We start from the raw sequence: 72,089 nt of genomic DNA on the forward strand, positions 1-72,089 counted from the left end.
GTTTGTAATTTCACTTCAGAGCTTCTCTTACACCGATGTACAGGAAAATCCTGGGATTTGATTTGGAATATTGTTAGTAGACAGCAAAATGGGATGGATGAATAAATTGTAGTCTATAGACTTCTGTGTAGTAGTTAAAAGGAATAAACTAGGCCTCTGTATAGATCAGTCATGTAGGTCTCAGAAATAGCACTTAGTGTGAAAAATTAAGTAAAACAAGGTAGATATGACAAAATCTTTTGTGTACATTTGAACAAGGAAAAATTATAAATATATATGGATGTGTATTTGAATAAAAAAGCTATAAGATGATTAATCTACCCTTTAATTATAAGGGTAGATTAAACATACATATAGTAAATATATGAAAATGTCTGTAGATTTGTTAATTGTATCATTATTATCTCACTAATTTTTGCTTCTTTAATAATTTTATTTTTGTCTGCCTACGTTTATTATATTCTTTTTCTTCTTAAAATTTTTTTATGTTCATATATTTTAGAAAGAGAAAGAACATGAGTTGGGGGTGGAGAGAGGGCGACAGAAAGCCTGAAGTAGGGTCCACAATGAAAGTGGAAAGCCTTCGATGTGGGGTTCAGATTCATGAACTGTGAGATCATGACCTGAGCCAAAGTGGATGCTTAACTGACTGAGCCACCCGTATGCCCCTCTATTTTTTTTTCTTTCTGTTTAATCTCTTTTTAGAACTTATTGATTTCTGGTGTGTTCTAAATATGCCTCTGTATTTCCTAATCTGCAACTTTCTTGAATTATTAATTTTTTCTGACTTTTAACTAATTGGCTGGGTGGCTCAGCCAGTTAAGCACCCAGATTTGGCTCAGAACATGATCTCACAGTTTGAGGGTTTGAGGCCTGAGTCGAGTTCTGTGCTGACAGTTCGGAACCTGGAGCCTGCTTTGAATTCTGGGTCTCCTTCTCTCTCTGCCCCTCCCTCCCTGTGTGTCTGATTGTCTGTCTCTCTCTCTCTCTCAAAAATGAACAAACTATAAAAAATTTATGGGCACCTGAGTGGCTCAGTCAGTTAAGTATGGGGCTCTTGGTTTTGGCTCAAGTCATGATCTCATGGCTGGTTGGATCTAGCCCAGCTCAAGCTCTGCACTGGCACTGCAGAGCCAGCTTGGGATTCTCTGTCTCCCTCTCTCTGCCCCTATTATGCTCTCTGTCTCTCTCAAAATAAATAAACTTAAAAAATTTATTTAAGAAACAAAAAAAGAAAAAAAAGAGAAAAAGAAACTTTTATGACCTCCCACACATTCAAGTTTTGTTTTAAGTTTCATGTGCATCTGAGAATAATGTGTATTTCTTAAAACAATGCATTTGTTGACATCCTATATATCTATCATTTTGCTTTATGTACTTTGATAGCAAGTTTTTAGAGGCATCAAAGTTTAGAATCATTTTTATAAATGGGTTATTTATCATTGTTTTGTGGTCATTTATATTCTACATAGTGTTTTATTTCTTAAAAGATACTCTGATATTAATATAAGTGCACCAGCTTTCTTTGGCCAATACCTAACTTTCTATCCTTTGTCCATCAATTTTTCTGTGTTCTTATTTTTATGTGCAACTTATAAATTATATAATCTTATTTTATGTTTTATTTAGTTTAACCTTTAGCTGGAAAGCTAATCCATTTATATTTATTAAGGTTGCTATTATATTTGAATCATTACCATCTTATTTCTTGATTTCTTTGTATGTTTCTCCTTTTATTTTATATTTCTCCTCTGCATTATATCACCTTTTATGCACCCTTTAAATTGTTTTTGTTTTTAATTCTATTTCTCACTTCTACATTTCAATAGTCACCAGGTATATTTACCTTAAAGTCTATATTAATCACCATCTCTACTCCCTTTTCTGTAGCAGAGGGACCTTAGATTTTAGATTATATAACCACCTATCTCATTTACTTATTATTGACCCACATTTTAATTGTCTTATCTTTGTTCTCAGATATTTTTCATATTTCATATAGACTGTGTATATTTATATTTATCCACGTGCTTACTATGTTTTTTAAAAATAATAATGTTTATATATTTTATTTTATTTTTTTTAAAGTTTATTGTCAAATTGGTTTCCATATAACCCCCAGTGCTCTTCCCCACAAGTGCCCTCCTCCATGACCACCACCTCCCTTCCCCTTCCCCCTCCCCCTTCAACCCTCGGTTTGTTTTCAGTATTCAATAGTCTCTCAGGTTTTGCCTCCCTCTCTCTCCCCAACTCTCTTTCCCCATTCCCCTCTCCATGGTCCTCCATTAGGTTTTTTCCTGTTAGACCTATGAGTGGAAACATATGGTATCTGTCCTTCTCTGCCAGACTTATTTCACTTAGCATGACACCCTCGAGGTCCATCCACTTTCCTACAAATGGCCAGATTTCATTCTTTCTCATTGCCATGTAGTACTCCATTGTGTATATAAACCACATCTTCTTGATCCACTCATCAGGTGATGGACATTTAGGCTCTTTCCATGATTTGGCTATTGTTGACATTGCTGCTATGAACATTGGGGTACATGTGCCCCTATGCATCAGCACTTCTGTATCCCTTGGATAATTCCCTAACAGTGCTATTGGAGTTCCATTGGTAGTTTTTTGAGGAAACTCCACACTGTTTTCCATAGAGGCTGCACCAGTTTATTTATTTATTTTTGAGAGAGAATGAGACAGAGAGAGAGCAAGAGTGAGAACATGAGCAAGAGAGAGAGAGAGAGAAAAAACATGAGTAGGGGAGGGGCAGAGAGAGAGATGGAGGCACTGATCTGAAGCAGGCTTCAGGCTCTAAGCCATCAGCACAGAGCCAGCTGCGGGGCTTGAACTCACAAACTGCAAGATCATGGCCTAAGCTGAAATCAGACTCTCAACCAACTGAGCCACCCCAATATCCCAATGCTTACTACTTTCTTTGTTCAACACTTCTTCTTGCATCTCTAATTTGCTTCTGTGGTTATTTTCCATCAGACATAAATAACATCAAAATTCTTTTAAAAGTGAGGAAATGTTGGTAGTAAATGTGTTCACTTTTAGATCAACCAGAGGGTGTTTTGGTTTTCTTTTATATTTACTCATATGTCATCTACAGTAAATTCAGACACATATTTCTGTAAGGGTACAAAATTTCCTATATACTTTATACTTATATTTCCCACTTGTTTATATTTTATTAAATGTACTTCATTATCCTCCCTCTCCCACTCTTCATCTTTAGTGTTCAGTATTACCATGTTGACAAGAAGTAGTGTCATGGCCGTTATGTAAGAAATTTAAATCAGACTTGCTTATTACCAATGTATGTTTCCAAGAAGATAAAGAAGAGTAACTATGTGAACCTCTTTATGGCTTATCTTTGGAAATGGAAATGCAGGTGTAAAAGATTATTATATTGGGAAATTCACAGAGAAAAAAGTATTATCATGTTGCTATCATAGCAGCTATATGTTTATCTTATTTTATTCTGAGTTCTTTAGTTGTTTATATTTTTAAAACACTTCAGTACAATGAAATTGTATACAAAATTCTCTACCACTTCTACCTACTAATGACTAGATAGTATAATGGGTTCTTCCCCCCCCAAAAAAAGGTTTTTTTTTATTTTAATGATAGTCAACTGCATATCTAAATGCTCAATATAAAATACAGCATTTAATTTCTATAATATCCACATCAGTAGTAGTATTTTCCTCTTCTTACATATATGAAGATGTAAATGCTCAGTGATTAGATTGAAATGTAGTCTCTCTGATGCCCAAACCCATGATCTCAATCCTTATATAGATGGAGTCCAATTTTATGCTTAGGTAATATATAATCTAATCAAATTGCGTGGGTTTAACTTTAAAAAATCTATAACTTAGCATTGTTTCATTAGTAATATCATTTTTTTCATACAAAGTGGGGAATCCTGCATAAAGTCAGAAAGGCTTGGTTAATTAAACACTATGAAGGGTTGCCCAATGGGCTACAACTTGATAAAGTATGAAATTAATCTTAATCTGTATATGTATTTAGAAGTAGAATGTTTAGCCCTAAACTAAGCCATGATTTTTTTTCTGAAGTGGAGAGGTAAGGACATGCAGCACCACAGATTTGTAATTTGTAAAGAGATGCTTATTTGGTTTACCTTTATAAGGGAAATGCAACTTGGCAAGATAAATATAAAAAACTTAATTTAGAATGTTAAAGAAAGTAAGTTAACTGATATTTATGTTTTATAACTATATTAGCTTTTTATAAAGCTCTATGTTGTATTATTTTTGTATTTTTTTTAAATGTTTTGGCTCATTTGCATATGGCTGCTTTCTGGATTCCAACACAATACAACTTAGTTTAGTGTAACCTGTGGTGTACTGCTAAATAACTTAAAAAGATTATTATAGAAATTAAGATTTTAATCATCTAGAGAGTTACCAAGATGACAGAGCAGCCTGGAGGCTCTCAGTTTATCTCATCCCTGAAGTGCTGCTAAATCAACACCAAACCACTTCGTACACTTAGGAAATGGATCTGAAGGTTAGCGCAACAATTTGTTAGCTTAAGCCACAGGATTCAGCAGGTATGTGGTGTGGAGAGGTGAACTGGGGCAGAGAAAAGCTGCAGAGGGTCAGGAACTGTGTTTTGTGGAGAGAGGACAGAGGAATAGCAAGGGGGAGTGTGGGGTGAACCAGGATCCTGCAAGAAAAGCATTCCCCTGAAAGTAGCGGGAGAGAAAAAGAAAGAATGACAACACACACAAGGGACTGAACACGAAATCTGTTCCCCAAAACCAATGACAGGGAGAAAAGAGAGGATTTCAATACCATTAGGAATCTATAAACAGTAGAGCACAGAGCTGGAAATTCCAGAGCTCAGTGCCTGGCGGTGCTCTGGTGAAGGAAAAGGGCAAATCCCCTGGAACAGGAAGTGGGGTATGAGGGGTCTGTGTGCCACATGGGGAGAGGTGGCTCCTCTGCTTGGAGTGTATTTGGTAGAGGCCATACAGCCTCCCCACAGGCAAAAGTCCCCGAAGAGCAGCCACATTTACTGGTAGTGGGACAAAGATACCAGAGTATGGTGAAAACTGCTAACTGTGGTTGTAAATTGTCACAATCTCTGAACCTCTACTACTATGTCATCTGACACACATTTTCTGAGGCAAGACCTTCCCTCGAAACTCAAAGCGGATCCAAGCTGGAGGGGTCTCTGAAGTGAAGGGTTTTGAAATACAGCCCCATCTGAGAAGAAATGCTGGAGGGAGGTGCTGCCTGGAATGCTGACAGCTTGGAGTGGACAGAGGCCAGAGACAAAGGAGGGGTGCTTATTGCAGGCCGGAGAGAATGCAAGGTTCTGTGCTGGAGAAAAGGGAACTGGGTGAAGCCAATTTCACTGCCCCCATGCATGTGCACATGTGCCACCCAAGTAAGCAAAACAGCATCATCTAGTGGAGAATGGAGCCATTACACCAAGCCCCGCCCAACTGCGTCCTCCAACCACATCCTCTAGAAGTTCAGCATAAGTCTCTCCACCAGTTTAGTGTTGGAGAATAGAATGCTTAATAGCTTGAGTTCCAGGGGAAATTGCATATAATTTCATTTGGGTTTCATTCTGTTTGCTGATTCATTTATTCATCTTTTTGTTTTGTTTTGTTTTTTGTTTCTGCTTCTGTCTTTCTTTAATTTTGTTTTGTCCATTTGTTTTTCTTGGATATAGAAACATAAAAATTTAATTTTCTTTAAAATTTATTTTAAAATTTTTGCTGTCTTATTTTTTGTAATTTTTTATTCTATTTCATTTTTTTCCTTTTCTATTTTCTATAAACTTTTTAGATTTAAAACTCCTTCATAACCTTTTTTTTTCATTTTTTTCCACTTTTTTTTTCTATTCTATCAAGCTTCTTTCAACAAGTGAACAAAACATATGAAGGACCTAGGTACCTTTATTTGAGTTTTCTTTTATTTTGAATTTTTGAATTTTTATGTTATTTTTCTTCCTCTAAAATGATGAAATGAAAGGAATTCACCCCAAAAGAAAGAACAGGAAGAAATGATAGCCAGGGGCTTAAGCAACACAGGTATAAGCAAGATGTATGGACTACAATGTAGAACCACGGTAATAAGAATACTGGCTAGGGTTGAAAAAAACTAATATCATCCTCAGTGGGGAAAAACTGAGAGTTAAACAAAGTACAATCATGAAAGGATGCCATGAAAAAGACTGAAACAGCACTGAATCAGCGATATAGAGAACACTATTATGGAGAATAATGAACAAAAAAATATATAGGGAAAGAAGGACAAAAGAGCATGGTACAGGACTTAGAGAACAGAGTTACTTATTTAAAAATGAATAATTTTAAATCATAGGAGTCCCAGAAGATGAAGAGAGGAAAAAAGGGTGGAAGGTTTATATGTGAAAATTACAGTGGAAAACTGTCCTAATCTGGGGAAGGGCACAGGCATCAAAATCCAGGAAACACAGAGTAATCCCATTAGATTCAACAAAAACTGACCATCACCAAGGCATTTCATAGTTAAATTCACAAAATAGACCAACAAGGAAAGAATTATGAAAGCTGTAGGGGAAAAATGTCCTTAGCCTATAAAAGAAGATAGATCAGGTTCACAGTAAATCGATCCACAGAATCTTGGTGGGACAGGAAGGGATGGCAGAAAAGAGTGGCCAATTCAACGTGCTGAACGTGCATTCAACATGTGCAGTCAAGAATTCTTTATCCAGCAAGGGTGTCATTCAGAATATAAGGAGAGATAAATTTTCTCAGACAAACAAAAACTAAAGGAACTCATGACTACTAAATCAGTCCTGCAAGAAATTTTAAGGGGGACCCTTTGAGTGGGAAAAAGGACAAAACAAAATGAAACAGAACAAAAGTAACAAAGACTAGAAAAGACCAGAGAACATCAACAGAAACTCCAACTCTACAGGCAAGACAATGGCAATAAATTTCTGTCTTTCAGTACTCACTCTAAATGTCAATGAACTAAATGCTTCCATCAAATGGCAGAGGGTATTAGAATGGGTAAGATAACAAGACCCATCTACATGCTGCTTACAAGAGACCTATTTAAGACCTAAAGACATCTTCAGATTGAAAGTAAAGGGATGGAGAGCCACACACATCATTCTAATGGTTGCCAAAAGAAAACCAGACTAGCCATATTTATATGAGACACACTAGGTTTAAAATAAAGACTGTAACAAGAGATGAAGAACAACATTTTATTATAATTAAGTGGTCTAGTCATCAAGAAGATCTAACAATTATAAACATTTATGCCCCCCAACATGAAGACACCCAAATATATAAGTAAATTAATAACAAACATAAATAATCCAATTGATAACAATACCATAATAGTAGGGAATCCAACACCCCACTTACAGCAATGGACAGATCATTTAAGCAGAAAATCAACAAGGAAACAATGGCTTTGAATGATACACTGGACTGAATGGACTTAACAGATATATTCAGAACATTTCATCCTAAAATAGCAGAATACACATTCTTCTTGAGTCCACATGGAACATTCCACAGAATAAATAACATACTGGGACAAAACTAAGCCCTCATCAAGTACAAAAAGATTGAAATCATACCATGGATATTTTCAGACCACAATGCTATGAAACTTAAAATCAACCACAAGGAAAAGTTTGGAAAAAACCTTGAATACTTGGAGATTAAAGAATATCCTACTAAGGAATGAATGGGTTAACCAAGAAATTAAAGAGGAAATTAAAAATACATGGAAGCTAATTAAAAACGAAAACATGGCAGCTCAAAACCTCTGGGATGCAGCAAAGGTGGTCATAGGGGGAAGTATAAGGACATCCAGGACTTCCCAAAAAAGGAAAAAGGTTCTCAAATACACAACCTAACCTACACCTAAAAGAGCTGGAAGAAGAACATACAGTAAAGACCAAAACCAGCAGAACACAGGAAATAATAAAGATTAGAGCAGAAATCAATGATATAGAAACTGAAACAACAGCAACAACAAAACACAGTAGAACAGATCAATGAAACCAGGAGCTGGTTCTTTAAAGGAATTAACAAAATTGATAAATCCCTAGCCAGACTGATCAAAAGAAAAATGATAGGACCCAAATAAGAAAAATCACAAATGAAAGAGGGGAGAACACAACCAACACTGCAAAAATACAAACAATAATAAGAGAATATTATAAGCAAGGAATTGCCAACAAATTGGGCAATCTGGAAGAAATGGAAAAATTCCTAGAAACATATAAAAATGAAACAGGATGAAATAAGATTTAAACAGGCCCATAACCAATAAAGAAATTAAATCAGATTCACAAATCTCCCAACAAACAAGAGTCCAGGGCTGGATGGTTTTCCAGGGGAATTCTACCACACATTTAAAGAAGAATTTGCACCTGTTTCAAAAAATAGAAATGGAAGGTAAACTTCCATTCATTCTATGAGGCCAGGGTTACCTTGGTTGCAAAATAAGACAAATATCCCACTAAAAAGGAAAACTACAGATCAATTTCTCTGATGAACATGGATACAAAAATTCTCACCAAGATACTAACTAACTAGATCCAAGAATACATTAAAAGAATTATTTACCACAGTCAAGTGGGATTTATACATAGGATGCAGGATTAGTTCAATATCCATAAATCAATTAATGTGATACATCACATTAATAAAAGAAAGGATAAGAACCACACTATCCTCTCCATAGATGCAGAGAAGGCATATGATGAAATACAGCATCCTTTCTTGATAAAAACCCTCAAGAAAGTAGGGATAGAAGGATCATACCTCAAGACCATAAAAGCCATCTATAAAGACCCACCACTAATATCATCCTCAATGGGGAAAAACTGAGAGTTTTCTCCCTAAGTCAGGAATACAAGAAGGATGTCCACTTTCACCACTGTTAGTTGACACAGTGTTGCAACACTAGACTCAGCAATCGGACAACACAAAAAATAAAAGACATCCAAATCAGCAAGGAGGAAGTCAGACTTTCACTCCTCGCAGACTATTTGATGCTCTATGTGTAAAACCCAAGATTCCATAAAAAACCTGCCAGAACGGATCCATAAATTCATCAAAGTTACAGGATATAAAATCAATGTACAGAAATTGGTTGGATTTCTATACACTAATAATGAAGCAACAGAAAGAGAAATCAAGCAATCGATTTCATTTACAATTGCACACAAAACCATAAAATCCCTAGGAATAAACCTAACCAAAGAGGTGTGAAGTCTATACACCAAAAACTATAGAAACTTTATGAAAGAAATTGCAGAAGACACACAAAAAAATGGAAAAACATTCCATGCTCATTGATTAGAAGAACAAACATTGTTAAAATGTCAATACTACCAAAAGGAATCTACATATTTGATGCAATCAATCCCTATCAAAATAACACCAGCATTCTTCACAGAACTAGAACAAACAACCCTAAAATTTTTATAGAACCAGAAAAGACCCCAAATAGTCAAAGCAATCCTAAAACAGAAAACCAAAGCTGGAGGCATCACAGTCCCAGACTTAAAGCTGTACTGAAGTTGTAGTCATCAAGACAATATGGTAATGCAAATAAAACAAAACAAAAAACAAAATAAACAAAAAAACCTGACACATAGATCAGTGGAACAGAATAGAGAACCTAGAAATGGACCCACAAATGTCTGGCCAACTAATCTTTGACAAAGCAGGAAAAAATATCAAATGGAAAAAAGGCAGTCTCTTAAGCAAATGCTTTTGGGAAAACTGGATATTGACATGCAGAATAATGAACTTGTCTACTTTCTTACATCATACACAAAAATAAACTCAAAATGGATGAAAGACCTAAATGTAAGACAGGAAGCCATCAAAATTCTAGAGGAGAAAAGAGTCAACAACCTCTTTGACCTCTGCTACAGCAATTTCTTACTTGACATGTTTCTGGAGGCAAAGGAAACAAAACCAAAATGAACTATTGGAAAAATAAATAAACTATTGGGACCTCATCAAGATAAAAATCTTCTGCATAGCAAAGGAAACAATCAGCAAAATTAAAGGGCAACTGATGGAATGGGAGAAGATATTTGCAAATGATGTATCGATAGAAGGTTAGTATCCAAAATATAAAGAACTTGTCAAATTCAATGCCTGGAAAACAAGTAATTCAGTAATGAAATGGGCAAAAGACATGAATTGGCAAAGAAGATGTCCAGATGGCTAACAGACAGATGAGAAAGTGCTCAACATCCCTCATCATCATGGAAATACGAATCAAAACCACATTGAGATACCACCTCACATGGTCAGACTGGCTAAAATTAACAACTCAGGCAATTGATATTGGCAGGGAGGCAAAGAAAGAGGAACTCTTTTACACTTCTGGTGGGAATGCAAACTGGTGCAGTCACTCTGGATAACAGTATGAAGCTTCCTCAAAAGAGTTAAAACAGAACTACCCTACAACACAGCAATTTCTTTACTAGGTATTTATCCACAGAATACAGGAATGCTGTTTTGAAAGGTACATGCACCCCAAAGTTTATAGCAGCACTATCAATAATAGCCAAAGTATGGAAAAAGGTCAAATGTCTATCAACTGATTAATGGATCAAGAAGATTCCACACAATGAAATATTCCTCAGAGATCAAAAAGAATGAAATCTTGCCATTTGCAACAACATGATTGGAAGGAGGGTTTATCATGGTAAGCAAAATAAGTTAGGTAGCACAAGACAAATATCATATGCCTTTACTCATATGTGGAATTTAAGATACAAAATAGATGAACATGAGGGAAAGGAAGCAAAAATAATGTAAAAACAGAGAGGGAGATAAACCATAAGAGACTCTTAAATACAGAGAACAAACTGAGAGTTGCTAGCGGAGTGTTGAGTGGGGGGATGGGCTAAATTGGCAAGGGGCATTAAGGTAGACACTTATGAGGATGAGCACTGGGCATTATATGTAAGTGATGAATTACTAAATTTTATTTCTGAAATCACTATTGCACTATGTGATAACTAACTTGAATGTAAATTTAAAAAATGATTGTAATTGCCTTTTTTCAAACCTAAATGGTAAGGACACAGTATTAGAAGATAAAAAAAAGAAACAAACAAAATGTTCTTAGACTATATTTCTCTTGCAATTAATAATATGGACAAATTCATTAATGATGATGTTTAAAATGTATCTACAGTGTTCTTTAATGCTACATGGCATACAGTTTTGTGAGTTTGGTTGAAGATGTATGTCTGAATTAGATATCAGAGAATTTTTCCCTCTATTGATGAAATGTGAACTGTCATGTCTTTATGTGACCACTTGATGGAACTCTTTCGTTTTGCTTTCAGCAATCTCCAAGCAATGACAACATTCAATTTCTGGTAAACCATGAAGGCATATTGCTCTTTTTAAGAAGCTTAAAGAAGCTTGTTATGTAGCATGCTATAGAATTATGGTTCTCTATGGAATGTTAAATCAATATTTAAAAAGAATAAAATTCTATTTTGTCTCAAATAAATCTCATTCCCTTGCTCCTTTGAGAAATTTTTGTAAAAAATGAATTTTAAATTTCCCTAAAGTTTTTAATAATATAATCTTAATTAAAATATTATTGTGCCTTATATTAAAAACTAAAACTATTTTTCTGAGATCTCTTCAAAATTAATAGTCTATACAAATATCATGAGGAAATTTTGCTAGAAACAGTCCCAAAGTCTGCGGGGTTAAGGAGTATTAAGTAGTTATTGGTAATTTCTAGCAATTATTTCAGGTGGGAATGAGAGTTTGGGAAAGAGAAAGACTTGTGATGAAGCAAAGTTTCCAATAAAGCAATATGGAATAGTTATGAATAACTAGAAATGAAATGCAGGGAGAAAATTATATTATTTCCATTGAAAGTTAGACATCATACATTATCAAAATGGTTGTGGATTAAGCATCAATGATTTATCTGTGACCTTATCACTTAAGCTTTCTGAAGTTTTATATAAAAGAGAAATAATAAGTTTCTTGAGAGGTCAAAATACAGTAAAATTCACCATAATTATATACTCATGAACTCTAAAATCATTATATAAGTGATGCTTTATTATTACCTTAGTGTAAAATGAGTTCATGGTAAGCATGTCGAGTATATCTCTAAAGGAAAGTCATTTTCAGTGATGAAGTCTACACTTAAAAGTCTTCCATCTAGAATGTTCTGGCTCCCGATTGCATGAATTATAATAAGTGAAGACTTTCTTCAGTTTACCATTTCTTTTAAGTTATCTCTGCCACTTCAGTGGTGTCTATTCTTATGCTAATGATTGCCAAAATTAATTTCTCTATTCCTGACTTTCCACTCACCTCTACCATCCAGTTGCATATTTGTTCCTTTTTATTCTAGTTACTTCAATTTTATGGTGTCCCAAATTGAACTTATTGTGTTTACCCTGCAAAACGGTTGTAACTTGGCCAATAGGCATTTTGTTTTCCAAATTGGTGACCGTAATTAATTATTCACTTCTCTTTGGTACCTAGCCCATAGTAGCAAACAACTAATCAACCATTGAATAACTAAACTATTTTGAAGCTCAAGGCAAAGGTTAAAACTAATGTCGATAATGTCAAGAATTAAACTGATTTATTGTTACTCAGATATTGGTTTGTATAACATCACTTTCCTGTGATGACTATATTTATTTCTGACTATCATGGCATTGGAAGTATAAGACCTTGAATATGCCTTTACTTTCAGACAGCATGGAAGAAGTTCCATTGCTACACTAATAACAAAAATTCAAGGAATTTTCTTTTAGGGATAAGCTATCAAATACTATTAATGCTTTTCCCAAATACACCTGTTCTCTTCGTGAATTATTGGAGGGAAGGAATTCACTTAAGGTAAATGTCCTTCAACAGGAAAAGCTGTAAAAATAAATCCTGTAGTATTCTTACCTCAAGGTAAGGCTATAAAATCAAATACATTCACTGTACCAAAAATCACAAATGATTTCTGTAGGTCTGCAAAGTGTCTTATACATTTTAAGGTATTGGTGTCAAAGTGATGAACAAAAATCGACATTCCTTTAGTCTTGAGTAGTATGTTAGAGAGGCCCAATAGAACCAAAGGTATTATTAATGTTTTATTTTATTGAAGATTATGATAGGACTATAAAAATATTAAGCAGGAAAAAATGATAGAATAATAGAGGCTGCTTTTCCTAATGGATTGTCAGAGAAGATTTTCCTAAAGGGAAACTACAGATAGACACGAGTAAAGTAAAGATGCAGGTCATTTAGGGAAGAATATCAGGCAACAGAATTTACATGACTTTGAGATGAGATAATTCTTAATGTATCTAGAGAAGAGTAAAGGTGGTCAGTGTGTCTTCAAAGCAGAGGGAGCAGAAGGTGACAGATAATGAAGTTAGAGATTGAAGCAGAAGTCAGATCTCTTATGACTCGGTCACAAAAAGGAGTTTGGGTTTTGTTCTATCTGTGTAGGAAACTCATTAGTTTGCTTAAGTACAAGAATGGCTGTACTTGAATATATAAATTTTGATGTTACAAGTACAAAGAGGGATGGTATTTAAACCTGTGTTATTGAAAACCACTGATTTTCAAACTTCTAGTTGTCAGGACCTCTTTACACTAAAAATCTACGTAAGACTCTGAAAAACTTTTGTTTATTGTAGATCTTATCTATTAATACATATTGATTCAAAATGGAAACAAAGTTTGAACATTTGTATTAATTTATTTAAAAATAAGAATAATGAGCTCCTTACATGAATAAGACTTTTACAGTCAATAAGTATGTTCTGCAACACAAACTACTGAGGAAGAAAGGGATTGTTTCTGCATACCTTTTTGAATGGCTTCCTTAATAAAAGACAGCTAGATTCTTTTATCAATTTCTACTTTCAATCTCTTGGGATATCATTTGCCATGTTACCTTTGGAAAAACCCAAGTGTGTGCAACTGTGAGATAATGAAATAGTTAAAACAAAATGATGTCTTAATATTATAATAAAAAATGTTTTGACCTTTTGGATCTTTTCAAATGGTTTCAGGCACCCCTGGGGGTTTCCAAATTACACTTAAGGATCTCTAAGAGACTGATTATAGAGGAGACATCTGAGAACTGAGCTAAGACAGCTCAACATTTAGAGTACTGAAGCAAAGAAAGTTCCATAAAATGTTACCTTTAAAGGATTTCTATAGTTCTATGCAAATGTGTTTTGTAATCTCAATTTTCCACTTGGAACACATTTTTCTTCCTGGGTCAAACTTAATTTTTTGTTGACTTTACAGAAATACATACACATATGACAATTCTGTTATGGCCTCCACTGTTTTTAATAACAAAATCTTAATTTATATGTAAGCAGAGCTCAATCGAAGGGCACAGTACCAGTACTAAAATAAAAAGGGCACATTCACATGTCTTAGTTTTCCCCGTTTACTAGATTTAAAGTTTCTAGTGCACAGGATATAGCTGATTCTTTTGGGGATCCTAAATATTCTAATACTTGTGATATGTGTGCTATGCTTATAATTTGAATGAATGAGTTAATTTCAACAGGGCTGACTAAATAAGTTGTTCCTAAAGGAAAACAAGAGGTGAGCCATGATTGGTTCCTGCATAAGGCTGTTCCTGTGATCTCAGTTCTAATATCGTAAAAAATCAAGTACATGAAAATACAATCAAATCTGATAACAGTTTCTTTTTCTTTAGTTATGGAATAAAACTAATGATCGCAGAAGATTCCCAAAGTTTGGGACAAACGCTAAAGAGTAAAAGCTATCCCAATTGCATAGGATCAACTGATAAATTGCAGGGCATTTATTTAAATTTGAACTTAAGATAAACCATAAGTAATTTGGGGCATACTGACTCAAAAAATTATGTTTCAATTTAAATCAACTTTAAATTTAAATAAACTTTTTAAATTAAAAGTTTATTTTATTTAACTTTACTTAAAAAATAAAGTTTTTAAATAAACTTTAAATTTAAGTAGGTATCCTGTACTTTCATTTGTGAAATCTGATTATCCTGTGTTAGGATTACTTTGGTCATATGAGAGTAAAATGGGCTTTCTGGAAACTTTTGGTGACCTACTTTTGTTAGTCCATCAATCAAAGGCAAGATTCTAAGAAGATACATTAGTAGGGCTAAATGTTTCAGGCAGTTGGACAAAGGGTTTTGGGTGGAGTATTTTTTCAAGAAAAAAGAAAAGAAAGGAAGATAGCTTTTAGAGAGATGAAATTTTCTGTTGTTAGCTGTGATTGTATTAAAAATATACTTAGATGAAAAAGGTTAATCTTATCTTAGATGAGAAGAAAGCCATGCATAGGTACAATAGGCCATGTGTGAGAAAGTGCAAGCTCTAGAATTAAACTGTATTCAAATATACTTCGATAAAGCAAATAGGAGAGAGAATAATACTGTAGAAAGCTAAACTAGGTCCTCTTCTGTGAAAAATGGTAGGCTCATGTGATTTGTGGAGCGTCTGAGATACTCATAATGAGAACACATAGATGGAAATTGGAGTTATACAACCTTTTCAGCAGTCATATATGCAAGAAAAATCATTAAGTTTATAAGTGAGGTAAAAAGTAACAGAATTATTCCCAAATATGTGATAAAGACATTAAAAAGCACCATGACTGACAGAACTCCGGTGTCATCAGAGACTCCTTAGTAGATTCTAAAGGAAGTTGCTAATGACTAAGAAAAGCTGTTAAACAGACATTACAAATCTCCAAAGAACTAGGACAGGCATTAGGAAATCTTTAGGTAAGTGCAACATAATAACATTCAGACGAGAAAAGTTTAACTGTGGTAGGGAATAAAATTTTAAATACCTTCAAGATTTTGAATATTTTTTATAAAGAGACAAAGAAAAAGACCTTTCTACCAAAGGTCTCTACTATCTCAAAACCTTAGCCTTTTTCTTTTTTTTTTATAACATAAGCAGTTGATGAGATTAGAATTTGCATGAGAAAAGTGCAATGATTACAAAATCTGTTTTACATGAAAAAAAGGCCTGACCTATTTGAATTTGGTCTGGAATTTTGATTCTGTGCTTACAATAAAGTCCAGTCTATAGCCTCCCAACTCTGCTGCGGTCATATATTTGGGGCCACTTCCTGGCAATGGCATTGTGATATTTACTTGCCAAACTAGCTAAAAACCATCTTTCTGAATCTCAGATATCAGGGAACGAAATTAATCATCTAAATGGTATAGATAGCCTGGCAACAAAGTACAAAAAGAATATATTATTCTGATGCTAGCTCAACTGAAAATGAGACAAGAGGATTTTCTCTAGAGGAAAAGAATACAGCAGGGAAGTAGTATGTTTATTTTTGATTGTTAAAAACAAGTTTTCATTTCCTTGAAGCCAGAAAACAGATATAGAATAAATAAAAATGAAAATAGAAATGATCAAGGAAACATTAATAAAACTTTATAGTTTCCATTTGTTTTGGTCAGCTGGGTTTGGTGAGTGTTCAGAAGAATCATGGTAATGATTAGTGTCTCATCAATATTTGAAAATCTATAACACTTTAAAAAATTTCTAATGTACACTTTTTTAATGTTTATTTTTAAAAAAAATTAATGTTTTATTTATTTTTGAGAGAGAGAGAGATGGCTTGAGCAGGGGAGTGTCAGAGAGAGAGAGAGGGAGACACAGAATCTGGAGACAGACTCCAGGCTCTGAGCTAGCTGTCAGCACAGAGCCTGACACAGGGGTGGAACCCAATAACCACGAGATCATGACCTGAGCTGAAGCCAAATGCTCAACTGACTGAGCCGCCCAGGCATCCCAATGTTTATTTATTTTTGGGAGAGAGACAGAGATAGAGAATATGTCAGGGAGGGGCAGAGAGAGAGGGAGACACAGAATCCAAAGCAGGCTCCAGGCTCTGAGCTGTCAGCACAGAACCTGACACAGGGCTTGAACTCACGTATTAGGAGATCATGAGGCTTAACTGACTGAGTCACCTATGGGACCCTGTAATGTGTACATTTTTAAAAGGCTATCCCATGCTATCTTAAATACTTATATATTGGGGAGCTCCAAACAGACCATTATGTTTTTCAAAGAGCAACATTCTTATCACACACATTGAAGTGAGTTTCAGCATGACACTATGTGACACTACTTACTAAGAGGAGATGGTGTTTTCTTTTGATATTACAACGTGTAATATATTGTAAAGCCTTTGTGAAAGATACGAATAAGAGAACTCAAGCATTGTCAAGGTAAGATTAAACACAACATCCAAAATATCATAAAATGGAATAAATAAATAAAATTTTGTTTTTGGTTTTGTTTGTTTTTCTTCATTAAGGGAATAAAAAAAAAATAGCTTCCCCCTACTCCCCCTTCAAAATTGTAGACGGGGCACATGTCCTAGATTTTTGCCTGATCTAGGCTGAATCACGTGTGGCGTACATACATCACTCTCCAGAGTTACTGTGCTTCTTGTTTCTGCTTCTTGGTGCCAATGTTGAAGAGGCCCTCAGGTCACCTGCAGCTCTTTGTACATTAAGTTCCTCTGCACCCTGCTGTGTGCAGGGCCTGCTACTGTGGTTCTGTCTCTGTGTCCCACATCTGTGACAGTTTTGTACTAATTGAGCCCTCACATACCTCCTAGATGGCAGCATGGTCCGCCGCTGAGATTTTTCTCTGGAAAGGTAGCTGTAAGCACGCTACCGCTTGTGTATCTGTTTCTGTGTAGTATGCCACCCCCAAATTTAAAGGCTTGATCCACCGCTATTTTGCTCATGATTACACGGAACAGATGGCACATTTATGACGGACATGGTTTTAGCTGGGATGCTGAACCACAGCTGGTGGAGCCAACGTGGCCTCATGACACGTCTGGGACTTGGAGGCTTGGGGTCCACTGGAGTGCCATGGTTCTCCTCTGTGTGGACGCTTTTCCTGCCTGTGATCTCTCATCCTCCAGGGCGTGTCTCCCCATGTGGCCTCGGTCTCTGGCAGGAGAATCTGAGTTTCTTTATGTGGGAGTTCAGTTCCCTGATGGGAGGTAGAAGGTAAAGGACTTAAGCTCAAAATTCCCCCAAACCATTTCTCCAACATTCCTTTGGCCAAAATAAGCCACGTGGGCAATCTAGACTTAAGAGTTGAGAAAACAGACTTCACCTCTTAATGGGAGGCGTGACCTGCATTGAAAACAGGCATAGGTATGTTCATTAGGAGGCTGCTTTTAACACTGCCACACTGCTTTTGCAAATGACATCCAGGGGCCTTTGAAAAAGGACAGGTCTGCCTGATGGCATTTTCCTTTGAGTGAGGCAGAAGCATGAACTTCATGTTTTTCTCTATGTGATTTCTTGAAAAAGAAAATTACCACCTGCTTGCTTGTGATGACGATATTAAGTAAAAAGGAGTTTGAAATTGCCATCTAATCTCTTTCTCTTCAAGTAGCTCAGCGGGTTAATTCAGGAGATCTAAATGCTGTTTTTATTGTATTCCTTTCTTTTTGATAAACAAGTCACTCATACTGATTTTGTATGATGAGAAGTGGAGATTTGGGTGATATTCCCTTGGAGCACCTTTAGAACTTAAAGAGAAACATTGGCATTCCCTTGTTGCAGTAGGCAACACGGTTTCGTACTAATAACTGGCTTCGGTTCTATTTCCTGGAATTGGGGGGAGGTGCACAGAGAAGTACTTATTTTGCAGATAAATCATGAAGTTATACTTCTTAATTTATGTAATAATTTGTTGTTGTTGCCTCAATTTCAATCTGTATTTTAATGGCGCCATGACATCGTTTTGCTGAGTGCTCTTCACTTTCTTCCCATGCATGTAGAAAAAGTGAAAACTCCTCGTGTGACACTGAAAACTCTGTCCTGTTTGCAGATGTGATCCATCACGCCCAATCTCTCAACCTGTGCCCCACCCACCAGTCAAACTGCCTGCAAGTCTCCCAAATTGCAAACTTGGACAGACCTGTAAGACGTTGTTATTTCGGTCCTTCCTGTGGAAACCCTTTTCTCTGGTTTCTGATGTCTGTTTTTCTCCCTCCTCCTGAGTATTGTGCGTCAGGAACACTGCTACTCTTTCTAGACTTAGCTAAGGTGTGGACTTAAGTGAATCTTCCTTAGAATTGCCTCTTCTGTTGAAATGACTGTTTTATCTCATGTTTGCCAGTGTCCAGACTCCCATACATTATATCTTTGCAGCTAAAACGATTTACTGCATGTAATTATTTACTTGTCTTCTTCTACCAGACAACATGCAATATATCCTTTTATTTTTCTGAATCTTCTCTTCCTAAACCAATGCCCGGCATATATTTGGTATTTTTAAAATGCTGTTTGTTGAATTAATGAACCTATACTAAAATCCTTTTCAATATTGGCCTTCGCCTAGAAAAATCCCTAGGCAGAAACTTAAGTATTATCTCAGCATGGGTCACCCCAATATATGATTCAGAACAGATTATTCTTGGATGATGCTCTGTTTATAACTGAGACTTGAAGCATTATTAGAGGCTGAATGTGTTCCGTCTGAAGATGTGCTAGGCTGGATTTTCTTTTCTATGCCATGAACTAATCAACAGACTAAGAGCAACAGGAAAATCATTTGCTTCTTTCAGAAGTCTGTTCAGACAGTGTATTTGATGTACTTGCTTTCCAAGGCATACATTAGTTAAGTGCAATTAAATAAAGGAATGTTGGCTCCACAAGCCATATTGCACAGAGTATGTTTCACAGAACTGTACCTTGATATGTCACATAATTCCCATATGCATTTGGAAGTCTGTGCTCATTATCAAATGGAACTGATATCATCCACAAGTGACAGTTCTGATTGAGGTTTTCATTTGATCTTACAAATTATATCTGAGGCTCAGAGCACTGGTACATTTTTAGTACATGTGTCTCCTCCACCCTCTACCACAGATTCAGCTTCCCTTTTTCACAGAAAAATACAAAACCCCAAAACATTGCATTATCATAGTATCTTTCAAAAGATTACCTTCTTCAAAGCTATTTCCTTCTTCCTTTCCCTTCCACTTAAGTTTCTAAACCTGGAGTCAGGATAGTTAATCCTGGAGCTAAAAATAAAACATCAGTTGATACCTTTTATTATGAACTACTTGTTTGGGATAGAGTTGGTGTAGTAGGAGATGATACATTTGGAGATCAAAACTAAATTAATTCAAATTTTTAACTATGCCACTTTTTAGGCAACTGTTTTTGGGCAAGTTCCTTTTCTTTTTAGTATCTGCTTTCTTATCTACAATATATTCTTTATCCCTATGTATCATCATTTATGAAGGAAGTCAAGATAAACCTTGCTGCCATTTGCTTTATGGTGTTTAGACATTTTACCATAATGTACTCAGCCATACCCATGCTTGCTTTCTGGTTTTATCATTTAGACCATTTTAGAAAAGCAAGTTATTTTGCCATCCTCTGTGTTATCTTCTGTTTTCTATTCCCTATTTTTTTTTGAGAGCTTCTTCTGTCCTCAGGTAGTAGGCACTCACCCTTTTCCACTGGATCCCAGTAAGTCTTCGGAACTAATTCTAATTGTAAATCCAGCTTATCGAGTAATTCTTTGGGCCATGTTGTCTTATTCAGTCTGCATACATGTAACCTTTTCTGTCCATCAAGCCCTATGCTAAGTACTTGGGATAGACTGAAAAATAATACAGGATTTCCCCCTGCCCTTTTGGGACTTATAGTCAATCAGGGAAAGAAAGCAAAATAATTTTATAATTTTTTTTTCTTTACAAAATTTTTAACTTATTTTCTCTTAAGAGAGAGATGGGGGCGGGGCAGAGGGAGAGATAGGTTGCACTTTCTCTAGAGGTAGCCTGCAACCAGTGATTGGTTAATGTGAGTACATTAAGGCCCCGTCCCATTCCCTATCATGGGCTGGACCTTCATACCACTCTAAAGCATTGTCTCAGGTTCAGATTTCCCTCTGAAATGAAACTGGATACAGTCCAATTTTCTTCCTTGCTGCACATGATTCTCCTCCTTCTTTTCCTGGATATTGACCCCAAGCTGTGGGACCAATCCTTCTTGCCAATGTCTATCTGAAACCTCCCAGGGAATCTTAGACTCTAATCTGAAATCTCTAAGGGAACCCAGCCTACAACACATGGAAAACAATATGTATTTTAAGAAATCGGCTGTGCTATATTGCATCTAGTAATTTTATACAGTTAGAAGTAATGTCTGGGATAGAGAAGAATGATGACTGACTCTTTGGTTCAGTCGTCAGTGGAGCTATTTGAGACATGAAAGCAGGAATGAGATTAGACTGTAGAGGAATAAGACACGGAGATTTAAGATCAGGAACACTGACAATCCTATGGAAAAGTGCAGCAGTAAAACACAGGATCAGAAGCATGTGGAGTACCTGGATAATTTAAGATGGAAGAAACTGGATAATTGATTCTTTACTATTCCTGAATACATTGAAGAAGTGGTTCAGAGTAAAGGTAAGTTTGAGGTTGGTTTGGAGAAAGATGCAAGTTTCCTGTCAATGGATTCTACTTGTTTCAAGGAAAAGGAGTCAAAGAGTAAGGGAAATGGAGGGTAATTCAGAGGATCGTGTACATGAGGAAAGATTGAAATAGTCATTTTGAAGAGCGCTGGATTGAGCTGAAAGAGAACTACTATAATTTTCCTGTGCAACTTTGGGAGTCCAGTTGAGAGCAATACTAATGAATACATACTGGTACAAATTTAGGCAATTACATATTCTTCTACTTGCTTTCTTGTCTAATATAAATGCCATGCATTTGGGGTTGCTTGCTAAATGGTGCTTGTGATGAAAACATCTGTTTTTTTTTCCTATTCCCTTAAGAAAAAGCCATTCAAAGAAACTTTCAATTACCTTTCATTAGAAAAGAGCATACTAATAAGCTTACATAAACATTTTCCCTGTTGGAGAATACTTCCTAATGAGTCTCTCACTTACCACACCTGTCTATAGGGCAAAAGGAAGAAACATATTTGCCTAATAAGTGAAAGAGATTCTTCATGAATTCATAATAAATATATATGTAGTTAGCAGTCTAAATTTAACGTGTTGAGCTTCTATATTTGGAATGTGACTGAAGAGAAGGAATCTATGTTTATAATACAATGAATGGCTTTAACAATTTTTTTTCCATAGAGAATGTGGATAGATGGATGGCTCCTTTTATTCAGTATCACATGCAGAGCTGATGAAAATCTGCCTCAGAAAATAAGCATCTTGAAATTCCTTTGAATGCTATAAATTGCAAGAAAAGTGATACAGTAGTTCTCTGTTAAATAATATTTTTAATTAAAATGAATCAGTCTTATGATTTTGTTGTCTTTTTGTGTGCAGAACAAACTTCTGTAGCTTATTTTTATTTTTTTAATGTTTTATTTATTTTTCGGAGAAAGAGCATGAATGCTGGAGGAGCAGAGAGAGAGAGAGAGAGAGAGAATCCAAGCAGTCTCCAGGCTCTGATAATGTCAGCACAGAGCCCCACAAGGGGTCCAAACCCACAAAATGTGAGGCCATGACCTGAGCCAAAATTGGACACGTATCTGACTGAGCCACCCAGGTGCCCTTATTTTTATTTTTTGAATGTTTATTTACTGAGAGAGAAAGAGAGAGCGAGAGAGCAAGAGAGAGAGAGAGAGTGCATGCGGGCGCATGTACATGCAGGGGAGGGGCTGAGAGAGAGAGAGAGAGAGAGAGAGAGAATCCCAAACTGACTCCATGCTGTCAGCACAGAGCCCAATGTGGGGCTCAATCTCATGAACCATGAATGAACCATGAGATCATAACGTTAGCCAAAATCAAGAGTTGGATGCTTAACCTACTGAGCATCCCAGATACCCCTGGAGCTCTTTTTTAATATTTGCTATTGAACATGCTAAATTTATAGATTTAGAAAACCACCTTAGGCTTTTCATTCTTAATCTTATTTTATTTATAACATAAATAGATATTATCATTATGTAATTTTAAGGGTTTTGAATGATATTTAATATTTTAATGAATATAAAATATATTTAAATATTTTAAATTTTATTGATATTTATGTACCTTATTTTTAAACACTTTTTTTGACATTAAATTCTTTCTCATTATCTAATCTTTGTAAATCTAACAAATAGAGTGAATCAAAATTTCTTCTAGTTATTCAGAAAACAATATATACACAGTAAAATATCAATTGAAATACTATGTCTAATCAATTATTTAAAACTTGAAACTATGTCAGTATTATTTTATTCGCTGTCACTTCCCAATGTAATATATTCTATTTTATTTTTAAGTTCCTCAAATTTCTCTATCAACAAAATTTCTCTGACCTTATTCTTCAATATAGAAGGTAAAATCCCAATATTTTGCAAATATTCTAATATTATTTATGATAATAGTTACAAATTTATAATCAAATATCTACATCAAGCACTCAATTGCACATTTGATATTCCATCTTTAAACTATTACACTCATGGCTAGGTTCCTTTAAATGTTACAAATAGATAAATTTCCAAATACATACTGATTCCATATCAATGTAAAACTATCTTCCATGATATTAAATATTTTAAATGTTCCCTTATTTAATTATAAATACTCTCAGACAGGAGGGAACTTGTACCGACTAAGAATGTAATCAGCATCCTGGCAACTGAAGATACTCAAAATATTCTGTATGTAAATCTAAATCTTCCTGCTGAGGAAAACAATGTCTTGCTATATGACTGAGTTATTATGATTAGCAACTTTGACCAGGATACTGACTATTTCTTGTTTGTAGAGAGTGTTGAATTACTAACAGACACCTATTTAGAGTTGATGTCAAAGACTCCAGACCTCAGGGAGAAGTCACATAGCCTTCCTAGTCCCTTGGGCATAATGGCACAGATTCTCTGATTCTCCTGTTTCACAGAACTCTGCCCTCACACCCATATTGTTCCCTTGTTTGGATATTGAGTGTATTACTTTAGCTCTTAAGAAATGTTCATATTTTTTAAACTAAATTTTAAAACTTTTTGGAATCTCAAGAAATGTCTTTTTTCACCTAACTTTAACTTTGAGGGGCTCCTGGGCTTGGTTAAGCACCTGACTCTTGATTTTGGCTGAGATCATGACCCCAGAGTCTTGGGATAGAGATCAACATCAAACTCTGCACTGAGCGTGGAGCCTGCGTGAAATTTTCTCTCTGCCTCTCCCCTGTTCATGCTCTTTCTCTAAAAACAAAACAAAACAAAGCCTTTGAATTAGATGGAATTTTATATTCTTTAATATTCTTTTTTAAAAAATGTTAATTTATGTATTTTGAGAGACCTAGAGCAAGTGAGGAGGGGTGGGGCAGAGAGAGAGTGGTGGAGAGAGAGAGAGAAAGAGAGAGAGAGAGAGAGAAAGAGAGAATGAATCCCGAGCAGGCTCTGCATTATCAGTGCCAAGCCAGATGCAGGGCTTGATCTCATGAACTGTGAGATCTTGACCTCAGCCAGGATCCAGATCAGCCACCCAAGTGCCTGAGCCACCCAGGTACTGCTTTCATATTCTTAATTTTACAAAAAAATTAATATCATATGAATTAAAATTTGTATGTATCTTATAGCTTTGTCTGATTTAGGCTTAAAGATTATAAGTTCATTCTATTGGCATTTATTTAATTATCGCTTCTGACATTTTCTATGGATTTATCCCTACACTACTGGCATTTAGACTCAGAGAATGCTGTAATTTTGCTTATAATGACACAAACACATTGCCATTCATTGACATATGATTGTACTTCAACTTTATGAGATGTTCAGGTAATGCTTTTGTTTTTTTTCGCCATCTCAAACCTCAGGATTTTCAGCACAAGGGGTGGTGTGTGTTTGTGTGAGAAAAAGAAACAGGGAATAACAAACCTGGTTATTATTCTGAGACTTGAAAACCCTAAAAAAGCAGAAAATCTTTGGCAGGCAACAACTGATGAATGTCTTCCAAAGTTAATTAACCTCGAAGAAACACAGACATGCATGCAGACTAGAAAACCACCTCAGAATATACTAAAATGTGCCAGAAACAAATTAAAGATGAGTTAATTTCATCCAAACTTTAAATACAGTCATTTTGTGTCTTTGAGAAAGTTAGGCAAAACCTTCTAAAATGATTAGGTTGTAGAAGGGCTAGAATGCCTGATTAGTAAATGGTAACATGATTTCGAAGAAATGAAATGAGCGAAAAGACTTGATTTTTAATGTGACACGCAGGTGTATATAAGAACTTTGATAAAGGCTGTCTTTTTAAAACAGTAACATGTTTCCAGGTGTGCAGAGGTGTGTATGAATATGAGAGATTAAAAGAGAAACAGAGCAGAAGAAGTGTTACTATAGAAAATGTATTTGTTTAAAGACTATGTACCACTGAGGAAGTGGTTTACTGCTGCGTTGTATGTATACAGTTATTCATATCTGCCTAAGTACTTATTGACTTTCACAAAATTTAGATCCGTTGCAACCTTACTTTTACATTTCATGTATCATTTCTGAATCTTGGAGATAAAAAGGGATAGGGCATCCAAATATGTAAAATGATATCTTTGACCTGTAAGAAATTACCACATTTCTTGGCCCTATGAGAAATTTGACCTGGAAGAATTTACTAAAATCTTACATATAAAAAATGTGTCAAGTGTACGGGTAATTCTGGTCTGTGTCCTACCAGACCATAGCCCCACAGACTTGTGTTCATCCTTTTATGTACAGCCCTTGCGTGTACCCTTTGTTGTCATTTTCCCTTCTCTCCTACTGTTCCCTGGAATATTCCTTCCCTTCCCACTTGGAAGGGTGTCATCTTGAACTCTCTAGCACTTATTGTTTCATTGCTACTTGGTCCTTTCTCCAGTGCTGCATTGGGGGGTTACTACAGGCGAGAAAGAAGGGAAGGCACAGCTCTGAAGCTACTGACATGTGGGGCCTGAACATCATTCTTCAGGCTGTGGAATTGTTCTCAGTCCCGATGAGGTTTGATTCTCCATTCTGCAATGACCGTGGTGCAGAAGAGCTAACGTTTACTGCAGCCCTCCGGGATAGTGCAGCCTCTGATGATGGAAGCCCTGAAGGGCACACCTTGTACCCTGGTTAGCTCCTCCGTGGTGCAAAACAAAGCATTGCCTATTTTCAATAAACTCTGACTTCTAGTCAAGGCCTCAAGAAGCAATCACTTAATTTAGGCTGTGGTCTCATACCAAGCACGGAGTAAATACCATTGGACAAGTGGTCTCTACCTTTTCAGAATCCATATTATCATGGCACTACGTGAAAACTGCCTTTAGAGCACATGGTCCTACTGTGGTTTCCCTCTACCTCGTGTGTTTTGTCTTTTCTTCCCCCTGATTTATTGCTTCATAAAGTTGCAGCATGGTATTGAATGCTGGTGTTTTATACTCTAATACTCCATAAATAGTATATTTTAATCGATCTCTGTTGGTTCTAATTATAAGCGGCCATTTTATAGTAGGGGCAGTGCCTGTAGAGTTGGGGATTGAGGGGAGGGAGAAAGGAACATTATGTTGTTGTCTTCATGGATGGGACTGGGCAGCATTAAAATCCTCTGTATTTCTGTATATCTGTATTTCTCCCCTAACAAGGGTAAATGCAGAAGAGCAAGACAGAAAAGATGTGGGGTCTGAGAGCAAGGACTAAAAACTATGACACGGATATAATGAAACAGACAAGTATATCACTCTTCTCTCAGTGATCTATCTGTGTTCTTCCAAAGTCTGTACTCCTGGCCCCTCCAAAGAAGGACAGGTTTCTAAATAGAAGAGAATCAGTGTTTCATTAAGAGATATCAGAGCTATTTTTCATTGATATAACTTCTAAATACGTTCTCACGTGTGTTGATTAGAAAACACTGGGTGACATTTACAAATCCTAGTATTGCAAAGATTCCATGAGAGTGTGGGACTCCGTTGAACTTGTGGGTGGGAGAAAATAAGCTACAGTCACAGGGGTTCATTCATTCACCAAATAGATTTCGAGTCTCTCATGTGTCCCTCCATAGAGTTTTGTCCTTGTGGAGTTCAGAGCCAACTGAAGGAAATGGATAAATTCAAATTAACTCAGTTAAGTTCCATGACTGAAATGCTCAGGAAAAAAAAAGCTACATAAAAATCGCATGTTGTGTGAGAGAACGTTGCTTTAGAAAAAGTGGCTTAGGTAAGCTCTCTCTAAGGAAATTGCACTTAAACTGGGACCTGAAAGAGTCAGGTAGGATTAGGGGCGTGTCCTCTGTAGAGATAAACAGGATATGCAAAGACCTTTAAATTGGAAAATTTCTAGGCTGCTTGAAAAACTGATAGAGGGTAAGTTGGAGGTGGAATAGATATGAGAGCAAGTTCAAACAAGCTATTTCAGTTTTATCACAAACTATGTATGAGATAAAATATTGAAGAAATTAAATTCTTTGTCATTTTTGAGAGATCATAATTTTATTTTCATAAAAATCTTGTTTTCATAAACTCCTTTTACATTTTCCTATGAGAAAGCTGGCCATCTACTGCCCCCATGTGGCATACTGCTGCATTGCATGTGTCAGACTTTCCTCATGTGATGTCTTTGAGAAAGATATTCAGTTATATGTATTTATCTTTAAACAGGGAATGCAAAATAAATAAGCCTTCAGTCCACTTATGTTTTTAAATCTATGTATGAAAAATATTTCTGCTTTTATCCGGTGTACATGATTAATTTCCCAGTCAAAACAACAAATGCTTCTTATCCTTCACTTGACTACTTGATAACTCATTATTCTACACAAGTTGTCTAATTCTGTTTCCAAGGTAAACGTTTGCCACAGGTTTATTTTGGAAAGTAAGAAAGTTTTATTCTTCAAAGTTAATTACTCTATAGATGAACATTCCTTCCTTCCTCCATTTCTTCTTTCCTTCCTTCTTTTTCTCTTTCCTTTCTCTTCAAGTACCATTCTCACTACAAGTGTTTTTCAACAAATTGTTCCCTCCGTGCTTTATAGAGTGCAGCTGCTGGACTTTATCTCCCATTTCACTCTACATTGGATTAGATGCAAAACTCCTTTCTGAGGAAACGCTGAACTCTGACTGCCAGGATTGCCCTGTATACATTTTTAGTCAGCAATTGAGTGGTCTTCTGTTTAGATTCATTCTTATCAAGTTCCTTTTTTCCATATGATGAGCTTGCACTCCACAATTTAGTTGATTCTTAGAGTGTACAGTTCTGTTTGTAAATGGAAACATAGAATTACAGTTTTCCTGGCACTCGTCAAGGACCATAAGCTCAAATTCACTGCAGCTCGATACCTTGCAGACACTTGGCTAAGAGAAATAATATTTATGGAAGGTGGCCTGGAGGAAATGCAGTCATCCATTTTGCCATATAATCTAAAATCTATTTCAGGATTAAGGGGGACCATCAGAAAGCTGCCTCACGCAACCCATACACGGCCAAGCACAATGACTTCTTTCTGAGCTGTGCTTTGCTATCATGATAAAATATTCTCTCTATGAGGGCCCAGAGCAAAACATTTTCTTTTACTTCATTTTGGCATTTCTCCCAAATATATACTGACTTGTTTCATGTACATTCTTGCTACTAGTTATATTTCTGCTTTCCTCGCGTCGATTACAAAGGTCAACATCAACATCAAATTTGTGTTCTACCTTGATTGAGTGCATGATTTGTCAGGCATGCATTTATTCATTAGCCACATTCCTGGCATCATTTCATTTTGCATTTCCATTTTTGTTTTCCAAGGGATCTCTTTCAAGAGTTTAAATATTTTATCCACCGGTATTTGTATACATCTATAAGCAACGTAAAAGCATTTGGGACCAAAGTGATGTATAAATAACCATAGAATCTTTATTGATGCTATACTTAATTATACAAGTTATTTCTTGGTTGAACAGTCTGTAACTCAAATAAGTAAGAATTAAAACAAAATATACTGTCATTCCGCAAGGACTAGAGCCTCCCGACAAGTAAGATAGATTCTGGAAACTACGCTAATCCTATTTCTCAGTGTAGAAAGGTTGAATTTGTGGTTTATTCATGCATTGACATTCCCCATGAAAAATATTGCTAAGCAGGTAAAGAGGATATGAAGGTAAATTGAAAAGGACCAAAATATTATTTTTAGGATAATATTTGAGCCAGTACACCGTTAGTTAAAGTTCAAGCCGGTAGCCCATTCTTCCCATCTCTTTCATAGTGAGAAGAGCTGCTAAAAGGATCAATGCATGTTTGGGACGTAGAGCTTTCCACCAGTGAAGGTTGGCACATACACTGTGTAAGGGTTAAGGTGAGTCTTACCACTTAGGATCTGGATCTATGGCCTGGTTCGTTGCCCAACATAATCATTCTGGGATTTTGAGTTATGATGAGCTTCAGGGATAATTACATTAAAGTTCTTTAACTTCATGCAAACATAATTTAATAAGATGTAGATGTTTGTAGTGCCTAACAGTCTAGCCTTGGCCTCAGTCTCTAGAGCAAAGAGTGTATGCCTCTCTGTATGAGATCTGGAAGGTATGTGCATTCTTAGACTTCCATTGATCTCTATTAAGAAGTGGGTTCTTTTTGTCATCACCTAATAAGCATATCTGAAGATTATTATACTCTTATTACAACAGAATTCTTGACTTTATCAACACCTTAAGGTGATCTTACGTAAAATATTGTTAAGAGGAAGACAAAATGTACTATTGGCACTTAGGTTTATGTTGCAGAATAGGCAGCAGACAGTGGTAGGCTAAAAAGTTGTTTGTATATAAACTTCAAATATTTTCACTTACCGTTATAAACAATAAGGAGTTGTAAATGCTTTTGATCATGTGAGCAGCAACTTGAGTGTGAGAACATTGCGACACTTATACTCTGCTGGTGAGTTTGTCAATTGTCAAAACAGATTTGAAAAACAATTTGGAATTGTAAATTTGAAGATGTTTACATCCTATGACCCAGCAACTTCACTCCTAGGTGGGTAGTGAGAAAGCTCATCTGCATGTGCATTAGGACACACTTACAAGAGTGTTTACACAGCAGCCACACACACTCAATAGAACACTGATCTCCAACAGGAGCAGTAAACACATCAGTATATTTGCAAAATGGAAGACCACTCAGTGGTGTGCGTGAGTGAGCAACACTATAAATATCAGCAGGATGGATCTCAGGAACTTAGCCTAGGATGAAAATAACACATCACAGAAAGATATATACCTCTTGAGTCTATTGGAATAAAGCTCAAAAACATGTAACACTAAGCAAACAACCTATTAAGGGTATGCATCATGGTAAAACTATTAATAAGAAGAAGGGAATAAAAACACGTGATTCAGGGTTATGGTGACCTTTACGGGCGAAGGAAATGGGAGCATGGTGAGCTCCCTGTCAGGGAGCTTTCTGGATTCTGGCCATTTCTTATATCGAGGTGGATGGTGTTTAGATGGGGGCTTTTAAAAATTCTTATCTTAATGTCTTATAAGTTCATCGTTAAGTGTGCATGTATTCAATACTCCAAAAGGGGGAAATGTGTAGTTATTTTTGACCTTAAATATATAAACATCATCCCTGGATTATTCTTTCTACATGTTCTTTTTTCTTCATGTTCACAGAAGCTATTGTCCAGCGTTTTCTAATCCACTTTTTCATCAAACAAGGAAGCCATGTGTCTCTCTCTGCCCCCTGGCTGGCATGTTGGAAACATTTCACTTCTGGCAGTACATAGTCCGTCTCTGGAAGCCAGGCCAAGTGGCAGTATTCTGTACTTTTACTTTCTCTCTCGGTCTATTAAAAACTAATACAGAGATGTGCCTTTTTTCCCCTTAATTCTGCAATGTGACCCAAGCATAGCAGGTCACTGATTAAGTGGACACAGATTGGTTTCTTGACAGCAGTTGCTAGCTAGTGCTTGCCTTTCCCTAGGTAGGAGGGATAGTCAAGGCTCTAAATATATAAACACCCACAGGTTGAGTCCTGTTGCTGTGGAGGCTTTTGCAGTGTGTCTTTCTCCACCAGGTCCTGCAAAGGCTGTATCCATGTGGTGTTCTCTCTCTTCCCTCTAGATGCCCAATGGCTCTAATTTCCAGCTCTTTTTTATCTTTATAATTTCTTCCTTTTCTCCTACAGCTGACTTCTTCCAACAGAGTTCAGTAAGTAAAAGGGAATTTACAAAAAGCCTTCTCTGATAATGTAGCTATGATTTTTTAAAAGAATGTCTACCATTTTTAAAAATAAATAAAAATTGCTAGCATTCTTACAATTTTCATTAGACAGTAGAAATACAAAAACAGTCAACAATTTCTACTGAAGAGCTCTTCTTTATAGTCTAGTCATATTTTAAATGTGTAAACTTGGTGATATATTGGTAACCTGTGATCATTTCATCATACATCATGGGTTGAATTCTTTTCTTTCTTATATTATCATAACTTTAATTTTGTTCTCCTTAGATGCATCTTGTACTATTTGTTTTATTTATGCAATTTTAAAAAGTAACTAAACACAAGAAAAGATTACTCACTGTTTCAGTGTACAGTATGAAAAATAATTTTAAGTTCTTTGAAAATCTAACATATATTTTATGTATCTTTTTTCTTTTTCATAATGAAATACTTTGCTATATAGCTGTGTGCATATCACTACAATTATAAGAGGCTCCAATTCACGGTCCATCTAAAGGACTCACCTCCTCCTACATCTCAAGAAATTCAGCTGATGAAATAATTTCAACTAATCAAAGAATAAAAATCTACTCTCTGGAGAATTTGTTTTCACATATGTTTTAAGTACTAGACTATAGTATAAAAAGTTTTCAAGAATTCTCTTAAGTAGGTAGATCAGTGTTTTTTTAGAGGTAAAATACCTTTAATAGGTATGGATCATATGTTTAAGTTTTAGAGAATACTGTAAATTAACAATACAGAATAAATGTTTGATTTATACAACAATGCTTATGCAGGTTTGGTGGGACTTTAAAAAGAATAAGTATTTCATAAAAGACCTAATTCATTTACATTGTATGTATAAGATTATCCTTTCATATCATTAGGTGACTTGCACTTTAAATCTGTGACAAACTATGGCAAGTTTTAAAGGGGAAGTATTCTTTATAAAATGAATTATGTGTTTCTAAAGGCTATATTGCCATTAATTAACTGATAAAGCTCTGCTTTTAGAGTTTTACAGAAATATTATCTCTTCAATAAAGAAATTTAAATTGAAATGATAAAGAATATTAAAATGAAATGTTTAAAAATATTTATATAAGAAATTTTCTCTGATGAATCTCAGATTTGAAATATCATTTAATTTTTGTATGAAATGGGAATGCAGATAATCCTACACACACCTGCATGCACACACACACACTTCCTATCTTAGTCAACAGTCAGTACCATAGCCTGGGTGGCTAAAACAACAGATATTTGTTTCTTACAATTCTGGAGGCTGTGAAGTCTGAGACCAAGGGGCCTCCATATTTGGTGTCTCATGAGGAGCCTCCTTCTGGTTTACAGATGGCTACTGCCTTGCAGTAACCTCACGCAGCCGGTGGGGTGGGGGTGGGGGGTTCTGGTCTCTTCCTCTTCTTGTTAGGCCACTAATCCCATCACGGAGGCCGCAAACTCATGATCTCATTTAAATCCAATTGCCACCCAAAGGTCTGATCTCCAGATATCATCACATTGGGGATTGGGATTTCGACATGTGAATTTTGAGGGGAAGCAAACATCCAGTCTATAGCACATCCCAAACTTAAATTTTTAATTTATTTTTAGAACCTACACGTAAACAATGATCTCATCTGATATAGTAAATACTACAAGAGTAAGAGAAAAAATTGGCTGAACTCTTTTTTTTAAGTTTATTTATATATTTTGAGAGAGAGATTGTGAGCAAGGGAGGGGTAGAGAGAGAGGGAGAGAGAGAATCCCAGTGCAGCGCTCAATCCCAGTACCATGAGATCATGACCTGAGCAGGTATTACACTCTGACACTTAACTGACTGAGCCAACCACACACCCCCAAACTGAATGAGGTGGGAAAGGAAAGGAAAGTTTCTCAGAAGAGTTGACAATTGTGTTTAAATTAATTAAGAGTTGGGGAGTAATTTAAATCTTAACCCAACATTGCAACGTTTTTATCTATCCACCCTCCAAATGTGCATGCTGGGGCTGACACATGCACATATTAATAAGTATAATTTTATTCCATAATAAAGTTATGAAATAAGAAATAATCTCAAGTGAAGAAATGCTAACTTAATCTCTATTCATAATGTTTGAGGATGCCACATCATACCACGATTATTTCATGTTTCTATCCTGGAGATTTTTTAGTTAGACTGTCAGCACGATACACATCTTATACCCAGTGTTTTCAAACTTTAGATTATCTCCTCATTTTCTGATTAATGTAATCTCCGTAGTGATAGTGTAATGACTGGAAGATATTCTTGCTATATTATAAAACAGCGGCCTGTTTAGTCTGCCGCAATCTTGTATTTTCATAGAGATTTTATTGTGATTATTGTTTGTGATTTTGAAACTGGAATTTGCCCTTGCAAAATCTGACATTCATATCTTCAAATCTGGTATGATAAACGGAGCTATCTTTCTGCAGGGGTATTTTAGAAATCTCATTCTGTACCTGGGGACAAGTGGACAAAAAGTCATAACCTTCACAGCAGTTATGATCATATTTCACATTAAACGGACTGTGGATATTTTAAATTTTGAAAGTATTAGTGCCTGAATTCTGCTTCAGAAAGTAGAACATCTTACTATCTATATTTGAGAGAAACGTCCATTTTTAAGGTCAGCTTTAATTTTGAGGTAATTATAAATTTACATGCAGGTCTGAGAAACAATACAGAAAATTCTCATGTATCCTTTATCCTGTTTCTTCCAAAGGTGATGCTTTGCAAAATCATAGCATAATATCACAATCAGGATATTGACAGTGATACAATCCACCTGACTTCTATAGATCCAGTTTTACATTTTATATGGAAACCTCTAATCCACTTAATTTTTGATTTTTAATATAACTGGGAGCTGAATCTACTGACTTGGTTCTTTAGTTAAATTTTACCTCTACTGCAAAGTTAAACTATACTTACACAGCTCCATTGAGTGCAAATTGTGTCTAAGTTAAGTTGAAATAAATTTTTTACTTTTTATTTTATTAGAGAGTATAAGCTTGGGGGGCAGGGAGGGAGGGGGAGAGGGAAAGAGAGAAAGAATCCCAAGCAGGCTTCACATTCAGTGCACAACCCAATGTGGGGCTAGATGGGGTCATGACCTGAGCTGAAATCAAGAGTTGAATGCTGAACCTACTGAGCCACCCAGAGGCCCCTGAAATAAAACTTTTAAACATTTTCTTTCTTTCTTTTTTTTTTTTTGAAAGAGAATCGGGGAGGGGGAGAAAGGGAAAGGAGGACAGAGGATCCAATGTGGGCCTTGAATTGACAGTACTGAGCCCAAAGCAGGTCTCAAACTCTCAAACTGAGAGATGGCGACCTGAGCTGAAGTCGGACCTCAACCGACTAAGGCCCCCAGGCACCCAGCCCGGAAGTGAAACTTGTAACGGAAAGTCTAAGCCTGTTTTCTAGCTATGGATTGAGGTACAGTTGAATTGTTTTTTCCTCATTTCAGCACCTAAGTAACTTTTTATATTTTGAAAATATATATGCATTAACAAGCAAAACATTGTGATAGCTGTGGGAAGTATCATGCATGTATGTCTATTTTAGCATTAAGATACATCCTAAACAGCTCTTTGTAATTAAGCTATTTTGCATACAAATAGAGGTCCCAAGAGATGGTACAGGATGCTATAAGAGAACAATTTGTCATTTATAATGTAAGAGTAATCGTAAATAAAAGATAATGTACTGTGCTTGGCCAGGATTCACTGTACATTTAGAGGAATGGGTTCATTAAACAACCCCCACCATCTCTGTTCTGGAAACTAGCTTTATATTACAGTTGTAAGTGCAGATTGAAATCCTGGGTCACTGACGTTGGCTTCTTGCATGTGTCCTTATTGATACAAAGGGGGTGAGCTAGCAGACATAGCACAGCATGTCAAATGGGTGGTCAAAACTCCCTATGGTTTTACAAGCATTTGCCTATGTCGCCAAAATATACTACAAGCGTTCTAAATATAATGCAGATAACCTTTATTTGATAGACCTGTATCAATTGTATAGCAATTTAATCTACTTAGAAGTAAATTGGCTGAAGACATTAATGAATATCATGAGGTGGAATTTTAAGTTTTATATCCTAAAAATATGCTTGAAGACATAGTACTTGATAAATATTTTTCACTTGAATATTTAAAGATTAAACTTAACTAAAATGAAAGGGCAACTCTCCTACTAAAGGAATCCTGATTAGGTGACTTGACATGTATTAAAGTTTAAATTCATATAAAATACTTCATCTGAATTTAGTTCTATAGGCCAGAAAGAGAATGAATGGAAATGACTGTGGGTAATCCCCAGGTGTAGGTGACACTCAGCTCAGATATATACAACCCACCTTTACAATCTGAAGTTATCCCCACAGTAGGCAGTGTGTCCCACGAAATCCAAGTGCTTATTACCATGAGATCCTCTGAGGTTGATGAATTGCGTATGGTGACTTGATATATTGGTGTTAATGTCCTCAAAATCAAATCCTTATTTGCTGAACCAGAGGAGCATATAGTGGCTGAAGGCATATTCAAAACTAAATTATAAAACTCTTATTTGAAGCATTTATTTTTCTTGAAAAATTTCTAGAACTCTACTCTAAGGGAAACATTGATTAAGGTGATAGTCACTACAGTGGAAATAATGTGGGGAACATATTACAGCAAATAGTCCAATATTCCATAATATTCACAGTTTCCAAAATTGATACATGGAAGTTGTCTCCTTTGAGTACCCAATTTTTAAAGTTGCATTAAAAATAGCACAACGTTCCTGCCTGTAAACCACTGAGAGAATTGCAATGAATAGAATGGCATATTCACTAGTATTAAATTTTTATTTTTTTTTCAGAGACAAAATTTATCCCAGGAAAAGCATACTTAAATGTTTTCTCAAAGCTATGAGACTTGAACCTAAGACCCTCCTCATATCTGAATGTCCTCTTCTGCCTACCCCTACCCCTGGTACCAATGTGTCAGGTCATTTCTTTTGATGAATAAACTCCTGAATGGACAGGCATACCGAGAAGGACAGAGAGAATCCCAGATTCCAAGCAGGCTCCATGCTGCCTGTGTAAAGCCCGACGTGGGGCTCACTCCCACAAGCCACGGGGTCATGACGTGAGCAGAAATCAAGAGTTGGATGCTTAACTGACTGAGCCACCCGGGTGCCTCATGGGTCATTAATTTCTTACAGTGAAGTTTGGGGAAACAAAAAACCTGGGGATACATTATAAAGTTGATTATCGGTTTGAAAGGGCAGACCTCATTTATTGTTACCACAAGCTTTTTAAAACAAACTTCACTGACCTCATATTAATTCAGTTTGTGGTGGCTCATTCAACATTTTGGGGTTAAAACGCATATTTAGACTATCTGAAGCAAGAATCTATGCTCTTTAAATCATGTGGCATTTTCTTTAAAAACTAGTGATAAGGAAAAATCATGTTGGCTGTATTTATTTTTAACTATGTTCTAAAAGAGTCTCTAAAATAAAATTGAGCATGCACACATACTTTTAAAATACTGAAGCTATGTTATTTCCTTATAGGGGTGGTTAGAAAGAAAAAGAAAAAAATCTTTAAATGTATCTCTGGCATTGAGTCAACTGCCTTTAAAATATTTAGCATACATTTAAATTTTCTTTTTGTAGGATGTGGGGGTCTACCTATTATGGTAAGGTGGAGATGTCTATTACTTAAGGGGGTAAAAATCCTATACATGCATAAGTAAATTATGAATTAAGAATAGGTATCAGTTTAAATTTTCAAATCGATTTCCTAATTAATAGCCTATAGTAGAAGAAAGATGATATCAGATGCATTGGACATATATTGTGTTAGGGGTACACAGTTTCACCCCTCTACCCCTTAAAAAAGATAAAAGTTATGACTTCATAAATGTGTGAATGTGTTTAAACTGTTATTGAGCTAAATCTTCTGCCTAATTAACTCTGGTTCACCCTGTTTTTCTAAAGACCAATTAGAGCCAAAAAAATATATTTTAAAATATTTTATTACGTCAGTCTGGATTCCCTTTCATTGTCTGGAGGGTTTTACATTAATACTTCTCTGCTTCTGTAACCTTCTTTTCTTCCTATTTACTTCACTCTGATATTCCAGCTGTGCAGACCTACTCTTTGTGAACCCCTCACACACACTGCATGCTGTCTAGAATACAGGAGGAGTGCCTCGCACTCAGGGGGACCGCACCCCTTGGTGTATACTGCATGCTCTTTGCTTCAGTTGTCCGTCCAGTCTGTGTGATCTTCAGATCTCTCAAGGGGAACAAAGACTTGTCCCTAGAGATGTCAGCACTCGAGAGCTTTGGAAGTTTCAAGTTCTTTTAATGAGACAGACCTTCTCTTTCATGTGCTTAAATATTGGGGTGCCTAGGTGGCTCAGTCAGTAAAATTGCCTCTGACTTTGGCTCAGATCATGATCTCATGGTTCATGAGTTCATGTCCCACATTGGGCTCTCTGCTGTCAGTGCAGAGTTTGCTTTGGATTCTCTGAAACCCTCTCTCTAACTCTTCCCTGCTCACTCTGTCTCTCTCTCTCAAAAATAAATAACCATTAAAAAATATTAAAAAATAAAGTACCTTAAATATTTATTATATTAATTTTATAAACATGTTCTAGGTTAATATTTAAGTCAGGGCAGGGTCACTGGAAACGGCCATGCTGCATTCTTCTGCTTTGGGAATGATCCTCTACCTAGTAAGCTTTCAGGGTGACATTTAGATGGAACTTTTTAGAAATATATCACTTTCTCGGGAAAGTACTGCACAGTACAACAGATTTATAGAGCTGGAAGCCTATTATGCAGAGGCGTAGATCACTCCTGTCGACCAATGAGACCAGCCTCTGTGTGTGTGTGTGTGTGTGTGTGTGCGTGCAAATATCACTAATGTCCTTTGTCTTGTCTCGTCCTGCTAAATTAATTCAGTTTGATTTTTTTTGTCTAAAAATTCAGATTGTTCTTTAAATCATTTTCCTTGTTTTTTGTTCCTAATCTCATGCGTTAAACAAATTTTTTTTGTTTAGCTGTATTTGTCAGGTGTGATAGATTTAACAGCAAAGCATAAATGTAGACAGGTAGTTAAAAATCCAGTACAATAAATCATTACACTTACCATGTGTTTGTGAAGGGATATGATTAAAAAGGAAACATGTGTGAGGTATAAAAATAAATCCCACTAAGGTTATTTTAGGAGTAGTATTAGAAAGTTCAGACATGTAATCATTATATAGAACTTTTTCTTTCTTTTTAAAGGAAAACAGATCTTGTAGTTGTTGCTCAATATATTTAAAGCTTCTAATACTTTATCCTATAAATGTAATATTGTCTCTGTTTCAAAAGCAACTCATTTATAATTCCAGAACTTATCACAACTTGTTGAAATAGAGTGACAATTTCTACTTGTTAGAGAGCATTATATCTATCACAGATCAGGAAAGAGTAATTATTTACTATTAAACTGTAATTAAAACATTAGTTTTACTTAATCAAAGTACTTTGATGTGAGGAAGCAAAAAATAATATAAAAACAAGGAAGGGGGAAAACGTGAGACTCTTAAATATAGAGAGGAAACTGAGGGCACTGGAGGGGTTATGGGTGAGGGCATGGGTTAAATGGGTAAGGGACATTAAAGAAGACACTTGTTAGGATGAGCACAGGGTGTTAGATGTAGGGAACGAATCATTCAGTTTCACTCCTGAAATCATCATTGTACTATATGCTAACTGGGATATAAATTTAAAAAATTAATTTAAAAATTAAGTAGATAAAGAGGTACTTTGGTGTGTTTTCCAAAAAAATAAGTTAGAAAACTAATTTTTCTTGTAAGACCATGTGATTTGAATAGCTGAATATTATCATTTAATCTTAACTATAGATCATGTCCATGATCATACAATCTGAAAACTCTCTGTGTTTTGGTTATTAGTAATCACATCCAAATACTTACTCATATATAAATGGAATACCTATTTGTTTCTAGTCAAATATATTTTCTGTGTACATCAGAAATAGACAAGAACAATGTGGATGTTATCTGACATATATACACAGAGGTGGGACAAATAAGCATATGCATAGCCATAGCCTTTTAACAAATATATTACTTTGCAGGGCATGATACAACTCTTCTTGTTCCAGCTCTATAAGTTTTATAAAATTATCCTTGAATGAGTTATTTTAATGAGTATAGGACATTTTGGCTCAATTGTTTTTGTCTTCTGGAAAAAAAATGGCTGACTTGGAAGCTGGTCATCTTGAAGGCTTGTTGCTATTTCTGTCTGCCAACTTACACTGAGGATTTTCATCCCTAGTAAACAGGAAGTATAAATGAAATCTGACTGCTACTGGCGAATTTGGGTCCCTTTACAACTGTAAATGACAACTTCCAAATTTGTGCTTAAAGTGGCACACCAGTGATATGCCTGTTTCAAATGTTTTCAAGTCAGGAATAGGCTTCTCTTTCTTGTCATGTGTAAGATAAACTAATAGATATTGTTCATGCCTCCTAGCTTGGGACACTGGTTTATTATAGAAAGTGAAATATCAGAGAATCTTGACCTTTGCTATCTCATGAGTATTCTTTCCCACCACCCACCCCCACCATGGATTTTGATTTAATCCCAGTTTGGTCATCATTTAAAGCTTCAATATTAGAAGTTCTAGAAGTACATTTTTGCTACAGTTTCATCCCAGGGACAGGGGTTTTGTAAAACTCCATTATATGTGAGGGTTTTATTTTCCCTAATATGGTTTGCAGCCACCTAGAAAAAGCCACAGTTATTTGTGATGTTATATTTTTTCCTTGCTAAAATCAGTTTTAGAAACTGGAATTTTAGAAAGCAGGGGGAGGGAGGAAAGAAAAAAGGAAGGAAGAAATGAAGGAAGGAAGAAATAAATAGGGAAGAAAGCAGGAAAAGAAATAAAGGGAGGAAGAAAGGGATAACGAAGTAAAGCAAACAGGAAAGCAAGAAGGAAAGAAAGAAAGAGAGAGGGAGAGAAAAATTGGAATTATTTTCCTGAATGAACCCAGATAAAGTGTGTGTTTCCTTTAACCACTTGCATGCTGGCTCTTAGGGTCATCAGCCATGTAATAATTAGGGAATATATTACATTTCAGCTCAGCCATTTGAATATTTTATATTTCTTTCAATATATCCTCATTGTTCAGATTCAAATTTTATTGTAGAATGTATTACTTTTAAATGAATCTTTATTTTTAAATATGTTCTTGTATCTGTGACTAGTCATGGATATAGAAATAAAATAGTTTATTGCTTGCCTGTATTTTCCATAGTTAACACAAAGGTATTTGACGGAATCCTGTAATAGTAGAGGTATATTCTAGTAAAATTTGTTCTTAAAAGTGTTTTTATTTAAGGGAGATTTATGTTAATTTTGAACGTATAATCTAAAGCATCATAAACTTTTTTTCCTAGACAAAATAAAATCACATTCCAAGAACTGTATCACAAATAATAACTTGTAGCTTGGTGGTTAAAAAAATCACAAAGACATGATCTTACAGTTCCATAGGTTAGAAGTCTTGTACAGGTCTCTTTGGGCACACATCAAGGAATCAGCAGGGCTGCATTGCTTTTTTGGAAGATGTACGAGAGAGTTTAGTTCCTTTCCTTTTTCAATTCCTAGTCACCACTCACATCCCTTGGCCCATGGCCCTCTGTCATCTTCAAAGCCAGCAACATGACATCTCTCTCTGACTTTTCTTCTGTAGTCATGTCTCTCTCGCTCTGATTCTGACTTATTCAGCTTCTCTCTTCCATTCTTAAAGATGCTTGTGGTTACATGGGATTCACTAGGATCACTTGAGATAATCTCCCCATTTTGATATCACCTGATCAGCAGTCTTTTTAAAAAAATTTTTTAAATGTTTTTTTATTTATTTTTGAGAGACAGAGAGAGATATTTCGAGCAGGGGAAGGTTAGAGAGAGAATCCAAAACAGGCTCCAGGCTCTGAGCTAGCTGTCAGCACAGAGCCTGGCACAGAGCTTGAACCCATGAACTGTGAGATTATGACCTGAGCCAAAGCCAGATGCTTACCTGATTGAGCCACCCAGGCGCCTCATCTGCAGCCTTATCTCTCCTCTGCCACGTAAGCAAACACATTCACAGGTTTCAGAGATTAGGATTAACACGTGAACATCATGGAACATGGGGGGAATTATGACCTTATCCTGTCGACCACAAAAATAAAACATGCCTTTAAAATAAATTTTGAAAGGCCTTTTTTTTTGGGGGGGGTGCAATAATAAGATGAAAATATTAATAAAATAAGCTAACCAACTATAAAACAATTTGTCAAATAAAATTTTGCTTAAATATGTACATTGAAACCTAATTTTTTATCAGGAACTCTAGCAGAATTTACTACTATATCACACTGCTTTACTAATGTTACCCTGAAATAATAATAGGTATACATTTATTTTATTTAATTAATATTTTTGAGGGAAGGAGAGAGAGCACACACACACAGCTGTGTTGCAGTGGGGAGGAGCAGAGAGAGAGAGAGAGATCTTGAGCGTGTTCATATTCACCATGGCGCCCCACGTGGGGCTCAACCTCATGACTATAAGCTTGTGACCTGAGCTGAAATCAAGAGTCAGAAGCTCAGCCAACTAGCCACCCACCTGCATAAAGAATCACAGGTATAAGAGTAACTATAAAGTTTCAGAACATAATGTACCAGGCTTTGTCCATCTTGAAATGAGCAACTTTATGCCCAGACTTCTCTCTTCTCCTACCAGGGAGGTGCTGTTTGTATGAAGGAAGGTTCAAGCATGACTATTTCCCAGAACCCAAACTTGCATTTTTTTTTCAAACTATGATCAACAACATATGCTCGGGGCCTGATGTTAGATCCACGGATTTGTGACACTGGAATGGACGTTAGGCAACATTGAAGTTATGCTTTATATACTGGATAGGAAGACCATAAAGTGAAGGTGAAGAGATTTACCTAGATTCATATGGGTATTAGGACTGGGAATAGAGTTCATTTCTACCTCCTTAAACTCTTCCCCACCTATCAGCTTGCACACACAACCACAAAGAACACATTAATTGATAGGACTGCATTGGCATCTTTTGTTTAACTGATTTTGTCTCATTGGAAATTTATATTATTTGGGGTTCATAGTTACCCTACTTAGCCTCACTAGGTTCTTTCTAGCTAGGCTAGGCAAAAAATAAAATAAAAAAGATTATTAGTAGCTCCCACAAACTTTATTTGGGAAAACAAACAAACAAAAATCAAGAAAAATCTAATGTGGAGATTGTGTACCTACAACCAATAAGATTTCCCCACCACACTGACCTGGTGGGGAAGCCACCCCTGCTGATGCCCAGCCCAGCCTGCTGCTAGGCTGTCTGCTTCCACAGCTTCTACCAGCTGGGTTCTCTCCACTGTGCTCTGACATGCTCATCCCAATGGAGTCTGAATGTAACCACCTTCTTCAAGAATCTCTCCTCTAAACTGAAATCTCAAGTGAACTCATCTGTGTTCTAAATTCAAAGGAAAATGGATTTGTGTTTTAAACTTAGAGATTTCCTAAAGTGAAGCTTTTCGCAGATGTGGGCACGGTGTTTAAGAAGTAGTTTAGGGGCGCCTGGGTGGCTCAGTCGGTTGAGTCTCCCGCTTCGGCTCAGGTCAGATCTCAGTTCATGGGTTCGAGCCCCGCATCGGGCTCTGTGCTGACAGCTCAGAGCCTGGAGGCTGCTTCTGATTCTGTGTCTCCCTCTCTCTCTGCCCCTCCCCCACTCATGCTCTGTGTTTGTCTCAAAAATAAATAAAACATTAAAAAAAAAAGTACAGTTCAAAAAGCACGAACAACGTAAACTATGAGGCTATTAGATCATCCTCATTTCTTGACTTGGCAGGGATTTCATTTTTCCCCCTGAAAACTTCTAGCGTGGAAGTTGATGTAACTTTAAGTGGGAAAAGAACAGTGAAAACAATAGTGGAAATGGAAGATTATAAAAATTATACATGTTGGAGTGGGGTGGGGAGAAATTGATGGCACATGTCAATACTGGTATGTATCCATAGCTTTTTAAATAATAATCAGAATTCAATTAAGTGACTTGTTACCCATAAGTTAGAAATCAGTTGCTGTCAGCTTTTGATTAGCATTAGATTCAATCATCTTAGACGCTTGATTATATTTTGTCACATATGAGCTCATTTAAACAATTGAAAATCTAATTCATAACTATGTTTATTCAAGGTAATTCTAACTATATTCTTCAAAGAAGAAATGGATTACCTAAATTGGTAACTGCAAAGATTGTCTGCTGTCAGTCATGACAATGGAGTAACTTGCAGAGTAATCCTGTATGCTAACTTCCCTTTCTATCAAACTTTTGAGATAGGTGTCTTGATTACCCACTTAAGGAAACTGAGGTATAACCTGACAAAAGTCATTTAGGACATTTGTGACAGGACAACATAAGTAATTTTACATGAGACTTCATTGTACATGTCCAATGCAATATCCTGCCCTTGGGTAGAGTGGGGTGGGTGTGTGTGAATATGAATAAGTCAGGTTATAAGGCATTGGAAATGGAACAATCATCTTGAGATGAGTTTACATTCTGTGTATCTCCTCTGTAGCAGACTGGAGATAGTTTGGCTGGCTTCAGGGAAGTGAACCGTCAGATTGCAAGAGAACCCCATTGCTAGGACCTGCGGGGAGGTCTCTAAGAGTAGAGAGCAAATGTCTTTGACAGCCCACAAGGAAACAGGGCCTGTTCCTGCACCTTCAAGGAGCTGAATTCTGCCATCAACCCGAATGAGCCTAGAAGGGGACCCCATACTGCGGATGGGAACCACAGGCTGGCGAAGCCTTGGTTTCGGTCTGTGAGCCCTTGAACAGAAGACATAGTAGAACTGTGCCTATAGACCTGACCCACAGAAGCTAAAGATAACACATTTGGGTTGTTTGAAGCCTGTAATGTGGTAAACTATTACACAGCAAGAGAAAATTAATTCACATGATAAAGGCCACATAGCTGACAAGTAGCTGAGGAAGTAATTTTACCCAGGAAATCTGACTGCAAAGCCTCTGGTCTTTTCCAATTAAATCACTGCCTCTAAGTTGGAGGAACCGGCAATAAACAATTCCAAGAGAACCGTCATAGGCCCCTCACATTCCAGGTCAGGCTAGCGGGTGGTCCAACTACTGTTAGAGTAGTGTAGTTTTGTCTTTAGATAACCCATTTAAAGGTGAATTATTGATGATTTAGAATTTAACTACTGTGGTATGATTAGCTTTCTAACCTTTAAAAATAATAAGAAAAAATGTCAAACCATTACTTTAATTATATTAGAAAATATAGCTGCATCTGAATCAGGTCTTTTAATTTTAAGCAGATATCTTTTTATGTAAAATACAGTCTTCTGAAAAAATACAATCTCTGGTCTGAAATAGTAATACATTGTAAAACCACAATAGAGCTGAGATATTTTAAAGGACACATGTACCTATTAATGTCAATTTTTTTCAAATTTTTTATCAAATACACTATGCCATAATTTGGTAAAGATGTGATATTTTTATTGTGCTTATATCTTGATCACAGGTGTATAGCTATGTATGTACATATTTACATAGATAAGTTTAAACAACTTCAGGAAAGACATGAAGGAAAAGCAGCCTTTAAATATAATCTAAGAAATTAGAGAATAGGAAACTAAATAATATATGGCCCAATGATTTCAATACTATACTGCCAGTCATTCCATCATGGTCCAGGTTAATTACATTTCCTTCAAAAAAGTACTTTAAGGGTGGCTCAGTTGGCTAGGCATCAGACTCTTGATTTCAGCTCAGGTCATGATTTCACAGGTTTCTGAGACTGGGCCCCACGTGTCATGCCCCATATCAGGCTCGCACTGACAGTATGAGCATTGTCCTGCTTGGCATTCTCTCTCTCCATCTCTCTTTGCTTCTCTTCCACTTGAGTATGCACTCCCTTTCCCTCGCAAAGGAAATCAAGAATTTTTTAAGTGCTTTAAACAGCTTACTGTTTGCACATCTTAGAAATATGAATATATATCTATTTTTGTTTCATTGTAAAATGATCATTAAAGCTTATTCTTGAGATTTGATAAAAATTTGAGGCCAACTGACAATTCTAAGAATGACAAACACAGAAATGGTTTCTTTAAGAAACTGGACAGTAATGCATCATTGTTATTGTTTTTAAAGGTGTGAACATTTTGTTAAGTAATAATTCTTCTAAATCTGTACAAATGGTCACTAGTAACTAGTTTTTCCATATTGTCCACTACAAGAAACAATATCTTTAGCTAATTCTAGGAATAAAAACATCAGAAACCTAACAAGCATATCTCTATGCATGATGCACATTGAAATTTAACTGAGACATATTGATTCATTTAACCAAAAATGTTGTCTGCAAATATTTTAGACTAACTAGTCAAGGAATAGTAAAGAAAACTTGTCTATGGAGTGCCTGGATGGCTCAGTCAATTAAGCGACCAACTTCGGCTCAGGTCACAATCTCACAGTTTGTGGGTTCGAACCCCACATCAGTCTCTGTGCTGACAGCTCAGAACCTGCAGCCTGCTTCGGATTCTGTATCACCCTCTCTCTCTGTGCCTCCCCCACTCCCACTCTGTCTCTCTCTCTCTCTCTCAAAATTAAATAAAACCTTAAGAAAAAGAAAACCTATCACATGAAAGCCCAGGTTGTAATGTGTTCTTGTATTAGTCTGTCCTCTCAACAAGTATCCTTAATCAGTTTTCAGCTGAACTCTGTGAATTGGACTCAGAGTTGTTTTTCTTTCTTTGTGTTCCAAGAATCCTTACTTTAGATCTTTGTAAGGTTATAACAGCCTCTATAGAAAGCATAGTTTATCATCTTGCTTTTATACAAATATGGCATGAGCTTATTATATTTCTGCCACTAGATTTTATCACTTTAATAGTCCATTACAATATTTATAGAATGGCATGATGAATTATATTATATTTATCATATTATACAACAAATAGCATGACATACCAATAAATCACTCTGTTTTGCAGTATTGGGATTATTCTTCCAAACTTGCACTGAAATGATGAGTCGGCATATAGTTCCAATTGAGTCTAGAGTTTGCACTAATTTGCATCTTAGAATGGTTAATGTATATGGAAATTCAAAATTATTTAATTGTTTTCTAATCTTTTACCAAATAAATTTATTTAATTGTACAGAATATTAATGTCCAAAATAAAATATGTCTTATAAATGAGCTACTGTCTTTGGGGTAATACAAATCATGTAAGAGTAATAAAATTTTTTGCAAACTGAGATTTTCATGAACATTTTTCCTATTGCAAGAATGCATTGGGAGAAAGGCTATTTTAATAATTAGAACCCACAGAAAGAAAGGAAGATAGAAATACTGTTTAACCTACCAATTATATAGACAAGTAAATGGGTTCACATATGTTAAGGAATGTAATCAGACTGATTAAGAAGTGGTATCTTAAGCTGAATTTTCAGACACTTGTTTCAGTGTTACTTTATATTAAATCCATTTTTTTGTTTTCTTTAAAATTCAATTACTGAATTTGAGCGATTTAATATTTTGTGTAAAATCAAGTCAAGCTGATACATATAGTCGATCAAGTTAGCCAAATGATGGTAGCATCTTTTGATGCTCAGCTGCATTGTATTGGAAATATATTTGAAATAAACTTCTGTTGTTTAGAAGTTACTCTGTCTACGACAAGTAAATTTATTCATAGAGCTTAGGTAATGCATTAGTTTCTTTGCTTTTCCTAGCAATACCAAAAGAGCAAACTAGAGCCTTGGAATTATTAAAAAAAAAAAAAAAACAAAAAAAAATGAGGAAAAACTGTTGTTTACTTAACTTATTCATTATTCCCGTGACTTATTCATTCCATAACTGGGGGTCTGTTTCTTTACTCCTCTTTACCTGTTTTGTCTAACTTCCACCACATTCCTCGCTGGTAACCATCAGTTCGGTCTCTGTTTTAGATCTGATTCTGCTTTTTGTGTGTTTTTTCATTTTTCTTGATTTTTAGATTCCATATAAAATCATGTGGTGTTTGTCTTTCTCAGTCTAACTTGTTTCTCTTAGCATAATACCCTCTAGGTCTATCCTATTGTCTCAATTTAAACCAGTTATTAAGCACATAGTGTTTTAGGATTTTTATACTTAGGTAAGGTCAGAATTTTGAATCATCAGTGTTTGGGGTTAAATCCTAAACTTTCATTTATTTGATTAATTAAACAAACTTAAATAAAATGTAATATGTTATGGACTTAAGTCCATAGTAGTAGTGACTTAGCTGATTTAGGAGAGAACAGTGAACAATTCACAAAATTCCTGGTCTTCTTGGACCCTACCTTCTAGTGTAGTAAGACAGCCACACAGAAAATAAAACAGATAATATGTCATATGGTGATAAGTGCTAAGGGGAAAAGAGAGAGAGAGGAAGGGAGAGTGGGGCATAGAAATTTCAGTTTTCAGTGGCATGATCAAGAAAGGCCTCACTCAGCAGATGATGGTCAAGCAAAAACTCAAAGGAAAAGAGGAGAAGCTGTGCATCATCGCACAGTATTTAAGAGCACAGCCTTTGCAGGCGGAAGATCTGCAATGCCTGATGTATTTAAGGAAGATCAAGAAGTTTTGTATGCTAAGGCTGTAGTGAGCCAGAAGGACAGTGAGGGTACAGGAAGTAGATAATGGGACCAAATTATTTAGTTTCTTGTAGGCATTTGTAGTGTCTTAGGCTTTTACTTTGAATGGGATGGAAAGCCACTTGAGAGTGTTTAACTAGATATGTGTCAGGATCTGGCTAAGACTGCAGAAACTCACTCTGGCTGCTGTGGATAGAGGCTTTGAGAGGCCAGTTGTATCTACAGGGAACACCATCCTTGCACTCGGGAGCTAGACCTTATCATCTCTCACCTAACTCAGGGATGATATTCCACTAACTTTCCCCTTTTTTCGCATCATTAATTCTCCTCTTTGTAATTAATAATTTTCTTCAGATACACCTTCCAGGTCACATAGCCTCTCGAGGAACTGCCTCATCCTTTCTCTGATCCCCATAGCTAACCTGTGTAGTAGTCTGTACCGATTATGTAACCAAATCCTTTCCTCATAGTTTTTGGGGATTCCACCCTAATCTGTTTCCTCTTGTGCTACTTTCCAAAAAGTGGTTTGCTAGGGCAACATTGTCCACCTTATTCTCCAACTTTCCATCCTTTTCTTAGCAGTCGACATGAGTAATCATTCACTTCTTCAAGCATTTTCCTCACTTGGTTTCCAGGGCATTATACTCTTGATTCTACCTACTGAGTAAACGGCTGCTTCTTAGGCTCCTTGGCTGATCTCTCGTCTTCCTGGTTTCTAAATTGCAGCATGACAGAGCTAAATTCTGGCACTTATTCTTCTATCCAAACTCAGCCCCTTGTTGACTTCCTGCTTTAAGTCTCATGTGTATACTGCTAACTTCTATATTTTTATCTCCAACTTTTATTGCTTTAATGAACTCCAGAATAGTCTTTACCACTGCTTGATTGATATTTTCATTAAAAATATAATAAGCAACTCAACATTAATATTTGCAAAATTGACCCTCTGACCTTCTACCTCAAAACCCGGGACCCATAAAATCTTGCCCATCTCAGTAAATGAATTTCACTGTTTAATTATTTAAACCAACACCCATGGAGTCATTCTTAACTGTCATTTATCTTTTGTTCCATTCTTAATCCATCAGGAAGCCCTGAAAATCTACTTTTAAATTGAATATATAGATACAATTGAGGTAGTTTATACTGATACTACACTTGTCCAGGCCACCATCAGCTCTCAATGGGACATTATCTTAGTCTCAGTCAAGAGCAGTCTTGTCTTAGTCAAGAGCAAAGTTTATTACCAGTTCTTTCTTTCTTAAATGATGATTATTATTTGGTGGGTCTTATGTAATTGACTTATGCTACCTCATCAAAAGTTTCTACATTGTGTCATTTATGATCATGAAAAACTTTGTAAATATCCTTTACTAAAATCTTGAGAAAAATTTCTTTCTGTGGTTGACTTTCAATGTGAGCTTTTGTTCAAGAACAAGGAACAAATTTGAAGGTGTTAGCTAAGAGTAAGTCTAAGCTAAATTTAAAGAGAAGGAGGTCATTATTTTATTAGGATCTGAAATTATTTGAGAGTCTTAGTGTCACAGGAACATGTAGATTTTGCATAAGTAGTCCCTTAGAAGTTTTGTCATCAGCCATACAGTTTTTATAGTATGCAATTAAGTGTCACATTCCCAGAGTCAAAGTCAGCATTTTATGGTTCATAATTTCTACATTACTAAAATTTTTAATTTGGCCATAATGTTTGACTTGTTTTCAATCATAATTACATATCTAGGACATATAGTTGACCTGAGTTGATAATTTAACCCATTCAAAATCTTCAGATAAATATCAGTTGCTTTTCATAATTCTGATTTTGTTTATCTCAATTTTTTTATTGTGAAAACTTTCTTAAAATCTCATGTTTGTCAAAAATTGCTCTTTAGGTTATCATGAAACACTTTTTTAATTGGAATCCACAGGTAAATGGAGGACTGTAGAAATTAATTTGATCTTCTTGCTGCTTTGACATCTCACTGAATTACTACCAACATTCCTATAAAAGCCATTATCTTATTAATAACTAAATCATTTATAACATATTATATTAAATATGAAATATTATGAACTATGTGGGTTATCTGGTTCATGCTATGTAATTGCCTTTTAAATTTATACCTCAACTGGTTTTATGTGCTTTGTAGCATTTAGGATATATTAATATTTTTAAAGTATTATTTTCATCAAGATTTGATAATCTTCAAAAACAAGTTCTTGCTTTGATTCATATCAGCCTTGTGTGCAATTTGCTTATTTTCTAATGAAATTTTTGAGATCATAGATAAATTAAGGAATGAAGTTACCATTTAAATTCATTAAAAGACTTAGAAGACACGGATAGTGTTATGAGTAAGTTTAGGACAGAAAACAAAATGTTTAATAAAAATGGAACAAAATGTATTTTTAATGAGTATAACTTTCTATTAATGAAAAGCTTATATTTCAAAGTAGGAAAAAATGTAGATTTGTAGGTTTTTTTCTTTCAAACTGATACCTCTTTCTGGTAGAGTATAGCTTTGCCCATTTTCTTCTATGTGTAGCAAAAAACCAACAAAACAAAACAAAACAATTTTGGAGAACATCATTCAATGTCAAAAGAAGCCTGTTAATAGATGTATCTACAGTATATATTCTCAAATATATGGTACACCGTATCCTTTTATAGTTTATAAGCCAGTGGTTTAGGACATTAAAAAAAACCCAAAAAACCAAAATTGATGTTTCTCAAATCACTTATGATTTGTTCATACACATTGTATTTTAGCATTCTAGCAGTGTTTTGGTGGATTTAAAGATTGGTTTGCTCTATAACACTATAATCTAAGAAAGTTTTTTCTTGGCTTTTAAATCTAATCTCTGAGGATGGATAATAGGCTTTCTTTCAAAAAAAAAGCTTTCTTGGATTTTTTTTCCTTTTGGCACATCAAATTTTAGTTCCCTTAGGATATATAGGAAAAGAGATTAAAAACATTGTATAGAGAGTTTTTAATCTTTTCCTGCTATTTTATAGAGCAGTGTTACAGAGTAGCTAATACTACATATAAATTTATTTTTCTTTTTGCTACGTTAAATATTAAACAAAACTTAGAGATATAATAACCAGTTAATTCAATAAGATGTTTCCTTTATTTATACTCCTAGATAATTGTTATTAATAAAGATGGAAAACTTGGAAACTTGGATCATAATCTAGAAATTGCATACAATTCCTATAAAATACATACATATAGTTCTAGACTCGATGAAAATTTGGTTTTGTTTAAGACCCTTTGTCATACCAGCTCCCCTAGGATCAGAACACTTCACATTATTGCTTACACTGCTATTCAGAAATAATACTTTTTCATGTCATGTATTATTCTTAAAAACAAAAGCAATATAATTCTACTGAATGTTTATTAAGACAGCACTGATAAAGAGCTGAGGAAATATAAAATGAAATTATGGCATATGGCCAATGGTCTTAAATAGTGCTTAAAGGAACTTTGGTGAAGGAACGTAGGCAGGCCTCCGTGGCAACTAGAACTAAGAGGGAAAGAACTGACTTTTGTCCCTTTACTGATTCAGACTTCAGTTTCCTCATTTGCTATATGAAATCAATAATAGACTCTGCATCCCAGGACTGATGATGTGATACATATTAAACATTCTTATATTTTGATATAGCAATTTTTCAGTAATCCCCTGCAGACTATTATTTTTGTATCTTGTTTTATTTTCCTCTTTGTTTCCCCAGCTGCTTGAAATCACTGTTGGGACTGGGGTGATGGGACTTAGGTGCTTACTGTTCTAGTACTTTTGCTCAAAATGAAGGAGGTGGTCCTCCCTAATTAAGTCTAATATCTTTACCTCAAATACATGCCTTTAATATTTTCAAAGCATTGGAGAAGTTTCAAAAACTAAGCCTATCATTTATTTGCAAAATTTTTAGTATGAGCATTTTTCTTCATTAAAATGTTAAATTAACTGAAATATTAAGCACACTAAAAAGAAGATATTTATATATAAATTAAATAATAATCAATTAATTTGGAGCATAGTCAAAGCCATCTGGGATATTAGTTTTTATAGGGGAGCCTTGAACTAGTATTAATCCAAGTAGTTAGAAAATTAAGAGTCCTTGTAAGTTATTATTTTTCAAAATAAATCACATAGCGGCAACTAGAGAGGTAAACAGTGTCTTGACAAATGTAAATAAACTTTCTCTTTTATTTTTTGTTTTTTTTTATAGTTGATTGTCAAATTGGTTTCTATATAACACCCAGTACTCTTCGCACAAGTGCCCTCCTCTGTATCCATCACCCCCCTTTCCCCCTCCTCCTTCAGCCTTCAGTTTGTTTTCAGTATTCAAGAGTGTCTCATGATTTGCCTCCCTTTCTCTCCCTAACTCTTTCCCCCCCTTCCCCTCCCCATGGTCCTCTCTTAAGTTTCTTCTGTTAGACTTATGAGTGAAAACATATGGTATCTGTCCTTCTCTGACTGACTTACTTTACTTAGTGTGACACCCTCGAGTTCCATCCATTTCATTCTTTCTCATTGCCATGTAGTATTCCATTGTATATATAAACCATATCTTCTTGATCCATTAATCAGTTGATGGACATTTGGGCTCTTTCCATGTTTTGGCTATTGTTGACAGTGCTGCTATGAACATTGGGGTACATGTGCTCCCATGCATCAGCACTTCTGTATCCCTTGGGTAAATCCCTAGCAGTGCTATTGCTGGGCCATAGTGGAGTGCTATCAAGAAAAGATAGTTGCAAATGACATATTGGATAAAAGGCTAGTATCCAACATCTACAAGGAACTCACCAAACTCCACACCCCAAAACCAAATAATCTGGTGAAGAAGTGGGCAGAAGACATGAATAGACACTTCTCCAAAGAGGACATCCAGATGGCTAACAGGCACATGAAATGATGCTTAGCATCACTCATCATCAGGGAAGTACAAATCAAAATCACATTGAGATACCACCTCACGCCAATCAGAGTGGCTAAAATGAACAAATCAAGAGACTATAGATGCTGGCGAGGGTGTGGAGAGACGGGCACCCTCCTACACTGTTAGTGGGAATGTTAACTGGTGCAGCCACTCTGGAAAACAGTGTGGACATTCCTCAAAAAGTTAACAATAGAACTCCCCTATGGCCCAGCAATAAAACTTTCTCTTTTAAAAACATTTTTGTGGGGTGACTGGGTCAGTTGGTTGAGTCTCAGACTCTTGATTTCAGCTCAGGTAATGATCTCAAGATTTGAGAGTTTGAGCCCCATGTCAAGCCCTGGGCCGACAGTGCAGTACCTGCTTGGGATTGTCTCTCTCTCTCTCTCTCTCTCTCTGCCCCACCCTTTCTCTGCCTCTAAATAAAGAAATGAATAAATATTTTAAAAATAAGTAAAAATAAAGACACTTTTATTTGGTATATTGCCTTAAACTTGTTCTCTAATATGGTCTCTCTGTTAAAGCCAGGTAGATATGCAAAGTTGGGGTTAAAGGCCCAAGAATAGGGTGTTACTACTGTTCCAAGTTATCAGAAGATATGTTAGGGATGGTTGAAGTCAAGCCCCAGCTTAACATTTTGACTTTGCCACATTGAGAAATAAAATGAACCAAATAAAAATCTCCGTAATTGACGATGTCAGGTGACAGAATAAAGGGAGAGTCCCATGGTTTTCTAATATTCAGTGAGCCTGCCCCTAACTAATACTAATACAGATTAGTATTTTGCCTCCTAAGATAAGTGACTAAACAAGCTGAAAAAGAGATGAAGGCACAGGAGCATATCTTATTCCTTAATTTATTATTAGAAAAAATAGATGATTATGAGTAAATATGAGAGAATAAAGCAAATTAATTGAGAAGTACTAATGTGTTAGATTAAATATTGTTATAAAAATGAAGAATGTAAATAAAGTAAAAAATGAAACTTTCAAAAAACTAATCAATATAAATAATACACAAAGAAATAGCCCAAATTTGCTACTTTATTTAAATGGAAAAAAATGTTCCATTTCAGGCATGGCCCTTTAAGGCATGTGGGGACAAGATACAAAAATAAGTTAAAAATCAACAAAATGGTAAAATTGTACCTCTAAGATTCTGAAAATAATTTGCTCCTTTAAGCAAAGGTTAATGAAATGATGCTAATTTTATATAAGTAAGCATAATATGTGACAGTAGAGTTTTTAATATCCTTTAAAAATAAATATTTGAAAAGAGGGACGTAGCCAGAGGACATAAATATGAACAACAGTAGAAGAGGTAGACATGAGGGCTGATTTATGAGCTGAGCCATGTTTATCCTACTAAATTTCTCACTGAAAGGCACATCTTTCCTCTGCATGATCTTGCCTCCAACCTGCTGAATCATGCTCTGTTGGTGGGAAACTCCATTAGGCATTTTTCTGTGCCACTGCCATTTCCTGGTGGCTCATTGAGTAGCTTCAGGGACTGAGAATAACCAGCGCAGAATGAAGAATGTGGGCTTATGATCGGAGGACTGGGGGAGCTTAGTTTCATCAGCAGAGGGGATGTGATAAGATTGAGGAGAGAGAATATCTGAGCATCATTTATATGACCATTAGTCTGTGGATGCTGTCGCTTTGCATGTAACTTGCATCAAAGTGAGGGGAGCAGTAAAAACAGATCTCTTAAGGACATTTCCCATTTTCTTGGTAGGGTTGCTTCTTTAGCTATAATACGTATCAAAGAGCCTCAATGTGCTACTTGGAAAACAAATTTAAAATTTTTAGTAAGAATGAATTTAATGTAACATTTTATATAATGTGATGACATGTTTGGCCAAGCACCCCTCCCTTGCCTCAGTGATGCTCCACATTAGCTCAATAATGTTGACAAAAGAGCAACTAAAACCTGATCGTTTCTCTATCCTCAATGGCTCTACCATTGGCTAATGGAACAGGGAGTAAAGTCAGAAGGGAATAAACTCAGAAGGAAAGTACATTCAGTTTATATGTATGAAGGCTAGCCTTAATGCCAAGAATTCTGTATCAGTGTAATGTGTAAGTGTGATAATAGCACTATGAGGCCACTGTTCTTATACTTATTTAAAGGAAAAATGTTAAAACAGGATCAGAAAGATTAAATAACTTGCCTTGGATCTTACATAGTTGATAGAAGAGCTGGAGATTTACCTTCAAAATGGTCCAAGTTTAAATTCTGGGCCAGTTCCAGATTCTTTATGAGTTAGGAAGTACCTCATATTGAAAACTTTTTACAAAGCAAGGGGGTTATTGGATTAATGTTTATATACCAATAATATGTTGTGCTTTTTTATGTGATGACCATTTCACCCACATCAGTTACAGATAGGTGTGGTTTGTAGCTCCTCTACTGTCATTCAACAGTAAATCTCAGCATACATTTGAGATTAAATGTGTTCATTTGCTGGATAATTAACTTGGGGTATGTAACTCGCTATCCATGTATCAGATTTTCTGTGTCTGAATTGCTGTCCAGAAATAGATGACCTATAAGGAAATTGCATAGAGTTTTTACTAGCACAACTGTCTTTAGTTGCTGAAATACCAGCCCTAAAATTGTCTGTTCCTGTGGCCAAAAAAGTCCATATTAGCCAGCAGTTGACTCTAGCAGGCATTTTAGAATATCACAAAGAATTGAGGCCATAAAGAATTGTACTGACATTTTACAGTATATGCATTCTTTTTATGGAGGAGGCTGCTTCATTTATGCATTCTAAGGAACAGGATTTAGCTAGTAATTAAACATATTTAACCCACATAAAGTCTTTTTATAAGGGCTATAAAATTAATTTTATTATAGAAATTACATTACACTTAACAGCTGATGACCTTATCTTACTGCAGTAATGTATTTTTTATTAAAATGAAACATTGTGTTTCAGAAGCAGGAGCCAAGAATCAGGCCTTGAATCAGAAAGGGCCACATGTATTATGTACAATCGCTGTCTTCCAAAAGAGCATATGACCTGGTATTTCTCAGTTTATTATTGTATCAAGATGAGCAGATTTAAACTCTAATTAAAGAGATGCCATACATTTTCCTTTTACAACTTGGGTGACTTTAACTGTTGTACTGTCAAATCAATCTCAGTAAATATTAACTGTTATTTTGGTCTTTTATGTAAGCTCCGATACATAGGTTGAATTTATCATGAAGTCATAGTATTGACTATCTTTCTACAAGCTAATACTTTTGTTTAATTCTGGCTATACCTAGGTACTACAATGTTTTATTTGCTGACAGTGCAAAGTGAATTTTATTTGCTTTTAGTTATTGCTGACCACTCAAAGATATAATTTTCTGTGGTGCATGACAAACATGGTGTGGATGGCAACTTACATATTTAATTACATTCATGAATGGATAAATGGTATTTTAAATATTTTCCATTACGTATAGAAAAGCAAACTATGCCAAGGGAATAGGGTACCTCGAAGTCTTATATAGGTTTAGTAATCTATTTTAAAACCTTAACAAATTTTCAATACTAGGATCCCTCTTGAAAGACTAAATTGTTTCACTTTATATGGTTTGAGTAGTTTTTTCCTTAGTTGTTATCGTCAAAAAATAAAAGTATTGAACAAATGACTGGCTAGGAAACTCATATGACTATGAAACACTAACACCTAGACATTTTAGGGATGCCTGGCTGGCTCAGTCGGGTAAATGTACAACTCTTGATTTTGGCTCAGGTCGTAATCTCACAGTTCCTGATGTGAGCCCCAGGTCATGCTCTGTGCTAACAGTGTGACTCCTGCTTGAGATTCTCTCTCCTCTTCTCTCTCTGCCGTCCCCTGCTCATGCTCTCTCTGTCTCTGTCTCTCTCTCAAAATAAATAAATAAACTTTAAAAAATGAAGACATTTTAAGTATATGGTTAAACACTAACCTTAGATTTTGGGGCACCTGGGTGACTCAGTCAGTTGAGCATCTGACTTCGGCTCAGGTCATGATCTCATGGTTCATGAGTTTGAGCCCTGCACTGGGGTCTGTGCTGACCGCTAGCTCAGAGCCTAGAGCCTGCTTCAGATCCTGTGTCTCTTTCTCTCTCTGCCCCTCCCCTGTTCATGCTCTGTAGCTCTCTGTCTCTCAAAAATAAAGAAATGTAAACACATTTTTTAATAACCTTAGATTTTGAGTTGTAATAAAAAACAAGGGAGTAGGATAAATAATCAAGCAAGTGAGAAAGTGGATTGGCAGGAGAGAGATAGATTTAAAGAGAGATTGCATTTGAAATAAAAGACAAACACTACTTACCAATTTCCATTGATAACCATATCCTCTCTCCACAAAAATAAAGCAAAAGATTATACTGTCTCCAATTCTTAGAATGAGTGACCAGTACAGATTTACTGCTAATAACCCTGCCCTCTGTCTCTATCCCCCTTTTGGGGAGTATCACTTTATTGTTCAAAATTGAACGATACTGGAAAATATTTTTCCTTAGCAGTGATGAGAAAAGAGTAGGAAAGCAACACAATGTTAATATGATCCAGTATCACAATAATCTTTATTTTCCTTACCAGTTGTGAGTTGGCCATTTTCATTTGTTAGAGTCTGAGTTGATATTTTAAAATTGTTCCATTACTTAAATCATAAAGTTATTTTATGGAAATACATTTGGGTGTATTTGAGGCACTTTTTGGTAGAATCCTAGTATTTGGTTCAATGGTGATATTATTGGTTTACCTAATGTTTTATCTGGTGTAAATAAAATATTAAAGGATTAGAAAAACAAAGGGGTAAAAATAGTAATAGGTTAGAAAGGATTATATACCTGGGAATATATAATTAAAGTAGACAATATATTGTAAAATAACTTTTAGGGTGCTATTTTGGATACAAGTAAATTATTTTCATATTTAATATCCAAATTGGAGTACTTTTCACTCTGTTTAAAATAACCATATCCTAGAAATAATTTTTAATCATTATTTACTGAAGCTCTGCTGAGATTAGAATTTTAGTTTTGGAAATCACATTCAATGAAATGAAACAATGAACAGTTTATGGTAAAATACTAGTTAATCTAAATTCAGTTTTAAAGCAAGGTTTGACTAAGAATGCTTAAATTATAAAGAAAAGACTGACATAAGAGACAGTTTCTGCAAAGAGTCCTGAAAATTAGCTTCACCAAAAGCATTGTCATCAGGAAAATGAAAGAATGGGAATAGAACCAATATATATGCCTGCTTGTTTGCAAATATTTCACACCAGGAATGCAGTAGGATGAGGGAACATTACTTGATTTTAATATTAACAATGTTTGAATGATTTTTCTATGATTAGACACATGATACATTTTTATTTCCCATATTTAAGGAGAGATAAAATCCACCCAGAGGAAAGTAAGTGACCCAGCAGTCAGTTTACAGGTGACTTACTGAGGACCAGCCATTCAAATTGGGATTTGCAGGCCTCAGACTCCAGGCTGATGAAAACACCCTTCCCCGGCCATTAGTCCATGTCCAGTGTATACCTAACATCAGAAAACAAGATCTGTTTTTGTATCAACACTTACTATTCATGGTTGCTCTTAAATATCCTAACACGTCTATGGCGCTTACCTCTCAGTCCTGATCTAAAATTTAAGCATGGTTATTTCTAATGCTCTCTAAAACCAACTGGTTCAAGGCCTTGTAGTGGCAAAAAGAGCTAGAGTGTGGATTATATCACAAAAACGAGTATCTTAGCCTCTGTGATAGTGCATATTTACTTAAAAATGTATTACATTAGGGGCGCCTGGGTGGCTCAGCTGGTTAAGCCTCCGACTTCGGCTCAGTTCCTGATTACCCGGTTCGGGGGTTCAGCCCTGCATCGGGTTCTGTGCTGACAGCTCAGAGCCTCAGAGCTGGGAGCCTGTTTCAGATTCTGTGTCTTCCTCTCTTTCTGCCCCTCCCCCACTCGTGCTTTATCTTTCTCTGTCTCAAATATAAATAAACAAAAATTATTTTAAATGTATCACATTCTTTCTTTTTATTTTGGCAAAAGACGCTAATTTGGGCCAGTTTGGGCTTCCACTCTACCTTGTCTTGCTAATCAAATTCCCCTAAAACTGTTCTGTACAGTTGCTTAAGAGTTTTTGATCATATATATTTACTAACCATCTTTTCGGATATCATATTTATAAGTGAAAGTGCTTTAAGATGGAATGTCAGTCTTTATTTTAGTCATTTCCACCTATTTGAGGGGCAAGTTTTCTGTTAAATTTTGGTTTAGCCATCTAGAGTAGATATAAGTATGCCAAGAATATCTAGGTAAGATATATAACTCTTTATGCAAACAAAAACAGAAAATAGGTCATTTTTTCCTTTGGAGTAATGGAATTGCCATATTTAAAGCATCAGTAGAGAATATTTCTAATCCTTTGCTTTTGCTGATATCACATGCAATTATACTATAGTTTTTCTTATTAATCTGCCTTTAAAAATATGTTCTAGTGCTGGGGAGACTGGTTTGTTTATGAAAAAAATAGCAATTCTTTGAAATTTATCACTTCTCCCTAAAAAAGAAAGCCTTTTTAAGAGTCTTTGGCCAGGGAACTACATGCATTAGCAGCCCCTTTCAAACCACTTTAAGTGCAAATTGATGAGAACTATTAAAAATTTGTTTTATATTTTTTTGTGAATTGAAGCATATATGTATGATATATACTCTATGACATATGCAAACTGCCTCTTTTCTTAAGATACATTAGTCAAATACTCACTTGATGGAAACTAACAAATTACACTTCCAAAGCATAATGTAGGTACTTAAATTTCATCCTGCATCTGCTTCTTAGTACATGTTTGAATGGTCATGTAACTGAGTCTATCCGAACCTGTTTTCTCTGTAAATGGGGAAACTTGTACCTCAATAAAGAAATATTAGAAAGATTAATATTTTATACTATGAGCTTAGTTCAGCCTCACAAACTGATTAATGGTGGTAATGATAATAATTGATAGTAATAAGAAACTCATTGTTTTGTATTTCCTTATGCTTGAATATCTAATACAGAATTGATGAAAATGAAAATGAGAAGTTCATCTACATTACATAAGCAGAAATGAACTTAAGTATGCCTCATTCTATTCAGCTCCTATACAGAAATTTACCACCAACAAACACTCCAAATCTGAGGCTGCTAGAGCTTTCAGTTCCCTTTTACATAGTTCTTTTTCTTATTTCTCCCAACTTTGCTATCACAGAATAGAAAATGGTGTGCACACACACACCCAGCACACATACCAGGAGCACTAAAAGTAAAGACAAAAGAAAACTAATAGAAAAGACAGAAGAACAAAAATCTCCAATGCAGAGGAATGCACAGCCATACAGAGCATACTTTCTTTTCATAATAAAATTATAATCAAATCACAGATTAAAAAAATTCATGTTTATTTTTGAGAGAGAAAGAGAGGCAAAGCATGAGTGGGAGAGAAGCAGAGGGAGACACAGAATCTGAAAGAGGCTCCAGGCTCCAAGCTACCAGCACAGAGCCCTACACAGGGCTCAAACTCACAAACTGCAAGATCATGACCTGACCTAAAGTCAGACACTTAACTGACAGAGCCACCCAGGCACACCTCAAGCCACATACTTTTATGTTTAGTTTTCTTCCTTTACCCAAAGTTAATTGATTCAGTCAACAAACAGAGCAACTATCTTAATCTATCAAACACTCTTCTATATGCTCAAATAAGGAAAAGTCAACTCTATTCTAAAAGTAGACTGATGTAAGGGTTACAACTTACAACCCATTGTATTGCATGCCAAGATAAAGTAGGTATACGAGACAGTGGAGACAGTGTGACTATTGTTACTACTAGAAGTAAGGGAAGGCTGACCACAGGAGACGAATCCCTAAATGTTAAGTAGAAATTAGGAAGCAGAGAAATAGAAAGTGGCTTTTTAGATAAAAAGAACAACAACACAAACAAAGTAGCTTGTGTAAAGACATTGAAGGGCATCATGTGTTCAGAGACCAATGTGATGTTTACATAATGAAAGTGTAGAAAGGACAGCAGGGAGAGGAGACTAAAGGGTAAGTAGGCATGCTACAGTTTATAAGTTCTGTGCTACCAGCAACGGAGCTTTTTAATTTTTCTTTAGTCTATTTGTTTGTTTGTTTGTTTGTTTATTATTTAGAGAGAATGCACACAAGCAGAGGAGTGGCAGAGAGAGAGGGAGACAGAATCTTAAGCAAGCTTGTACTGTCACTGGAGAGTCCGACTTGGCGCTGGAACTCATGAACCATGGGATTATGATGCTTAACTGACTGAGCCACCCAGGCACCCCAGCAGAGCTTTTTAAAAAGAAGAGCTACCTAGGTGAATCTTACCCTTATAAAATATAACCCCCCTTCTACTGTGAGATTGTTCAGGAAGGAGTGATAAATCAGTAGAGATCAAGTCAGTTGGGAGGGAGTGTCAAGGCTTTAGTACTCGCTTCTTTCAAGTGTCTGTGCAGATATTGCCACCTTACACAGACGGACGCCAATTACCTTCTTTACGTAACAACCCCTGCTGCCATTATCCCTATTTCCTACTTTATTTTTCTTTGTAAAATATTATTACACGAACGGCTGAATTATGATGTTCACACTAGAATGTAGGCTTTATATTTGTTGTGTTCATCACCACAGCCTCAGTGGCTAGAATATTGCCTGGGACATAGTTGCTATTCAGTAAATACTTTTTTCTTTAAATAAATGAGTGATTTTTTCCAAATGTGAGTATCCAAGGACATAAACTAAACAATCATCCTGGTCGAGAAGTAGTAGACATAATAATAGACTGAAAAAGTTTTTCTAAATTAAAATAAATAAAACATATTTGGTGATATGATAGATAAGGAAAAAATAGAGGAGGAAGCTTCTTTATTTCAAATATGAGAGGATGAATTATGATCACTATGGTAGGGTATAATAGGAGGAAGAGGTTTGAGGTGGAGAAAATGAAGTCAGTATCAGACATATTGAATAGCCATTGTCCGTGGACCAATACAATTATAGACCTAGAATTTGGGAGAGAGATCTGAGATTAAAGTAGAGTTTTATAAATGATCAAAAAATGATGACAGTGGAAGACATTAAGTAAAAAGGATTACAGAGAGCACAGGAAGACAGTAGAAATACTATAAAGTTTAGAGCATTGGGGAAATTTTTAAGACCAGCAAAGAAACTGATAATTTAAAAATTAGCATTAAAGATGACAAAAATTTTATTGGTTCATTCTAAAGCTTTTATAGACTTGGAATTGAAGGAAGCATTGGGAGTCTTTGAGATTGACTACTATCAACATGGGAAAAACGTATTTTTTTTTTAAAGTAAACCATGGAGAGGAAAAAAGAAAAACATTTTTTGCCAGCATATTTTCTGAGTGTTTTTGCATTTTAATGTGGGGATAATTAGTAAGCTTTTAGGTTGCAAATTATGTAGGCTGACAACCGAACTCAGTCTCTGGTGCCCATAGTCCAATGGTGATATCTATATAGTGACAGTCTGTCTCTCTCCAGTTGATGGACAGGGCCAGCATCTGAAGGGGAGCCTCCTGTCTCTAAACACTACACTTTACACAGTTTGCTCTCTATGCACTTGTTTCCTGTTGAAAGACTTCCTGTGGTTCTATATGTTACAAAGCAGCAGTAATTGAATCTTTTTTTTTTTAAGTAATTGAATCTTTACTATCTCCTTATGTAGACTTTCTCTGGTGCATATTCTTTCTTTCTTCTCTAAGTAGACCACAACAAATCCATTAACAGAAATCTACAATAATAGCCATATATGATGGTTACTCCTTCTAAATGCTTAGTAAAGGAGGTTTTGGGGACCACCATACATTGGAAAGATTAATCCTACTTATATCTGGGAAACTGCCCTTCCCCACTCCCAGCCTATTGTTTGTAGGGAGACCAAGAATGATTGCTATTTTCTTGGGAAAAAATCTACACACAGCCAGCAATATCCTAGACTTTTGTTGGGGTTCTGAAAAAAAGGAAGCCACTTTTCTTTTTTATTCAGTGCTGAGAGAATGTGAAAAACAGCTGCTGCCCTCTTGTGTCAAAAAGGTAAGAACCTTAGTATGAAATTAATTAGAAGACTATGAAACTGAGGAACAAAAGCAAAACTAGTTGCTAATAAGTTCTTCATAAAACGACTTGGAGCTTTTCAGTTATATGAATTAAAAATTGCTACGTTACTTAGCCCATTTTGTTTGGTCTTCCTTTTCTCGGCATCCTAATTAATGCATAGGCCACATACCATTAGTTGTGCACAGATTTTACAAATATTATATTACATAATCCTCACCACAATATTGTGAGGCAGTTATTATCACCATTTTGTAGTTGGAGAAAATGAACAGAAAGCTTAAGAGATTTATCCCAAATCACGTTATTAGTTGAAGTATAGATGCAGAATTTGAACCCCAAACCTATTCTAAATCCTATAGTTAATTACACACAATATTACGCCATTTGTCTTGACCAGAATTTGGCTACTCATTAGAATGTCTGGCTTGAATTTCCCTGCACGCTCTGTCTCTTACTGGTGCCCCACTTACATCTCACTGATATGTCCGCAGAACAGTTTAAAGGTATAGTGTCTATATTTCTATCTATATCTATGTAAAGAGACTGAAGAATTTCCGTCTCACGGAAAGGAATCTAGTTAATAATTGTCCTTGCTGCTCAAGAGGCAATTGGTATTTTCTCTATGGACTCATCCAGTGCCCAGTCAACATCTTATTCTGTGAAACATATGGAAACCAAGCTTAATTAAATTAATATAATAACATGATGTACTTAAAAATTCAGAATGTGTCTGTTAGTACTAGTTGTATCACTCCGGTGATCTTAAGACATTTTTCTGTTAGGAAACCTCCTATAATACCTGTGTGCTTGGCATAGTGTGCACTTAAACCTTACCTGTAATTTGCTTCAGTGTTTGTATAACAGACAGACTTCAAACACACACACACACACACACACACACACACACACACACACAGCAATCTCTACACCCAGGTGGCTCAGTCAGTTAAACATCTAACCTCAGCTCAGTTTATGATCTCATGGTTTGTGAGTTCAAGCCACACATAAGGCTCCGTACTGACAACTGCAGCCTGGAGTCTGCTTTGGATTCTGTGTCTCCCTCTCTCTCTGCCCCTCCCCTGCTCACACTCTGTCTCACTCTCAAAATAAATAAACATTAAAAATTTAAAAAAATGGTAGAAATGTATCACAGCTTTGTGTTCTTTCTTAAATCTGATTTACAAAAACTAAAATTGTCAAAAAATCCCAATTTTTGTTATCAGTTTAAAGGGTGAATAAAAAACTTACAAACATTGCATATAATAATTTTTAATAGAAACAAATTAATAATGGGTGTTTTAAATAAAAAGTATACTTTGGACTGCTGGTTTCTGGTTCAACTTGTACAGAGCTTAAGTCACCATTCACCATTCCATCCTAGTGATGAGTAAAAAGCAGAACCAATAAAAAAATTAGCAGTTCTTAAATCCATCAGAGAAGTGAGGTCACAGGAAAAATTTATTTCCCCAAAGTTAGAGAGACAGACAGTTAGATAAAGAATCACAACTAACTGGAGTAGAAACTCAATGGGCAGAAACCTCTGCAGTGCAGGGTGGCAAAACCCGAACTGTAATTGATGAATTACTGGAGGTTCAGCGTGGACAACTGTGAGAGTTAAAAACACCAGGACCTCATACCTTTGTGAGTTTTACGACCAGGATCTCTTGCAGGTCTTCACAGTATATATGAAGAAAAAATCCCCTGATGTTTCTGACAGAAGGAAGAGAAAGGAACAAACTGACATATGCCAGAACAGCCTGAACTTGACGAGGCCTGCTCTCAGGATACACTATTTTACCAGAGCCTAACCTAACTAGGGGAAGAGAAGTACCCACCTCTAGCACCATCTAGCCTCTCACATGGGGGAAGGGAAATGCACAACTCTAGCCCGCTGTGGCCATCCTATCCCATCTAACAAGGGTGGGGGTGAAATTGAGGAACACAAGTAAAGCTCACAGACCAGAGCCATGAACTCCCTAAATCTCTGAGACTTTAGGATGCTATTTCTCCATCCGTATCTTACTGCTATATTACTAAAGGTGTATTTAGGGCAATACATCATGGTTGCCATGCCACAAAAAGTTAGAAAGCATACTAAAAGGAAGACACACACTTTGAAGACACTGAACAAGCGTCAAACCAGAGTGAGATGTGGCAGAAATGTTGAAATCATCAGAATGGGGTTTTTTTTTAACTGCAGTTAAGATGCTTGGGGATTTAATGGAAAAAGCACACAACATGCAGAACACATGAAAAATGTAACCTTAGAGGTGTAAATTCTGAGAAAGATTTAAAAACAAATGCTAGAGATAAAAAAACACTGTACCAAAAATGAGGAATGCCTTTGGTGAACTGTGAGACAACTACAAAAAGGAAAACTATACACATAATTGGAATACCAGGAGAAGAAAGAAAATAATAGAAGACATATTCAAAGCAATAATGACTGATAATTTCTTCAGATTAATGCCAGATAACAAAACATAGATCCAGGTTGCTCAGAAAACACTAAGCATCATAAATGAAGAAAGCAAGAAAAAAACAAAACAAAACAAAAAACAAAACAGCACCTAATACACCCTACACCTAAGCAAATCATTCAAACTTCAGAAAATCAAAGATTAGGGGGAACAAATGAAAGATGCCAGAAGGGGGGAAACACCTATAGAGACATAAAGGATTACACATCTGACTTCCCTTCAGAAACCATGCAAGCGAGAAGAGAGTGAACTGAAATATATAAAGTAATGAGAGATAAAACCCACCAACCTAGACTTCTGTACCATGTGAAACTATGCTTCAAAGTAAAGGTGAAATAAAAATTTTCTCAAAAAAAGAAAAAGATCTATCTTGTGAGAAATGTTAAAATAAGTGCTTTGGAAAGAAGAAATATTATATAGGTCAGAATCCTGGACCACATAAAGGAAGGACATCTGAAAATGAATAAGTGAAGGTAAAATAAAAACATTTACTTTTCTTATTCTTAATTTATCAGATAACATTATTTAAAACAATAGCAATGAAATATTCAATTACATTTTCTCATGTGTAAGTATTATTGTATATAAATGAGATGAAATGAATAATGGCAATGACACAGGGATAAGAGGAAGGAATTGGGAATATGTTTTGTTATAAGGTACTCTTACTATCCATGAAATGATATAGTGTTATTTGAAGTTGGATTAGTTGCAAATATATATGGCAAACACTAGGACAGCCACTAAAAATTTAAAAAATAAAACAAACAAATAAACAAACAAACAAAAACAATACAAAAAAGTATAATTGACATGCCAGAAAAGGAGAAAAAAATGGAATCATATAAATATTCGACTAAAACCACCAAAGACAGAGAAAGTGTGGAAGACAAAAATGGGAACAAAGAACAAAGGCAACAAATAGAAAATAGTAGCAAATATGGTAGGTATTAATTCAACAATCTTAATAATCACCTTAAATATCAATGGTCTAAATACAATAATTAAGAGTGTTAAGGAGACCCAACTTTTTTCTATGAAACCACTTTAAATATTAAGACACATATGGATTAACGATAAAGGGATAGGGACAATAACTAGACCATGCTAACACTAATAAAAAGAAAGTATGAGTAGCTATGTTAATTTCAGATAGAGCAGACTTCAAAGCAAAGAAAATTATATGGCATAAAGAGGTGTCTTACAATGGATAAAAAGGTCAATACTCCAAGAAGATATAAAAATTCTTAACATGTATGTGCTTAACAAGAAGAGTCAAAATACACAAGGCAAAACCTGATAGAACTGCAAAGAGAAATACATGAATCCACTATTATAGTTGGAGTCTTTAGGTCCTCTCTATGAGAAATGGACATATAAATTAGGCAAAAATTTAGTAAGAACATAGCTGAACTGAACAGCGCTATCAATCAACTGGATATAATTGACATACATCTATATATCTATCTCTATATAGATTACTCCATCCAACAAGTGTTACACATTTTTCTCAAGCTTACATGGAATATTCACCAAAATATACCACATTCTGAGTCACACACCTTAACACATTTAAAAGAATAGGAATCATACAAGGTCTGCTTTCAGACCACAATGGAATTAAGATAGAAATTGAACAGAAAAATAGCTGGAAAATCCAAAATATTTTGAGATTAAACTACACATTTCTAAACAACATATAAAGAAGAAATCTTAAAAGTAATTAACACATGTTTTAATTAATTTTGTTGAAAGAGCAAGTGTGAGCTGGGAAGAGAGAGCATTTAAGCAGGCCCCACACCCAGCCAGCATGGAGCCTAATGCAGGGCTCAATGTCACTGCCATCAGGACTTGAGTGGAAATCAAGAATCAGACACTTAACTGACTGAGCCACCCAGGTGCCCCATTAATAAATATTTTAAAATGATGAAAATGAAAATACAACTTATCAAAATTTGTGGACTACAGTGATAACAGTGGTTAGAGAGTAACTTAAAGTATTAAAAGCATATATGAGAATGAAAAAAGACCTACAATCAATAAGCTTCTATCTTAGTAAACTTGAAAAGGAAGTACAAATTTAATCTGAAATTAGAAAGAATTAAGGAAATAATAATAATAAATAATAAAAATTAAAGTAGAAATCAATAGAATTCGAAATAGGAAGTCAGGGGCCTTTGGGTGGCTCAGTCAGTCAGTGTCCGACTTTGGCTCAGGTCGTGATCTCATGGTCAGTGAGTTTGAGACACATGTTGGGCTCTGTGCTGACAGCTCAGAGACTGGAGCCTGCTCGGATTCTGTGTCTCCCTCTCTCTCTCTGCCCCTGCCCCACTTACTCACTCTCTCTCTCTCTCTCTTCCTCCCTCTCTCTCTCTCTCTCTCTCTCTCTCTCTCTCAAAAATAAACACTAAAAAATGTCTTAATAAAAAAAGAGAAAATAGGACATCAATAGAGAAATTAACAATCAAAAAGTGGTTCTTCGGAAAGATAAACAAATAAATTAAAATTCCTAGGCAGGTTACCTAAGAAGGAAAAAAAAGGACACAAATTACTAATATCAGAAATAAGAAATGCATCAGCACAGATTTCATGAACATTAAAATTATAATAAAGGGATACTGTGAACAAATTTGATAACAAATTTGCAGATGAAATAGACCTATTTGAAATAGACCAATTCCTTGAGAGATACAAGCTGCTATAACTCACACACACAAAAATAGACAATCTGAATAAAACTATATCTATTAAAGAAATCAAATCAGTAATTAACCATGCGAAGCATAAAGCACTAGCCCCAGATGGGTTGATTGGTAAATTTTACCAAACAGTTAAGGAAGAAATTACATCAATTCTCTGAGTCTCTTTAGGAAGATTAAAACACAGGTAATACTTTGTTACTCATTCTAGGAAGCCAGTATTACTCTAACACAAAAATCAGACAAAAACATTATAAGAAAACTATAGACCTGTATGTTTCATGAATACAGATGGAAAAATTCTCAACATATTTAACAAATGAAATTGATAATGTATAAAAAAATCAGACAACATGAGCAAGTGAGATTTATCTGAGGTCTACAAGATTGGTTAAACATTCAAAATTCAATAATCCATCATATCAGCAGATTTAGATATTTTTTTAATGTTTTATTTATTTTTGATACAGAGAGAGACAGAGCATGAGAGGGGGAGGGGCAGAGAGAGAAGGAGGCACGGAACTCGAAGCAGGCTCCAGGCTCTGAGCTAGCTGTCAGCACAGAGCCCGACACGGGGCTCAAATCCACAAACGTGAGATCTGACCTGAGCCGAAGTCGGAGGCTTAACCTACTGAGCCACCCAGGCGCCCCAGATTTAGATATTTTTAAAAAGAAAAATAATATTATATCAATATATACAGAAAAAGCATTTCACAAAATTCAACACAAAATCATGATAAAAACTCTCAGTAAATTAGGAATGCAGGGAAACTACTTTAAATTGATAAAGAGAATCTATAAAGAACCTATTGCTAACAACATACTTAAAACGGTGCGAAACTCAAAGCTTTTTGACTAAGATCTGGAATAAGGCAAGAATGTTCCTGTCACTGTGACTTTTTAACAATGTACTAGAATTCCTCGCTAATGCAATTAGGTAAGGAAAGGAAAAAAGAGGTAGGCATATGGTGGGGGATAAACATTTATTTGTCTCCAGATAACATGAGTGCTGTGTAGAAAAACTGAAAAAATCAACAACAACCAAAATCCCTTCCTGAAACTAATGAGTGATTATAGCAAAATTGCATAATAAAAGGTTAACATACAAAATACAATTACTTTCTTCTATGCCAGCAAATGGGATTTGAAATTAAAAGCACAGATTACCTTACAGTGTATTTAAGAATACAATTGGAGGACTGAACTACCTGTCTTCAAGACTTAACACAAAGGTATAGTAACCAAAGAAGTGGGAGATTGATGAAAGAATAGACAGATAAATCAATGGCACAGAATAGAGAAGCCAGAAATAGACCCCCATGATTATAGATAACATTATAGATATTTGTCAAAGGAGTCAAAGCAATATAATGAAGCACTAGTAGTCTTTACAATAAATGGTGTTGGAAGAACTGGGCACCTACATGCAAAATACACACACGCGCGCACACACACACACACACACACACACACCCACACCCAAAAAACAAACAAAAAACCCCAAAACGAAGAAACATGGATTCGTTAATCTAGACACAGACCTAATATCCTAGTGCTAAATCAACTCAAGTGGATAATAAACCTAAATGTGAAATGTAAAATTCCTAGGAAGTTAGAATAAAACCTAGATGACCTTGGGTATGGTGATGACTTCTTAGCTACAACACCAAAGTCATGATACATAAAAGAAAGATTGATTAGATTTCAGTAAGATTAAAAACTTTTGCAAAAGATAATGCCAAGAGAATGAGAAGATAAACCACACACTGAGAGAAAATATTTGCAAAAGACACATAGTAACAAAGGACTGTTGTCTGAAATACGCCAAGAATTCTTAAAACCTCAACAGTAAGAAAATGAACCACTTAATTTAAAAACAGCCAAAAGAGTGGCCCTTGGATGGCTCAATTGGTTAAGCATCTGACTTCTGCTCAGGTCACCATCTCCTGGGTTTATGTGTGTGAACCCCAAATGGGGCTCTCTGCTTATCAGCGCAGAATTTGCTTCAGGTCCTCTGTCCTCCTCTCTGCCTCTCCACTGCTAGGGCACGTGTGCTCTCTCTCCCTCTTTCTCTCGTAAAACAAATAAAGTTTTAAAAAATGGTAAAGGAACCAAGCAGACACTACACAGAGAAAATTTCAAATAAGCATAGGAAAAGATATTCAAAAGATATTCAACATCATGTACTATTAGGGGATTGCCAATGAAAACAATTGTGAAAAACTGTACACTTACTAGAATGGCCCAAATCTGGAATTCTTATAATGCCAAATGCTGATGAGGATGGGCAGCAACAAGAAGTCTCATTCACTGCTCCTGGCAATGCCAAATGATACAGACACTTTGGATGACAGTTTGGCAGTTTCTTACAAAACTAAGCATTTTCTTATTATACAATCTAGCAATGATGCTCCTTGCTATTTACCCAGAGGAGTTGAAAACTTATGTCCATGCAAAAACTTTCACACAGATGTTTATGATACTTCTATTCATAGTTGCAGAACCTCAGAAGCAACCACGATGTCCTTCTGTAGGTGAATGAATTAAAAAAACCTGATTTTCCAGATAATAAAATATTATTCAGCCTTTAAAAGAAATGAGCCAAGAAGCCATGAAAAGACATGGGGGAAACTTAAATGCATATTACTAAGTGAAATAAGCCAACCTGGAAAGGGTATATTTTGTATGATTCTAACTTTGTGAATTCTGGAAAGACAAAACTAAAGAGACAATAAAAAGATCAGTGACTGTCAGAGGTGCGGGCGGGAGGGGGAGTAGATGATTAGGAGTTTTAGAACAGTGAAACTATTCTATATAGACTACAATAGTGGATAAATGTCATTATACATTTGTCAAAGTCCATAGAGTATACAATACCTAGAGTGAATTCTAATTATGGATTTTGCAAAGTAATGATGTGTCAATGTAGGTTCACGGACTCTAACAAAGGTACCATTCATGTGGAAGATGTTGATATTGGTGGAACTTACCTACGTGTGTGGACAGAAAGTATATGGGAACTCTTTCCACTCCATTTTTCTATGATCCTAAAAATTCTCTTAAAAAGTTTATTAATTAAAATGTGTATGCATGTGTGTGTGTATACATTTACTTTGAGTTATCCAAATTTTCAATTCATTTCACTGCTTGCTTGATGATGGAATTGAGTAAGAAAATCAAACTTCTTTATTTTTTTGGCATTGATTCTAAGTAGCTAATCGTATGGAGTCTGATAAATTCTTTTCTCTTTAATAGCTGTGTGATTTGATGTTTCAGCTCAAAAGCCATAGCTAGTGCTATAGCTCCTATGCCCTAAATTAAAGAATTAGGAAATCTGACATGTACTTTCTTCATGCACCCATTTCCACTTTGCTAGGGTTTATCTGCATACCCCCAGGCAAGTTACCATGTACCTATATACATACCTTTGTATTCAATTTCTGTTGGGATCATTTTCTTTGCTCATGGTAAATTAGCAATTTATAAAAAATTATTAATTTTTATTTTAGTGATACATCCTTTGTTTAAGAATACTTATCAGGTCATATTTAATCTATAAGACTATTTCTCCAAAAAACTGATATTAAGAGTTTTTCAACCATTTTGAATTAGTAGAAAATACAGAGATGTTCAGTGACTCAGACAACCTTGTCAAAAGAGCAATTTCAAGTATTTTCTACATAGAAATCACTGCAGATTTTCATTTTTACATTCTTAAAAACATCTTCTTCAAATCACTTTTTATTTATCATGCTACTTATGAAGGTATTTTGCATTACAGCCCAAGTGTAGAAAACTTATTCCCCCTTTTCTGTTGAGTAAAACGTGGTTGATTAAGCCTGTTTTGGGATACTTTTGAGATGTAA

The sequence above is a fragment of the Suricata suricatta genome, chromosome 5 (genome assembly GCF_006229205.1).
Source record: "Suricata suricatta isolate VVHF042 chromosome 5, meerkat_22Aug2017_6uvM2_HiC, whole genome shotgun sequence".
Lineage (NCBI taxonomy): Eukaryota > Metazoa > Chordata > Mammalia > Carnivora > Herpestidae > Suricata > Suricata suricatta.